General features: G+C 36.8%; 1 protein-coding gene across 2 annotated transcripts; it reads right to left on the bottom strand.

Moving 5' to 3' along the window:
- Window positions 1-4,776: 4,776 nt before the first annotated feature.
- Window positions 4,777-62,067, bottom strand: LOC135198142 (uncharacterized). 2 transcript variants are annotated; one of them, XM_064225621.1, is made up of 2 exons: window positions 61,939-62,067; window positions 4,777-6,160 (listed from the first exon to the last, which is right to left on the bottom strand). In XM_064225621.1, exon 2 carries the CDS (start codon window positions 6,145-6,147, stop codon window positions 5,446-5,448), a length of 702 nt encoding a protein of 233 aa, XP_064081691.1. In that variant the 5' UTR covers window positions 6,148-6,160; window positions 61,939-62,067; the 3' UTR covers window positions 4,777-5,445. The 2 variants fall into 2 exon arrangements, with proteins under 2 accessions (XP_064081691.1, XP_064081692.1); XM_064225622.1 differs by lacking the exon at window positions 61,939-62,067 and adding an exon at window positions 8,251-8,387.
- Between the last annotated feature and the right edge of the window lie 2,933 nt (window positions 62,068-65,000).

Raw genomic sequence — 65,000 nt, 5'->3', positions numbered from 1 at the left:
AGCTCAGTCTGACTCCCATGACAGAAGGCCATTCCAAAAGAAGAAATGGTGTTATGAATATGAGGAACAAGTATCTTGATTAGACGCTTTAGTATAACAGAAGAAAATATATACATAAGAGGAAAGAATTGATTAATGAAATTTAAACTGCTTTCATAAATAATTGCAGTCATGAATAACAATATTATTCAGTGCAAAGTTGTTTTTTAGTATGAAAGTTTAGAGCAGGGTTCTAAGTTTATATAAGTCTACCCGTGATTCCCAGTTTTCTGTCAGTGAAATGTTTTCAGTGAATTTGATGGGTAAACTTATAAGAAGTACCTTATATGTAATAGTATAAGGTACTTATATATATATATATATAGAATAATTATTATATATATATATCATTATATATATAACATATATAATAATATAATAATAATAAATTTAATTAATTCTATAAAAAGTTTACCTAATTATATTTTTTATAATATATACACATATATATATATAATTTTATAAAAAAAAAGTTTTGTTTTTCAAAAAAAAAGTAGCTGATAACAAATTTGGGTAGCCTGGTTAAACTAATTAATATTATTAATATTAATCCATGTTCCAGAGCTAAAATTCCCTCTCTCTCTCTCTCTCTCAGATACAACGCATCCCACTGTGGGAACTTCTTGTCTTTACATACAAGATATGTGACACATGGAATAAACTGCCACCAGAAGTTGTAAACAGCAACAGTGTGGACGAGTTTAAATGAAAGCCAGCCAAAATCATTAGGACACTGTGATTCAACATTAAAACCTGCTCCTAGAGATAAGTGAACACATGATGTCTCCTCGGATGGACTACTAATTATGTCTTTGAGACATCCTAATCCTAATCCTTGTAACCCCTTCATTATGCGTTGATTGTCTGTTGGTGTAGAAATTGTAAAGAAATATGTACGCGACGCCAGGAGAATTGTTTTAACAGTTCAAACGAACCTCTGGCACATATTTATGATATGCGCGCTGTGAGCTACTTTGCTGTAGCTTGGACCGTACCCCCGAGGATGTTCACGTTTCAGAGCAGAGTGGAAAAAGGAAAATGTTTGCATTCCCTGGAAATAGCTCAAGTCCTCCATTTTGGATCGTAAAGATTTGTTTTCCCTACGCTATTTTCATATGGGGACTGGTGTTTACAGGCCGATACATTTGATCTACGACATGGACATGAAATGCTTAGTTTCAGAGGTACTACTAGACCTATTATTTTTTATTTATGGTATAAGATAATCTATAAAAAGAATACTATAACAACATAGATAGTTAGGTTACTGATTATCCCTAGTTTCTTTCCATTTTCTAAAGTTTCTGTACAGCTGATTTTCATGATGTTATGTGGATATATATATACTTGCATCCGGGCGCCATAAGTAAACTGAAATAGTTCTAACTTGATATGATACCTTAGTTTTATCCAAGACACGTAACGTGAACGATATTTCAAAGATTCTTAGCGTTCCCTTTTGGAATTAAACTTCTAAAGCTTCTGAGATTACCAATTTGAACATAATTTGCCAGGTGAGGGGGCAAAGACTTTGGTACAGTGAGTTACAGTGACCGTATTTCTATCATGTCTTGGACCTCTTTTTCCCTTCAGTTACTTCTCTCGTTACTTTTGGACCAAAGAACAAGGCAGATTACTGGATACTCCTCCTAATAAATAAGCAACCTCTCAGACATGAACAGAGACTGGAGACTTTCTTGTTTAGTTGATCTTATGCCATGTATCCAATCTAACATTCGCTCTAGTCTGGTAATTCTATGAAATTTTGCTGACTATGTAAGCCTTTGAATGGATCTGGTGCTTCCTAAAGACTAATCTTACTTTTCTACAGCATTTAAAAATGCTTATGAAATTTGTTTAAATTATGATTACCAATCTGCAGTTTACGAAGGAATAGACTTCACCTTCTGGTCAACCCTCGTCGTCGTTCAAAATAGTGTCATAAGTGGATTGTAAATGTTACCGAAATCTAGGTGCTGGTAGGTAGACTTCCTATGTCTTCCAATGCTATGGTGTTATTGGTCTCAGTCTGTGCAGTGTTCAGAACTGCTGGAAGGGGTGACTTTCACTCTCCTGTTAATGGTATTTGTAATTTGGATCATCATCGCAAGATCTGCTACTTTTCAGTAAGTATTTTGATGGCAAATTTCTGCTATCGTAGTTACACCATGAATTAGATATGTCACCATCTGAATGATTATAATTTCACTGTGTTACATTGTTCAGAACTAGTATTTTTTTTTATTTTTGTAAGGCTCTCATAACTACAGTATATAAGTTTTTAGGATTTTTTTTATGGTACCGTTGGGATATGAAGCTGAATACATTTGTACTCTTAAAAACATCAGATTCAATGTCGTCATTTATTGTAGGTGTGTGTTAACAATTGCTGATACTCATATATCTCCTACAAAGTGGCATTCTTTCGCTTAGTAAGTAGCAACGAGAAATAGGGTAGTTTTATTTGACTATTCTAAGTTGAGAAGGAAGCATTTAAAAGATTTTAAAAGGTTCACTGTCTGTATATGTACAGTCATTCATATAAGTTCATGGATATCCGGGTGTTTGAGAGAGATTGCCATTTCACCCCTTTCTGGATGACAGGTGTCTGGGAGTGCGAAACTGGCCGATGTTCAACTACATAACTCTGCTGTAGAAAGTTTCGGTGTGTGCCCGTCTTATGGCAATATACAGACCCGTTGTCCAGAAATGGGTTGGATGGAATTCAGCTTTATGCCTGGAGACATCCATGAACTTATATGAGTGACTGTACGTAAACAGCAATCTTGAGTACTAAACATTGATTCATTACATTTCCTCTTATCATGCATACATTATATCGAGATTTACACCTGATGTAGTCAAGTGACCAGTAATTGCAGAGATATAATTAAAAGATTTTACACCAAGTTTTACACCTTTGGCGTGTTCTCAAATGTTTGAGGACTCTGAATTAGATAGTTTGACTCCAGTTCTATAACTGACTCCCCTATGACAATCAATTCGCACTTCAGTAGGCGACGTGATGTACTTCGTCCAATTGGTAACGGTTTTCGACATTTTTTTTCTCTAATATAACTTTGTTTTATATTTTGGTTGTAATTTTAGTTGAGAGTCTGTTTTTACATTTATATTTTATTGTATTATTCAAGTTGTAACTGGCCTTGATGCAAACCAGAAATAAATTAGTAAGCGATTTATTTTCTTATAGTGTATGGTCATAGGTATAAAGGTTGAAACCAAATTTGAAATCATTTGTAATGATTCGACTTGTTTCTTTAAATGCATTGCTCTAGTCCTCAAAACTGATCAGCATTTGGTAATTGTCTCCACATTGCATTTTGAGTTTTTAGCTTTTCTTTGTTTCTTTCATTATACATTAATTTTTCCAACAATGAAATTGGAAGTGCATCTGAAGTGAATCAGAACATCATAACACAGCTGTGAGCAAATATAGTATAACACAGCTGTGTGCCGAATTACAGTATAACACAAGCTGTGACGAATACAGTATAAACACAGCGTGAGCGAATACAGTTTAACACAGCTTTGAGCGAATCAGTATAAACACAGCGTGTGCGAATAACAGTATTAACACAGCTGTGACGAATACAGTAATACACAGCTGTGAGCGAATACAGTATAAACACGCTTTGAGCGAATACAGTATAACAGCTGTGTGACAGTATAACACAGCTGTGACGAATACGTATAACAGCTGTGAGCTACAGATAACACAGCTTTGAGCGAATACAGTATACAGCTGTGCGATAACAGTATACAGCTGTGAGCGAATACAGTATAACACAGCTGTGAGCGAATACAGTATAACACAGCTGTGAGCGAATACAGTTCATATTCAAGTACAGGGTGTCCCTAAAGGCCTGTCCACACGACCGGGCCTGATCGGCGGACCTCCCCTCTAACGGGCGCACTTGACGGGCAAACCGTCAAATTGCCCGATGGGTCTTGTAGCAAAATCACCATGGAGGTGCCCGATGGCTTGAGCTTCGACCCTGGCAGACGTACGTTAACCCTATACATTTCTTTCACTGAGCCATTCTTTGCACCATATTCTCTTCTTTTTCATCACACACAAAGCAATTATCATGCCACACAATATATTATTCATAGTGGTAGGCACCATGTTTATCGTACCGCACTGAACACACTACTGGCATCGTCGGGCACGCCACACGCCCACCTCTCCTTCGCCTCACTCGTGTAGACCTTGGAGGAATAAGGTGTAGACAACATTCACAGGTAAGCCCGCAAGAATAATGCCCGTCAACCGCGGAGCACGCCGATCAGGCCCGCTCGTGTGGGCAGGCCTTAACATCCCAGTGACATGCAAGTATTTATTGCTCAGAATGGTACTGGGACTTTATAGACACCCTGTATATTATGTAATGTAGTCATACATGTGCCGAAGTAAAATTGTGCCTCAGAGAATTATTTCCTGTTACATATTACCTTTCGCATTAAGTGCTGTGAAGATATGAGGGAGTGGAACTTTTTGACATCAACCCTAAATTAGGTCTCCGTGCTTGCATTAGGGTGTTTAGCTATATTTAAAAAAAATCGCGATGAAGGGTAAATGAGAATAAATAGACAAGGAAATACACGAACTTTTTAGACTGTTTATTCCCATGCAGATTAATATTGACATCTTTCCATTTGATATCTCTGTTATACTAGTGTATGAGCTGTATTATTTCTAACCTTAGAAAGAGAGAGAGAGAGAGAGAGAGAGAGAGAGAGAGAGAGAGAGAGAGAGAGAGAGAGTGAGAGAGAGAGAGAGAGAGAGAGGAGCTCTTCAGTAGTCAGGGAGTAATTATAAAAGAGAGAGAGAGAGAGAGAGAGAGAGAGAGAGAGAGAGAGAGAGAGAGAGGAGCTCTTCAGTGGTCAGGGAGTAATTATAAGAGAGAGAAAGAGAGAGAGAGGAAAGGGGGGGGGGGGGGTGTTTGTTGTTGAAGGGCAGGGCCAGATCACCGTGTGGTAAGAGGTGACATTTCCTTCCCTTGTTCAAAGTTTAACAGTAAAATGGTGGACATGAGGTCCCCTAACTCCCCTGAATACCAAGGAAACAGTAGAGCCAAATCAGAATCTTATGACAGACACGAGAAGGATCATCGAGTGATGGGATTCAGTTTTCAGAAAGGATGACGAAGACGAGACTGTTTGTAGAAAACTGCTAGTGCTTGGGTTTTGTGTTGACAATTTTGTTGCAACGCCAGGTGATTTGCCATCACCGTTAAGTAAGAATACAAAGTACAATACAAAATTTGATACCTTTTTACGCATAGCTCCAGCATGATGCTCAGTACAAACACACAAGCAAACCTCACGAGTCAATGACAAGCAGTGTCAGGCAAAGAAATGTTAACAATTGTAGAGTTTTTGTCATTAAAACTTGGGCCAGAATTCTTTGCCTAAGATCGTAACTTTACTGGATGTTTTATGTCGATCGCCCATAGTCATTGTGGCATAGAACTTTTCGTTCCTAACCTCACAGGGTCGGCGAACACCCCATGTTTTTGTGCGTGTTCTTCCCGCGAATCCTAAATATGTTCCCTCTCCAGGACCACAGCAAACAAGGTCATAACAGGAGCCTTTCTCCGGCATCATTTTTGGATTTGAAATATCCTGGTACATCGTCTTGAACAAAGAAGGAACTGGTTCCCTCTCCTTCTTACCACATAAGTAGAGACCGACAAAGTTGTCAGAAAAGTCGAAGTTGATGGGACAGTCCCACATGATGTGGAGATATGTGTCATCGTCCAGCTGATAAGTGACAATGCCACTGGATCCGCTTATGGCCCAGCCCCCAGCGGCGTGGAAGAGACACTCGTCCTGATGCTGATGCTGAATGACTGGGGTCGGTGGTTCCTTCATCTTCCCCCAGTGCAGGTAAACCTTTTGCAACTTGATCGTGTGACCAGCCCCGTTTTGAATCATCATGTGATTTCGCCTTCGCATTCCTTCACTATTGAGGCCCAAGAGGAGGAGACTGCCAGAGCCCCCTTCTGCAATGGCAGAAGCGATTGCCTGCTTCTTGGAACCTGATTCAAAGAATCTCAATATTCCAGATGCAACTGGGCCCGCCATGGTTGTCGCAGATCTAGAAAGAGAGAAATTAGTTTTGAAAGTGTACAGCAAAGAGCAGCTAAACTTAATTGCAACACATCTGGGTGAAGAATGAATTGGTTAAGTTATTCAAGGTAGATCAACAACATGGCAGTCTTTTCTTTTTCTACACATTTCTAAATCCACATGCCACTTCATGCTTGTATATAAAGAATATTGTATCATCCTTCATAGAATAACTTCCTCTTCACGGAAGCCCGTTGTGTGTTGAATTCTCGAACCGGTGAAAACATTCTGATAACTTCTGAGTTTTCTAATGACAGAGGGACTTGAAATTCTTCAAGTATGAGAATCAGTCAGTCCCTGTGCTTGTGTATCAGTGATTGATTGAGACCCCAGCCTTTCACCGAATGACAATAGGGTAATGTACTTCAAGACGAAGTAGTGCCACTGATGAAGACAAGCCAGACTCAAATGCCCTCGTTTTAGAAAAACTGCCTGAGGTGATTTACTTTAATTTTTAGAGGATGAACTAGAACATTATGATATTCCTTTAACTGTAGCAAACCTCATTAGTCTCATAAATTCTGTTTTAATGGGGAATTTTTTATACAAACATTTGGCATGGCTATGGGTAATCCCTTATCTTCTGTCATTAGCAATATTTACATGGAATTTTTTTAGACAAAACTCTTACCAAGAATTTCGCCAAGAATTTCGCCCCAAAAGTTACATGGTTTAGGTATGTGGATGATATTTTCTGTATTTGGCCAGTTCACAAAAATCTCCAGGAATTTCATATTAATCTCAATAATTTAGTCCTTTCTATAAAACTTACGGTAGCAGAAGAAAGAAATTGTAATTTGAATTTTCTTGATGTAACTGTCCATAGAAATAATAGAAATTTCACCTTTTCAGTCTTTCGGAAATCAACTAACATTGCCTCATTTGTTCGTTATTCTATATGATGTCGACGACACGTTTATCTTTAAAGATAAATATAGAGCCGACTTATATTTTTACACTATGCTAATCTGGCCCACCCGAATATGAAATTCACAATTAATTGCGAGAAAGATAACAAACTTGCTTTTTTGGATATAGAAGTGTCTTGTAATAATTTAGGATTTTGCACGTCGATTTTCAGAAAGACGTTCACAGGTTTGGGCACAAATTTCTATAGTTTCTGTAATTTCAATTTTAAAATAAACTCTCTTTTCACCCTTTTCCACAGGGCTTTTTCCCTTTCTTCTGGATGGTCTGAATTCCACAATGAGGTCACCTTTTTAAAGAAATATTTTACTGATAACTGTTATCCCAGTAGTTTATTTTATAAATGCCTTCACAAATTTATGAATATGAAGCTTTTACCTAACAATGCTATTCAAACTGTACCTAGGATGCCGTTCTATGCCAGTGTTCCATTTTTAATCCGAAATTCTATGCCAAAATGCAACAGATTATTTGAAATTATTGTCCGGCCATAAAATGTCAATTGATCCCAACAAACCCACTGACAATTGGATCTATTTTTAAACATAAAGACAAGTTAAACCCTCTTATGGCATCTAATATTGTCTATTTTATTAATGTGATTTTCAGCTTGAAAATGGGCTGGTCCCTGAAACGTTGCTTTGAATAAACGCCCATATGAAAGAGATTTCTCCATTTAAATCCTTACCATTATGCATCCCGTCTGAAGCTCCCCTTCCGTTGATATATATATATATATACTATATATATATATATATATATATATATATATATATATATATATATATATGAAATTTTCACATCACCGTGACATTTTACATGCGAACATTTGGCTACAATTGTCGTTGGTTCATATGCAATTCGCGATACTTCGAGAAAATCGTTGAAGGGGAATAATAAGTGATAAATCATTTATGTATCGAACCATTTATCACGTATAATTCCTCTTCGTTGATTTTCCCGAAGAGCGAGAATTGGATAACAAACGACTTTGTTGCTTAATGTTTTTATATGTATGAATGTTTGTGGAGAAAAAATGGCACCACCAACCGACTGAAACATTTTGCAATCCATGACATCAGCGAGAATATTATTTATAGGTAAGAAAAGATTTTGAATGACGCACCTCACCTTGTTTCGTTTCTGACAGTGAGCAGCTGATGTGAACAGGGAAAGGAAGGCCGATAAACCGTCACTTCAATTGCAGAACGGGAAATGTGTCTTCACCTTGAGGGTTTCTGTGTTCTTCCGAAGCAGTCTAGTCCGAGACTAGTTAATCTCAGACTCAAGATGGATTAAGATAAGGTGAGTACCTAGAGGGCCCGTTTTCAACGCTCATGCGCATAACGTCACCTGGAGACTTGGAGATTTCAGCCAGGCGACACATAGGTGGGAAATATCCCGCGTTTTTTCACAGATGTTTATGTTTTCATTTGCGAGGACAGATTCATCATGGAAATATGTGCCATATATGGGTGCTCCAATTCTTATAATACCAATATAACTGTTGGAAGTGAAAAAATTAGATTTTACCTTTTATCAAAAGATGCAGAACTATGTAAGAAGTGGGTGAATATATGCAAAAGAAGTGATGGTATCAATGCCATATGTATGTTTCATGTAGCATTTTGGTCAACTAAGCGAGTTGTATATGCATAGGCTCACTTAGAAAATTAAGAGATTATATGAATATATCAATTATATTTCTCATGCAAGTAAATCTTGAGCCACGATCGGAAGAATCTCTGAAGATCGCATGGAGAGAGAGAATTTTGCATAAATACTATTTCCTGAGCTTTAAATTATATTAAGAAGGTTTGGTTGCTTCGAAATATGTCTCTATTTCATATGGATTAACTACGGAAAATGTATGTATGTTTATAAGTTTATATATATATATATATATATATACTATATATATATATATATATATATATATATATATATTTTATATATATATATATATATATATATATATATATATATAAAGAAGAGTAAAATTCTGAAGAAGGCACTTATAAAGTGGCCTCCAGATATTATATATATATATATATATATATATATATATATATATATATATATATATATATATATATATATATATATATAATATATATATATATATATATATATATATATATATATATATATATATATATATATATACAAGTTACTGCAGCATATGCGTTTATATTTTTACCAAATCGAATGCCAGAGCGATGAAAAGGGATTTGACTTGATGAACCTGTGCATGAAATATGATATGGTAAAGAAAGTCAGAGATGCTTTCTCAAACAGTCCACGTCAAGTCGAAATACTTGATCAAATGATTGATTTTGCTAGTAATGCTAAAGTGAAAGGCAAAATGTATCCATTCCAGAACGGCGTTATTATATCATCTAAATCAGTAAAAGGATTGTATAACATGTTACAGGAACTGTATGGATTAGAGTTCTTGTTGACAATTCGGCTATGTCAAGACACAGTCGAACATCTCTTTTCTTTCATACGACAAATTGGTCATTGTCATGATCATCCGTCACCTTTGGAATTTAAATATAGACTACAGTTATTCATAGTGGGTTGAGACAATAGTTTAACCAGTCAGGGTCTTGATGTTTGTAATAATAATGAAGCTACATCTTGTGTCACTACAGAGTGCTTAAATGTAAGTAGTCCATCTCAGAGCTCAAATGTTGCTCCCAATGATCTAGATTCCGAGTTATGTGTCTCTGCGTGTCTCGTGAAGCACCTTCTGCCTGGTAACAATGAGACTGAGACTGAGGAAGATCAAGTAGAAAATCTAATAACGATAGAACCTGAAGCCCTGATAGGAAATGAGTCCTTAAGTTATCTGCGAGGGTTCGTAGCTGTTAAATTTAGATAGAAGTATACATCATTAAGCTCAGCTGGTGTAGATGAAACAGGTGAGGACTGGATATCATATGTAAAGAGAAAGGTATTATATAGGCCGCCTAATCATTTTAAAGAAAATCTATAAGAAATGGAAGATTTAATCAAAATTTTCCATGGTGATGCTCTAAAACCAGGAGTTGAAGCAGTTTCAAGTCTTACTGATGTATGCAAGGCCGCTTTTTTTTTATCAGAGGTAGGCTTCATTTTAGAATAAAATATTAAACTCCTAGAATTAAAAATTTCGTAGCAAAGTTGTGAAAATGATTAAAATATTGTTCAGTAATATTGAGAATTTATTTGATTAAAATGAGACAGAATGCAGAAATCCCATAGAAAAGGCATAATTAGATGAAAACAAATTGTTCAGCATTCTTGAAAAATCGCTTGATTGAAACGAGTGAGAGAGAGAGTTAATTGCAATAAGATTTTCAATGAAATGTTAGGAATAAAGCTTACGTCATGCGTAAAATTTTATTTCTATTGCTATTATATTCCCTATCATATTTATTTGTATTTGGAAATATAGCCATAAAGACATTAATATTAGTCTACTTTCATAAATGCAATGTTAGGAATCCAAAAAGAGGCATGAACAATAAGGCTGATGGTCCAGATCATAGCTACAGGACAGCGTCACATATACACTCAGGAGTCTCCGGGTGACGTCACAGAGCACAGCTGAGCTCCCGGCAGCTTATTTCCCAAGTCTGGAAGAGTTTAGGGGTGGAGAAAATTAGGACCAGTCGGGGCGCGTGAAGCTGATCCATGACGTCACAAGCCAACGCCTTTTAGCTCCCTCCTCACTCCTCAGTCCTATCCATTACTGCCGCCAGTCACGATGCCGAAGAAATACTTTCTTCTCAATTTCACAGTTTACGGCTTGTATGGTATATACATTTTAGTAAGTTATATCTAAACATAGCACAACACTAATTTAACAACAATATATTCTTCAAATGAGATACACAGTGAAATATATTATGCGTTATTGGCTTCTCCCTCTTGGTAAATAATATTTTCACTTTGCGAATTTCTAAATTATGGAATCTGACCTGTTTGTAGGGGAAGATAGAAAAAGGTAGTAGACTTACACTACGGATTTCTATGGACATATGCTATTTCGTAGTAATGCACATTACTGCACATTGTACGAAAGCAATTTACTGATCATTACTAGGCCATGACCAGGAATCAGACTGATATAGTCCCTATTATTTACAGGGACACAGTATCAGCTTCATTCACTAAATTATTTTAAGAGCTAATGTGGCCTTAAGGAAACCTACGGTATTGTTGTTTTGGTGATTGTTTTGGTGATCTACGTTAGCCTACTGTAACCAAATATAGTTACGTGACAAACTCATCCTGTCAGTAGCTAATCTGAATACGGTTGTTTTTCAAGGTGTACTTGATAAACTGCTAAATAATTGCCTTTTTAAAGTGGATTCCGTTTTCATAAAACCTTCCAGATGTCCTTACCTGATTGGTCCTTGTCATTCATTGTGTACGAATATATAAAAAGTTTTTATTGAAAAATTTTTGCTTTTGATTTTACTTTTCATACATTGTGTACAAACAAATAAAAAGTGATAATATAATTCAGTATTGAATATTTTTAGCAAGCCTTTACGTGATTTTTACTTAAAATCATTGTGTACAAAGAACACACTGATTATTTAATTTATTTAATATTTTTAGCAAACCTTTCGTGCTTGTCATTCATTGTGTGCAATCAAAATGAGTATTTCATTAGTATGTAATACTCTTAGTAATTATAGGAGTATAGAATACTACCTATTTACGGTGTTACAGTAGACCTTTTACTAACCTGAACTAGAGCAGAATTGATGCATAAATTTATTGGAATTGCGATATACTTTAAAATAATTATGGATGACTTTTTTTCCAACTCTTTTAACAGAATATTTTATGCAAATATTAATTAAAGTCAGGGATAACGGTAGTATATGAGTATACTACTTTTTTTTCATACAAGCTCACACTCAATGGCCAAATGTATGCCTTAAATTAAGTGCATAGATTTTTTTTTTACACACATATAGATTTGTGGCATTATGCCAAGCACTGGGGCAACTAAAGCCATTCAGCACTGAAACGGAAATTGACAGTAAAAGGTTTGAAAAGTGTTAGAGTAGGAAAACCTCAAAGCAGTTGCACTATGAAGCAATTGTTAGGAGAGAGTGGACAATAAGATGGAAGAAAGAAAATATGAATGGAGGTAACAGTAAAATGAATGAAAGTCGTTGCAGGTAGGCACCGAAGGGACGCTGCAAAGATCCTTAAGTAATGCCTACATTGCACCGAATGAGGTGTACTGATGGCACTGTCCCCCTACAGGGTGCATAAATTTGTCATCAAAACTGTATCCTCCACATTTCTTTTAAGCATAAAGCAGTTATTATTTTAGTTCTGTACATAATACCGTTTTATAGCCTGAAACAACAGGCAGTAACGCCTGAACAACGTTCCATGCTCCATGCTTTTAAAATCGTCACTTTCAAAGTCCAAAATTCTTGATGGGAGTCGAAGTACCGCGAAGTTCTTGGCCTCCTGGCTGTAGTCTGTAATGCTAATTACAGGGAATATACAATCATTTTTACCATACCATCAATTTTACCATCTTGTATATTGTTTAATTCATCCCATGTGTTATCGCAACTCTTTCTAAATGGCATTAAATACGCATTTTCAAGTATACAATTTAGCAACTCGCAATGAAAATATTATTTGTGCACTAAATTTTGACTTTGTGAGCAGGAATTAAGAGCCAATAACGCTTAATATATTTCACGGTGTATCTCATTTGAAGAATATGTTGTTTTGTTGAAGTAGTGTTGTATTATATTTAGATATAACTGACTAAAATGTATAGGTTTTACAAGCCGTAAATTGTGAAATGGGGAAGTTTTTCTTCGGCATTGTGACTGGCAGTAATGGCTATGAGACCGAGTGTAGGTAAAAGGCGTGGCTTGTGACGTCATGGAACAGCTCCATGTGCTTTGATTGGTCCTAATTTTCCCCATCCCTAAACTCTTCCAGACTTGGGAAATATGCCTCCTGGCACTATGCGCGGTAACTCACCTTATTTTATTCCATTTTGCTCATACTAAAGCATTCGGTATCAGGGAGAGAGGCGAGAGCGCAAAATGTGTTGCAGCGAAGAATCCGTTGTTAGTGTTTAGACGACTATTCAAACAACCTTCGCAGAGATGGACGGTCAGACCAATGAGCGTGTCGTCCTCAGCTCGGGAGGATTCCCTCTGGACGGTGATTGGACCATTGAGGGAAATATTTCTGTGTGAGAACGTTTCTGTGGCACGGAATGAAGAGCTATGGAATTGAAGTGGTAAGTTATATAGTCACACACACACTCACACACACACACACCACACACACACACATATATATATAAATATATATATATATATATATATATATATATATATGTGTGTGTGTGTGTGTGTGTGGGTGTGTGTGTGTGTGTGTGTGTGTGTATATTGTTCCAGATTTTAAGCTAGAACCAAGGAAAAATAAAGTCTTTTACCAAAGTATAATGTAGCTATGTGTAATATACAAGTTACCCCTTCCACTTGGGAAGAACCCATTCTCTCCATTCTCTCTTTTCTCTTGAAAAGCTATCTCTTCTCCCATTGGTGCTTGGAATTACCCCCTGCAGAGCCAACACTTCAAAAGGCCTGGAACCCAGCAGCCCCCTCTCAGAAGAACACCAGACCTAGGTGTGGTCAGATCTCTTCCCCCTGACTAGACGCCGCCTTCTCCCCCCTTTACCTGCTTTCCCATTAGCTCAGGGAAGTCCCAAGTATATTTTTAAAGTCCATAATGCCGGGAGACATCAAGGAGAAGACGACCAGCCCTCATTAATAAGGTACTGTAAGGTAAGTTCCATTTCAGCCATGGAATTGGTTTTACCTTTGTCTGTATTTCATTTCCTTTTTCCAAGGTGACTTGTGCAGTTCTCATTCCCCCCATCTGGGATCAATTCTGTAATTACTCCCCGGTAATACTAGTAACATCCCCCTAGTGAATTTAAGCCACGAAATAGTTTTTGTGTAAATTTCCCAGTCATTTCATTCCCCCATGAGTGGCCCTTTTGATTGAAAGTAGTGAGTAACGTTGACCCTTGTGTGCCCCCTGCCTAATGCCTGTGTCCTCTATTTGCAGACAAACGCTGTGCCTGGCCGTGGTAGATATTGGAAATCCTTGAAGCTTGCAATCTAAATCTGTTGCGCAAATCTCTAAACGCTGTGACTGGATTGCTCCAGCCACATGTTCAGGTGGATCGATAGCAGCCCCCCCTTTGTGTTCCTGGGCCTCTGTAAATTCATGTTAATATAGTGCTTTTAAAAGTAGAGTCCAGCTTTTATGTAAATTCCTCCCTCCTCAGTAATATCGGCCTTATGCCTGAGTAGTTTGGTTTTTTTTTTCTTGTTCTGACCCCTCGTCCTCCAGTCAAGTCCAAATTTTTCAGTGTTAATTGTATTTCCAGGGAGTGATCGAGGTGGAATTTAGAATAATTGGGACCCTGCTAGTCTTGTGTAGCGATTGTTAAGCTAAAATCACCAAAGAAACTAATCTAAAGTTAATATTTTTATAAGCAAGCTAAAGCAAGGTTTCCAAATTCATCACAATAAGGTAAATTTTATTTCATTTTCTAGTATTTGTGTAGAACTAGGTATTCTAGTTAGGGATATATAAACTGCCTTTATAGCAATAGGAAATAGACCACGTGTAGACTGATAGACCACAGCTCGAGAGAGAAATTTTAATGTGATGAGCCATTGCATAAAGAATAGAGGTTAGGGAGTAAGTTTCAAAACGAAAATAAGTACCATATTTCGTGAATTGCTAGTTAATCGCGAATCCCGCGTTGTAAAGATATTTCATATTTTATTTTTTTTTATATGAATCAACGCACGCTATCTCTCTCTCTCTCTCTCTCTCCCTCGTTGGCGCTCGTGGCGCTCAGGTCTAAACAGGATAGGATCTTTAAATTCCACAGCCACGTGGCTCGAAACCTATCCACAGCCCTATCCATTAACAATGGAATAGATGAGTCAATAAGTAAGAAAAGGGAAAACAAAGTGTTAGCGTAAAACATTCTTAACGTTAGGATAAGCAAAAGCAAAGGTAAACGTTTTCTTTCTGTTATTTTCTGTGCTGAGAGAAATGAAATAAGGGCAAATACTTCGCATTTCGAACGAGGGCATATGTTATCCTTAGTGTAGTACCAACATGGCCTTGAAAACAGTTGTGATTCATACATTTCTGTCTAGACGACCCGTGTGCGGCTTAATTCTCCGGGGTCTTAAATTCGCGGACAGGAGGGTCTTAGGTTTGCGAGAGCAAGGGAAAAGAAACAGTTTGTGTGGAGAGATTTTTATCCTGGTTTTTCCTTTCCCCTTTTAATGTATACGAACTAGCATTACAATTCTGAGCAAAGCTAGGTTCAAGGGGAAAGAACCCAGGGATTTGCATTGGTAGTAAAGGGAAAAAATATATTTTATCAACTTCCCGTCTCCATCCTCGAGACGATATACATAAGCCAACAAAACAAAAGGGAGATCAAACCCGAACTGGCGTTTAAGTTTCCGCCTTTACAACATTTATTTGTCATGTTTTACGTTGAGTTTCCGTGAATTTCGTGACTAGATTTTTTTCTTTTTCTCCTTTTTTACCTTATCAACCCGTAATGGCGTTGAAGTTTCCACCTTTACAACATTCATTTGCTACATTTTCATATGAGGATTCCGTGAATTTCGTAACTAGATTTTTTTCCCCTTTTTACCTTACAAGCCCGTACTGGCGTTGAATTTCTGCCTTTACGACATTCATTTGCTGCATTTTCACGTGAGGATTCCGTGAATTTCGTGACTAGATTTTTTTCTCTCCCTTTTTACCTTACCAACTCGTACTGGCATTGAAGGTTCCGCCTTTACGACATTTATTTGTCACGTTTTGCGTTAAAATTCCGTGAATTTCGTAACTAGATATTTTTGTCCTTTTTACCTTACAAGCCCGCACTGGAGTTGAATTTCTGCCTTTACAACATTCATTTGCTGCGTTTTCACGTGAGGATTCCGTGAATTTCGTGACCAGATTCTTTTGTTTTATTTTACAAAATTTATTAACAAATCCATTACCAGCATTGAGTTCTCCGCCGCACTACGCACCTCTGGCAACATTTTCTGTTTTGCAACTGCTTTCCACCCTATTATTCTCAGGCTAGTCTACTAGCATTTTACGGCTGAGGAGATGGCCAGTAACGCAGCACTGGAGGAGGCTAAGGCCTTCACAGAAGCCGGAAGAGCCCTGGGGCTGGAGGGCGCAAAGTTGATCAATTGGGTGAATGATAAGCTGAAGGAAGCAGCCCAAGAGAGAACAACCGAACGGGAGGAGAGGGAAGCACAAGAAAGAAGAGAAGTGGCTGAAAGAGAAGCACAAGAAAGAAGAGAAGCGGCTGAAAGAGATGCGCAAGAAAAAAGAGAAGCGGCTGAAAGAGAATTCCAAGCCGCCGAAAGGGAGAAAGAAAGGGCACATGACCTGGCTATGGCAGTCTAGGGTGCCACTCTGGCACCCCCAAGTCCCACGCCTCCTGCGCCCTCTCACCTCCACAACATGGGCGGCCTCATTAGGGCTTGGGACAATAACGAACCCGACACCTGGGTCGATCATGTCGAGCAGGTGTTCGGGAACTTCAATCCAACCCCTAAGGAAGAGGCCCTCCTGCTTGGCAAGCATCTTGCTGGCAAAGGGCGGACTGCATTCGAGGCATTTCCCCTGAATGAGCGACAAGATCTTGCCATTGTCCGAGAGGCAATCCTTGGGGCTTACGAATTGACCCCAGACCGGTGGAGGCAGAAATGGAGGACTATGCCCAAGGAGGCTAACCAGATGTGGACAGAGTGGGCACCCAAGAAGACACCGGCACTCCGTAGGTGGGCAAAGGCCTCCAACGCAACATCTGTTGAGGAGGTCTTAGAACTTTCAATTAGAGGACTTTCTTGGCTACGCCCCCCTTGATCTTGCCACCTATTTGGTGGACAAGACTCCTACGACTCTTTTGGAGTGCTGCAAATGGCAGACGCCTATGACAACTACCATCCATTGCAGAGTTCCTTAAAAAAGAAAATACATCCTGTTCTCCCCCTCACTCCTGCTGCCACCTCTCAGCCTACCCAGCGCCCCAATAACCTTCCTCGGAAACCTGTGTGTGGGCATTGCAACAAACCAGGTCACACCACGGAGCAGTGCCTCTCCAAAGTGGATCCTCCTTAGCAAGCTGCTGCCACTCCTCCAGATGGACTACCCAATCATTCTAAAAGCAAAAACAACGGCCATTGGAACAGAAACAATAGGCCCAGGCCTGACTTTAGCAAGAGTTTCTGTGACACATGCAGAGTGCATGGGCACACACTGCTGTCTGGGCGGGATGCCCCAAGAAAGCTCCTGTTTCTGCCATCGCTATGGCCGTGACAAATCCATCCACTCTAGGTCCCACGTGCTCAGGGCCCCATATTTGTCGCACCTCCCAGAGGTCGCTATCCTGCCCACCAGGTTCGAGCTTTCGACGACACTGGTGTGCAAGTCTCCATCATCCGAGAGGATAAAATTCCTTACGGAGCTAAGGTTGATAAGCACCAGTTCATCACGATAGAGAGCCTCAACCATGTCAAGATGTTCCTACCTACTGTCCGGTTGAGAGTCACACGACCTCACCATTCCAAGATATGTACCACTTTATACTGTATCAGGGCTCCCGCCCTCACATAGCTCCAGACCCGTTCCACGGGCCTCCAGGGACTACCTCTGCACATCTAGTACCACTTGAAGGTGCCAGGCAGTGCCCGGCTCCATCTCTCATGGATGTTGAGCCTTGTTCAAGTCCTTCCACTAAGTCAGGAATGGCCTTAGTGCCAGTGCCAAGGCCAGGCTCGCATCTTCCTCCTGGAGCTCTAAGTCCTGGTCGCTCTCCCTCTGCTGGCTTGGCCCAAGTACCCATGTCGGCAGTCAAGGAAGAGCCAATTCCAATAGGAATCCTCCAGGACACCCATGACCATAGTGGACACTCCACCAATGGTGCGGCCTCGCAGGCTGCCCCAGAGTCAGTCCTCCCCACAGGTTAACCCATCCCGAATACCATTACCTCATCCAATCCCCCGCCATCAGCAGCTAACCGGTCCCGGAGTAATGACTGCCGAATCTTATTTGGCCGAAGAACTCAGGGAACTGAGCCACGCAGCATTAGGCACGGGGACGAGTGCCAAGGCCCCAGTTGTCACAGCAGCTGGAGCAGATGCCCCCTTTGGAATCTTCAAAGGGCTTGGATCCTCCAAGGCCCCCCCATGGCATTGTCAAACCGACCTTGGAGATGTCAAAGGAAGCAGGAAAAAGGGTGTCGAGGTTTTCCAAAACCTTACGAGAGCCAGTAGCCTCTGCACTAGTGCCTGGCACAGTGCCACCCTCTTATAGAGAATTCTGACCCTCTCCATCCAGAAGAGAATGCCAAACTCTGCTACTTCTACTTCTTTCTGACCCTTTGGTAACTTTCCTTTTTCCTTTTTGTACTGTCTGTATATTATCTTCCTTGGTTTCCTTTCCTCTTACTGCCTTGAGGCATTTATTGTATATTGTATGCTCTGCTTAGGCAGAGTCAAGCTGCCAGCTACTCTGGCCTTGTATAAATTAGTATTTCTTTAGGAACTACTGTTGTAAAAGTGCCACAATTGGCACCGTGCCCTATTCTAGGCACTTAGAATTCCATTTAACTTGGGAAAATTTTAGCCAGCAAACGTTGCTATAGCTTAAAGATAATTTCGAAGCCTGGCTCATTTATACATTGGTTGATTAGCTTTTTGCTTTAGTGTTATTCCCTAGTCTTTATATTTTGTGGGAGTGCCATTGTCTTTGATAAAGTTTACATTTTTTTCGTGTGTGTTATTTTATTTAATCCTTACGAAGAATTTCTCCATTAATTTTCCCCTTGTTAGTGCACTAATGTTAGCGCTGATGTAATTAATACTGTTAGGCGTCGTCTTTTTACGAGACAAAGTTACTTAACAAAGCTGTAGGGCCATTAACACACCTGAACACGTCATATTGCTCCATCAGGGTGAACAGATAGTATGTGTTGCCTTGAACAATTGAGATAGTAGTATTATATAGGATGTAATTTACCTGTAGGTTTAAGTCCATATATAACCAATTATTGCTTTTTATTGTTATTCTCAGTGTGACATTATATTTTAAGAGTATTCTTTATTGGAATATAGCAAGTTAATCTTTTGTCAAGTCACACTTCCTTTTGCTTAATTCTCTGCCTGTCAAGTAAGACTTCATGAATATTATAATCAGCAAAGTTTAAATATTGCTTATATTATAAGTCCACTCAAGGGAGAATGGAATGCTCAGTAATCTATATTGCAATTGGTCCTCGTTTCTAGCTTGTCTTGTCCATTCCAACCCGTCCAGGGTTGAAATGTCCTCTAGAATGGGGAGATGTTCAAGATTTTAAGCTAGAACCAAGGAAAAATAGTCTTTTACCCAAGTTTAATGCATCTATGTCTTATATACAAGTTGCCCCTTCCACTTGGGAAGAACCCATTCTCTCCATTCTCTCTTTTCTCTTGAAAAGCTATCTCTTCTCCCATTGGTGCTTGGAATTACCCCCTGTAGAGCCAGCACTTCAAAAGGCCTGGAACCCAGCAGCCCACTCTCAGAAGAACACCAGACCTAGGAGTGGTCAGATCTCTTCCCCCTGATTAGACAAACTCCTTCTCCCCCCTTTACCTCCTTTACCTGCTTTCCCATGAGCTCAGGGAAGTCCCAAGTATATTTTTAAAGTCCATAGTGCTGGGAGACATCAAGGAGAAGACGACCAGCCCTCATTAATAAGGTACTGTAAGGGAAGTTCCATTTCAGCCAGGGAATTGGTCTTACCTTTGTCTATATTTCATTTCCTTTTTCCAAGGAGACTTGTGCAGTTCTCATTCCTCACATCTGGGCTCAATTCTGTAATTACTCCCCTGTGATACTGGTAACATCCCCTTAGGGAATTTAAGCCATGAAATAGTTTTCTTTGTGTAAATTTCCCAGTTATTTCATTACCCCCATGAGTGGCCCTTTTGATTGAAAGAAAGAAAGTAGTGAGTAACGTTTGACCTCGTGTGCCCCCTGCCTTATGCCTGTGTCCTCTATTTGCAGACAAACGCTGTGTCTGGCTGTGGTAGAAATTGGATATCCTTGAAGCTTGCAATGTAAATCTGTTGCTCAAATCTCTAAACGCCATGACTGGATTGCTCCAGCCATGTGTTTGGGTGGATTGAAAGCAGCCCCCCCCCCCTTTGTGTTCCTGGACCTCTGTAAATTCATGTAAATATAGTGCTTATAAAACTAGAGTCCAGCTTTTATGCAAATTCCTCCCTCCTGAGTAATATCGACCTTATGCCTGAGTAGTTTAGTTTTTTTTTCTTGTCTGACCCCTCACCTCCTCAGTCAAAGCCAAAGTTTTCAGTGTTAATTGTATTTCCTGGAGTGATCGAGGGTGAATTTAGGATAATATATATATATATATATATATATATATATATATATATATATATATATAGATATATATATATATATATATATATATATATATATATATATAGATATATTGTATATATGTGTGTGTGTGTATTATATATATATATATATATATATATATATATATATATATATATATATATAGATATATATATATATATATATATATATATATATATATATATATATATATATCTATATATAATATATATATAGATATATATATATATATATATATATATATATAGATATATATATATAGATATATATATATAGATATATAATAATATATATATATATATATATATATATATATATCTATATATATATCTATATATATATATATATATATATATATATATATATATATATATATATATATATATATAGATAAGATAGATAGATAGATATATATCTATATATATCTATATATATATATATATATATATTATATATATATATATATCTATCTATATATATATATATATATATATATATATATATATATCTATATATATATATATATATATATATATAGATATATATATATATATATATATATATATATATATATATATATATATATATGTAAGTGATTACATAATAAAAATATGGAATGTTATTCCATATATATAAAAAACTAAAACTAAAGAGGTCAACCAGATCGCTTGCAGGAATGTGATCAGACCAGAGACGATAAGATGACGTATACAATAAAGTAGGCTAAGATGACATGCCGTCACCTGTGGTCATTCATTTGTTTTGAAACATTAGTCCAAGCTTCCTGCTTGAGACAACTACCGCGACCTATAATTCAAACTGCCTACGTGATTTCTAATGTGTCTCATTTGTATGTATGTTCATATGTTCGAGCTACTGTCTGCTTCCTTTATGACTTGTAACCGAGATGGTAGTGAGGAGAGAACAGAATTAGCCATCGTCATTGGCAGAAGCGATCAAGCCATCGTCATTGGCAGACCTGTACAATCCTTTATTCATCATGTAATCTCAGAGAATAGAACTATTTTTTATACTTCGTGTTTTCTACTAGAACCTCACATCAGAAAGATATCATCATGAGTTTAACACATCGTCGTCATAACCACATCGTAAGTTATCAGCAAACCCCAAGACACTCCAATGAGTATGGAAGTGCATAACCAACCGACTTAGCATAAGATTATCGCAAGTCTAACATTACCTCATAGGGCGCCTTATTATACAAGGCAACAGCCCTAATATTGGTGGCAGACTACTACAAGAACTCTACAACGTCTTCCGAAGAAAAACCAGAATAATGAATAATGTATCATATCAGAAGTCAACGACGACGAAAGCAGCAGATTCTTCAAGCAACTTAGTATCATCGTTTAGTGAGCGACTTCAGAAAACAACAAGAACTCTTCAACGTCTTCCAAAGAATAACGAATAATGTATCAATCATATCAGAAGTCAACGACGACGAAAGCAACAGATTCTTCAAGCAACTTAGTATCATCGTTTAGTGAGCGACTTCAGAAAACAACAAGAACTCTTCAACGTCTTCCGAAGAATAACGAATAATGTATCATATCAGAAGTCAACGACAACGAAAGCAACAGATTCTTCAAGCAACTTATTATTTTCGTTAGTGAGCGTCTTCAGCAGTACATAACTTCAAGAAACAAACCGAACGCGTCTTCAGCATCGGATCTTCAAAGGACACGAATCATCCAAACAACGCGCACAGGGGAAACTCAAGCCAAAAAACCAGGTCATCCGCTAAACAGATTAGGGCCAAGGGCACATCGTTATCGGAACACCGTGACTTCCCACAAAATCAAGCTAAGTACAATTTTTTTATTCATTTGGAGTAACTGAGTGTTTCCTTTACAGGTCGAATTTTCGTTATTCCTGTGGCTGAAGTTACGAGACATTCTTAATCTTACTTTTTTACAGAAATTACCTACATCATTGCAAGTTTTTATCTTTGAGTTTCTATTTCCAGAAGTTCTACTGAAATATCATAATCATATAATGTGTTAATTTTATCATTTTGGGTGATTATTAATCCTTTACGTAACAAATCATATTAAACAGTGAATATGCGTTTACGCAGTGGACGTCTGTATTTATACAGATGCATGGATAGGGTCATTAGGCACCGTAGTGATTAGAAAACACACAAAAACAAGTGGAACACCCGTACAAATATGGATAAATTAGAGGTAACACTATTTTGGGTCAAACAATAAAAGCTCCTTTGCAAAGTCCCGATTGCAGTTTCAGCCTTTAATTATGCATAAAAAATCGAATCTCAATGACTCAACTTAACTTTAAAAATACGGCTGGATTGCAAGGAATAACATGTCTATAAACAATTTCATTAGGTTAACATAACATTCATATAAACAAATCAACAAAATGTGTAAATGCGCTGACCTGGATCCCTCACTATTTCAAATTTTAGCAAAGAATGAAGTAAACAACAGCAAGTACAAACAGTTAATATTGAACGCAGTAGAGATAACTTGTTTTAATAGTAATCACTCAATTCTGTCTAGTTCAAGTCATTCATTCGTTCGTTGCTTTATACGTAACTAGCAGCAACATAATGCTAAAAACACACAATACGTTGCCGATGGTAATAAAGAGAAGAATCAAACAAATCGTGCTTAAGCAAACTTGGTTACTGTGTCATCTAGTCAGACGGTCAGGGTCAGTCAAATCTGCCGAAGTGTTCAAAGCATACCACATTCCACATAAGCGACTTCAGCGGAGAGGGAGAGCGATGTTGGAAAAATTAAAAAAGAATTTTCCTATGCATCACACGACCGTATCAAGTAATCAGAACAGGTTCTCGTAATTTTAATACATAAGTTATTATAAGTAGTGGTGGATTAAGCCCGCCTGTACGCGCCGTAAAAATTAGAATATCTTGTTATTATTCCTTTAGTCCACGTAATATCCTGTATTTACGGACTCACCGTCTGTTGTTCGAACCTCCCTATTGAGAAGTCCGGAGTATATTTCAGTAATGGGCAACAAAGAGTTAATCGTCGTAGCGTAATGCAGATTCAGTAGTGGCGGATAAGCGAGCGCTTATAGATACCTCTATAGTTATAAAAAACATTGATCTGTATCTAGCGTAAATGTAAGATATCCATCTATGTGTATACAAAACATTACCTTACATCCTGCCAAATAAGGCGTGTTTATCAAAAGAAAATTCTATAAACCTTCAAACATATTAAAATCCGTTTTGAACAAAAAGAGACAGTTAATCAAATAATAACTTATATAGAGGAACCAATAGTTTGTCTCATAAATCGTGATATTGTTCAACGACCCAACAGAATTCTCCCACAACCGCAGTCACAGTTTGCACGCAAAATCTCGAGACGCATGCACCCTCGAATGTCTTAGTGCGTGTAAAAAGACTTTACTGGGATCTGAAATTTTAATCCTTCCCGACACTCTGAAATATAATGATTTCCGCGAACAAAGCCCTATACACGGTTGACTCACAGCAACAAGTTAATCTAGTAATCCACAAAACCTATATATATAAATATCGCATTTTTTATTGTTGCTAATTTTTAATCACGCCCAACCAGTCGTATAGGAATTCCTTTTATACGCTATCTAAAGTAATATCCGTAAAGTCATTCAAGCAGAGGTGATTCCGCAGAAATTTTTTTTATCTTTTATCTGAATACCAGGATGTTTCTCCACTAGCGAGTGATCTCTGGGGAAAAACGGATGTCATTGAAAACAAAATACGGTCTAAGGACAAACATAAAGCTATATACGTATTGTGGTCTTCCGCTTTGGCGAAAGACTGTTTGTCTTTTCTTACGACTGTTGTTCGTAAGCATTGCTGGTTCTAATTCTCTTCTCGCCTACGTTGTATCTTAGTAAATTTGATTCTTCTTACAGTAAGGGAGATGATTCAAACGGAGAAGTTGATAACTTAAAAACAACTTTATTTCTCAACTCTATCACAAGAGAGATGGTTCGGTCAGGAGACCGCTCCGTTTGATAACTCGAATAGAACTAACTCTTCAAAGCATCGTGTCGATTGCGAAACACTAGCTATCTCAGCGATTCATATAAAAAGAATAAGTAGTCCGCCGGCTCAGAAGTTACAAGTTTCCGGCGCAGGTTAACAGGTCAACCGCTTCCCATGGAAGGTGTTGTGAGCAGTTAACAGATTCATGAATTGATGATGTTTCCAAACAAACGTAAACCAGGCTACTGCAAGCATTGCACAGCGTGATCTAGATTTGAGATTGTCACGTAGGACGCTCCTAATTTACCAATGACTCCTCAGGTCATGGGTTCTATTTACAGATATGTAATTATCTGTTTCAAAGAATGTATTTTTTACATTAGGCTCGGACAGCTACCATTCAAGCCTTGAATAACAAAAGTTACTTTAACATGGTTTCTTAGAAGTGTGCTCGTAACATATATTTAGATATAATCATAACAAGTGATTAAGTGCATAAAAAGGTTTTGTTACGTACCCTTTTTGGACATATTCATAAATAAAGAAAAATGCATGGAAAATATAGATCCATGTTTGATAATAATGATTATTAGGTACCAAAAAAAATTAAAAGGTTAACATGTATACATGAAGATTATGGTAATAGGTAACCTGATTAAGAATAGCGGTTACTCAGTAATATACAAAACATGATCATGGATAATTGTTAAAGAGTACTTGTCACTCTTTGTAATATATAATTGTGCACAGATATAGATTCCTGGTACGTACACGCACCAATAGTTTAATATATAGGGCTTCAATATTTTATTAGGTGCCCGAAAAATACTTTTATGTATATTAATATATATATATTGGGCTACAATATTTTATTAGGTGCCCGAAAGATACTTTTAACTGTTCAAAATGCAAAGGCTTGGAGTCTTTCTTTGTCCTACATATTGCCAACGTACAGACCGCTTTTCACACACAACACAATTCCAGACAGTTTTCCTTGAACCAGGTGAAATGGCCAGTTTCAGATGACCCTGAACGTATACGCTTTTAACGCAACAGGAGTGTTGTCTGGACGCAGCAAAACGTTCCCTTGAAGATCCTTCTGTGTTCGCCTCATCCTAAGCCAAGCAAAGATGTTAACGGCGATAATAAACATTGCCGTAACACAAAACACGGCTAGCAGCACGTAGTAACGAAGATTTTCTCCTCCTGCATAAGTCGGTAACGCGTGGTTCATCTCAGCCAGTTGCGTCAAACGATGAGCCACCCGCGCGTTGTATGGTCAGAGGTAGTGATGGGATAATTGTAGTCGCCCAGGTGTAGTTCGCGAAGAAGGTCCTCTCACGTATTATCGTGTTGACCCCTCTGACTGTGTAGTTTGTAGATGTCCCAGTCCGGGCATGACACTTGAAAACCATCCTTGTCGTATCGGATCCAGGAGCCGTTGTTCATTCTGTAATTGAACTTATTACTGTAAAAGGGATAAAGTTTCTTCAGACAACCTTCGCGTGTATGGGAGAGAGAACCGTTTAGCACTATGCCTAACTCACATGAATCCATTGATATAGGATGGAATTCAAAAGAGTCAGCTGTACAAACTTTATTATTCATGGCTTCTGAACAGTGAGTGAATTTATCTAAGTCTTTAATGACTGTATATGATTTCTTATCAGGGGAAATCAATACCTGTCCCGTCAAATTGGATATTACTGGACTTGAGTTATTCGTCATGAAAGTTGGGAACGGTGCTATTTTGTATGATTGCCAGGCATCGGAAAAATCAAAGGGGATAGTGATCATAATCCTATAATTTTCAATGCTTACTGATATTAAGCTATAATAAAACTCTATTTTATGGGCGTCTAATAAAGGAATATAACCTAGTTTCTCCCGTCCGTTCTCCAAAGTTAAAGTCAGATCCTTAACCCTTAAACGCCGAATGGACGTATTAAACGTCGAGTCAAAATCTCCCCCAATTGCCGAATCGACGTACTATACGTCGACTCAAAAAAGTTTTTTTTTAAATTCACGGAAAAATACTTATAGGCCTACCAGCCGAAAACTTTTGAATCACGCGCCTTGGGGGATGCTGGGAGTTCACGGATCAAGGCGTTGTTTTGTTTACAATCGTTACGCAGGCGCGCAAGCGCGAATTTCTTTCTTATCGCACTAAAAAGTATCAGTGACACATCTCAAAAATTATTTCGTCACTTTGACATAATTTTTGCACCGTTTTAAATTATCCGTTACATGAAGTATTATATATGAAAATGTGCGCAATTTCATTTAGAATACAACAAAAAAAATACTCATGATTGTAGCTTTTATCAGTTTTGAAATATTTCCATACAAATAACGATAAGTGCCAAAATTTCAACCTTTGGTCAACTTTGACTCTACCGAAATGGTCGAAAAACGCAATTGTAAGCTAAAACGCTTATATTGTAGTAATATTCAACTATTTACCTTAATTTTGCAACAAATTGGAAGTCTCTAGCACAATATTTCGATTTATGGTGAATTTATGAAAAAACTTTTTCCTTACATCCGCGCGGTAACTCTTCCGAAAAAAATCATACATGCGATTGTGGTAATGTTTGCACCATTTTAAAATTAGCCGTTACATAAAGTTTTATATATGGAAATGTGCGCAATTTCATGCACAATACAACTTAAAATAACCCATGGTTGTAGCTTTTATCAGTTTTGAAATATTTTCATATAAAAAATGATAAGTGACAAATTTTCAACCTTCGGTCAATTTTGACTCTACCGAAATGGTCGAAAAACGCAATTGTAAGCTAAAACTCTTATATTATAGTAATATTCAATCATTTACCTTCATTTTGTAACAAATTGGAAGTCTCTAGCACAATATTTCGATTTATGGTGAATTTATGAAAAAAATAACATTTTCCTTATGTCCGCGCGGTAACTCTTCTGAAAAAATCATACGTGCGATTGTGGTAATGTTTGCACCATTTTAAATTAGCCGTTACATAAAGTTTTATATATGAAAATGGGCGCAATTTCATGTAGAATACAACGAAAAATAATTGAAGGTTGTAGCTTTTCTTATTTTCGAAATATTTGCATATAAATCACGATAAATAGAAAAAAAACCATGTTCGGTCAACTTTGACTCTACCGAAATGGTCGAAAAACGCAATTGTAAGCTAAAACTCTTATAATTTAGTAATATTCAATCATTTACCTTCATTTTGCATAAAATTGGAAGTCTCTAGCACAATATTTCGATTTATGGTGAATTTATGAAAAAAACTTTCCTTCCCTCCGCGCGCGTATTCTCCGCCATAAATCTCCGAATTGCATACATCGCATTCTCGGAAAATTTGCTCCGTTTCATATTAGGCATTTCATAGAGTTTTATATATAAAAATATGCGCAATTTTATGTAGAATAAAAGGAAAAATATTTGAAGGTTGTAGCTTTTCTAATTTCCGAAATAATTGTATATATATATGTAAGCTAAAACTCTTACAGTATCGTAATATTCAATCATTTGTATTCATTTTGAAACAAATTGAAAGTCTCTAGAACAATATTTAGATTTACGGTGAATTTAAAAAAAAAACATTTTTTTACGTGCACGCGTTACGAATTTGTACATCATTTTGTGATAATATTTTTCCGGTGTTGCTTTTATTGTTTTACAATGTATTATATATCAAAATGATTGCAATTTAGTGTACAATACAACGAAAAAAAAGAAACTCGTTAGCTTTTACCGTGTTTTGCACATCGTGATTTTAATACAATTATGTATGAATTTTTTTTTTGCTACCATATATCGCATTATTTACATATGATAATGATATTTTTCATTTCTGATGATTGCATACTAAACTTCAGGCAATGACAAAAAAAGGAGCCAAAAATGAGCTCTTAATCTTCAAAACTAAGCGCGCTGTGATTTTTTGAAAAGATTATTTTTTCCGCTTCCGCGCTCACTCAAAACCGGCTCCGGCATTCGGGGAAGTTTTTGATTTTTACCGCTTCGGCGTTTAAGGGTTAATAGGCATAAGGTGTGGAGATAACAGACCCTTTGTTGCTAACGTAATAGCTTCAACATAGTCCTTTGATTTCTCAATAAAATGTGATATTTTGGTACGGATATGATCTATTTTCGAACTATAATAAGCTAACGTAGCCAGCAAGTGTTGAACTTCCATAATCTGATCGATATTACTAGAATGTTCGTTCACCAAACTCATTATTTGATTGATTGAGGATAACTGGCTACGCAGTTCGGACAAAGCTAATTCGGTTTTGTGTTGCAAAAACTCAATTCTTTTATTTTGATTATTTATCTTAAGGCGATTTGAAATTCCTAAGCCTAAACTTGCAACAGATCCCAAGATGTTTAGTCCAGCAAAAATAAGCGGGTTGCAACGTTCGAGAGTATTGTGCCGCACAGACCACATCAGCAGGTCCCGAGCAAGTTCCTTTGCCTCAGCGGTTTTATTCTGCAAGTCGTAAGATAACATTTCCGCGACGTTTAGGGTCTGAGCTAGCGAAATCTCTGAGTTAGCATGAAAATAACGTTGGTGCATTTCCCTTAACGAAACAGCAAACCTCAACAGGTCATTCTTTAGGTTAAGGACGTCATCCTCAGGCAAGAATATCGCCTGCATGTCTACTTCTATGACTATATTACTTGCTGTAATGAAAACATCTTCTGTTCTTTCTATAATAGTGCCATAATTAAACTCTAATTCTTTCGTTTTAGCGCTCTTCCCACACGACAAAGATGTCTGAACGAACAATATCACTCCTAACAATAACAGATTCATTTTGGAAACCTGTAATGAGTAAAATATATGTAATAACTCATGTTAAAGAATATGTTTACATACAAATATGATATATAATAAATATATATATATATATATATATATATATATATAAATTATTATACAAGTTTCATAAATACAAAAAATTTTTCCCTCACTCCATCTACCCTTCTTTAGTTTCTGATATGTGCCAATGGAACGATTCTCATATCAGTGGGTTGGGATACGTTTTGAACCCTAAATCTATTGGCCATTAATGTTTCTAAAATGTTAAACGGGCCTTCAAACTTAGGTGTCAGTTTGTAGTTTAAACCTTTACGTACGTATACTTGTATGTATACCTTATCGCCCACGGCATATGTTCTAGTTGGCTTTGCTATTTTATCATGATTTCTTTTCATTATAATTTGTGCTTCTTCTAGATTCTTACGAATTATATTATATTGACTTATGCTTGCATCCATAACATCCTTTAGAGGATTTGATAAATTGGTTGTAGGCGTTAATACATGGAAAGGTGTTCTAGCTGGGATACCATACAGTGCCTCGTGCGGTGACATTTTAATAGATACATGATATGAGTGATTAAGAGTGCTTAGTACCGCAGGTATGGCAATGTCCCAGTTGGGGTCCATCCCCCCTAAGGTGACCCTTAAAATGTTTAAAACCTTACGATTTGCCCTTTCCACTAGCCCATTAGACTCTGGGTGGTAGATCATGGTATTGATTTTCTTTATGCAAAGGAATTCACACAAGGAGTTAAGGAAGTGATTATTGAATTCTCCGCCAGAGTCGGATATGATTATGTGTGGAATTCCCTGTTTACAAATGTAGCACTCGTAAAACTTCCTAGCGCACTCAACTGCTGTTTTTGTTTTAAGCGCTATCAGTTCTGTATATCGAGTCAAGGCATCTATGATTACTAGGAGGTGCTTATTTCCTCTGTCTGACTCGTAAAACCCTGTTAATAAATCTAAGTGTACTCTTTCAAAGGGTTGATTTGGCACGGGATAAGACCCTAGGCTGACAGGTGTCTTCGTGTGCCCTTTGTATTCTTGACAAGTGCGACAATTAGCTATGTGCTTTTTTTATATCTGTAAGCATCGTATGCCAATAAAATAAGGATTTGGCTTTCTGTGACATGATGGAAAAACCCGGGTGTCCATGCAGTGGATTTGCATGCAACCATTTTAAGACCGTGGGTATGAGTGAAATCGGTACCACCACCTGGTCGTTATTCAACTGTGGTGTGTTGCGGGTTTTCCTCGTCACGGATCTACACAGGATATTATCTTTGATTATATAATTCTGCTGCTTATACTTTATATATTCCTTTTCCTTCGGATTTCCGTTTAACGCATTTATGATTTTTTCTATTAGCTGATCTTTTCTTTGTTCCGTCTGTAATAGTTCAGCACTCCAGCCCAGATCTTCCTGTTCAGATATAGTTTTAACAATGGGCATGGAGGTTGATATATCTATTAGTTCAGCTAATGACTCCGTACAAGATGACGAGGGGTTGCGTGATAATGCATCAGCAATGATATTTGCTTTCCCAGGTAAATACCCGATCCTCGCGCCAAAGTCCTGGATGATCATATGCCACCGAGTTCGCTTAGGGCTGTGACTAAAGCCTTTAAAGAAGTCGGTTAGGGGCTTATGATCAGTGAGAACCTTGACGGGATAACCGTATATTATGAACTTAAAATGCACTAGTGAATTAACAATAGCGAGCCCTTCCTTGTCTATTACTGCATATTTACTTTCGGAAGGTCTCAGTTTACGTGAATAAAAAGCTATAGGGAAAAACTGTTTATCATATTGTTGAAGCAATACACCACCTACTCCTAGGTCTGAGGCGTCTGTTGCAATAAAGAATTCCTTACCGAAGTCAGGAAATTTCAAGATAGGAGAACTACACAGTTCATCTTTCAAGGTATCGAACGCCTGTTGATGTTTTTCAGACCATATGAAATCTACGCCCTTCTTTATAAGATCGGTTAGGGGAGCGGCTATGATTGAATAGTTGCGTATAAAGCGGCGATAATAGCCACTACATCCTAGAAATTGCTGTATTCCCTTGACGTTAGTAGGTATCGGAAAGTTACGGATAGCCGATACCTTATCATGGACTACTTTAAGACCTTGATTAGACTCCGTGAAACCTAAATAGACTAGTTCTGTTTTTAAAAATTCACACTTTCTTATCTTTACCCTTAGGTTATGCTGCCTTAGTCTTTGTAGCACTAACTCTAATTTACGTAGATGTTCTTCTAAGGTATTAGAAAAGATTACAAGGTTGTCCATATAGGCTTGTAGGATATCTCCTAACAAGTCTCCAAACACAATGTTTATCATTCTAGTAAAAGTTATGGGAGCACAACGTAAACCAAAAGGCATACGCAAAAATTCATAATGTCCCCTGGCTGTGCTGAAGGCAGTGTATGGGATACTCTCTTCTTCCAACGGAATCTGATGGAAGCCTTTGAGTAAGTCCAAACTGGTGAAATATTTGTTCTGACCTAGTAAAGATAGAATATCGTCAGTACATGGCACTGGGAATCGGTCAGGGATTGTTTCCTCATTTAAGCGACGAAAATCTACGCTTATTTGCCAAGTTCGATCTTTTTTCGGTACTACTATTAACGGAAAATTATAAGGGCTGTTTGATTTCCTAATGACTCCTTCTTTTAGCATTTTACCTACTTCCTCAGTTATCTCATTCTGGAATTTCATAGGAAGTCTGTACGAAGGTACATAGATAACTTTCTGTTTGTCTTTTAGCCTTATTTGATGCTCGATGACATCCGTTTTTCCTAAGGTTCCATCCGTAGTGGAAAAAACATCATGATATTCAGTTAAAAGATTCAAAAATTTCTGCTGAATTTCTTCTTCTTGAATGTCTTTATTGATTTTATTTTTTATAGATTGCAAAAGGGATTCATCTGCAACTGATTGAGCGTGATTGATCTCAGTTACGGTAAGAATGCGATGTTTATAAACTTCCACATCCAAGATATGTTGATTTTTGTGGATTACTAAAGTGGTATTCAAATGATTACAGACTTCGATGTTACATTGTTGTTGTGAGCCGACTGTATAAATGGCTTGTGTGACGGATAATCCGTGTGTTTTCAGAGTGTCGGAAAGGATTAACATTTCAGATCCCGACAAGGTTTTCTTTACACGCACTAATATGTTCGAAGTTACGTTCGGCTCGAGAGTTTGCGTGCAAGCTGATATTACGGGTGAGTGAGAATTCTGTTGGGTCGCATGGATTATTTCTCGGTTCATGAGACAAGTGATTGGTTCTTCAATATATGTTACTACTCTATTTTCTGTCTCCTTATTATCTAAAACTGATTTTAGGGTATTAGAAGACTTATAGAATTTTCCTTTGATATACACGCCGTGTTTTGCAGGGGCTAAGGTAATGTTTTGATTGCCCATAGACGGGTATCCTATAATTACAGCGGGATACATAACAATGTTTTGTACAACGATAAAGGTATCAGAAAACGTGCGCTTACCGACCTTGTACTGAACATGAGTTACTCCTACCACATTTAATTCATTATTTCCTATACCCAAGAGTCTTACTCCGGACTTCTCTATAGGGAAGTTCGAAAAGAGTAAATGATGGGTCCGCAAATCCATGATATTACGTGGACTACCAGAATCAAAGAATAAGGTAAATGACTTATGGTCCAAATTTACTGCATGTAAGGTTGGGTGTAACTCATCTTGACTTATAATTGCATGAATTTGTTGCAAATCTACGGGAACCTGCACAGATTTTTTGGATTCGGCCATGTGTTTCATAGGAAAATCGATTGCCTCACAATGATCTGATAAATGATTAAATTGATTATTTGATACAAAGGATGTTGATGTTAATGACCCAACATCGTCCTCTCCCCCTCTGGAGCTTACTACGTGGTATTTGCTTTGTTTTGCACACTCGGAAAATTCGCTTGACCTTGCACATTCTGGCTAGACGGCCCAGGAACCGAGTTACTTGAAGCAAGATTTGTTTGTTTCTGCTGTTGAGCAGCATTACTGTTCGCTTGTTTCTTTTTATAGTACTGAGGACCCTTCTTTTTGTTTTCATTGGCAACTGTTTGCGTGTTTTTAGGATTCTGCTGTTGATTCCGCGAGAAGCAACGATTATATGAATGAGTGGAGCTATTGTGTATTGAACAAAAATGCGTCCGACAGTCTGAAATCATGTGACCTGGTCGTTTACAGTTATAACAAACCATCCCTGCAGCTTGATTATTATTGACCACGTTTACTTGTTGTGGTTTATTCTCATTTTTTGCAAAAACTTGAGTAAGCGAGGGATCAAGGTCAGTACATTTAGACATGTGTTTTTTGATCTGTTTATACACATCTAGTTCCGTACTGTTGGGCTGCAGCTTTTTGTCAAAACACCGCACTAAAGCTTCAGGCAACATGACTGTAATGTTCGTGAGGTAAATGAGACGTATAAAATCTTTCACGGCGATTTTGGAACTTGTAACCCACCCGGAGTTACTTAAATTTACTTGATATTCATTTAGCCGGTCGGCAATTAGCGCCGCCCGCTCTACGACATTAAGCTGAGTCATAGAGGCTTGGTTAAGGATATTTCTTAAAGCTAGTACTACGTCTAAAGCCTCTTCACCGCCATACACGTCCCATGTAGCTGCCTCTTGGAAAGAAACACCTCTTAGATATGCACTTGTGTCTCCTTTAGCAAAGTCTATGAAGCTTTTGGCTTCCTGTAATTGTACAGATGGGTCTGTGATGCTTTTTGCATTTAAATGAGCGTCTACAGATGAGATCCATGCCTCAACGTTTTGAGGCAGGAACCCATTGACCCGACCTTGAAAAGGGACAATTGCTGACCTCGCGCTGACGAGCGTCACAACATTCGGGTTGCCAGCCACAGTAGTTGCCATGCTAACTTTTACTTTTTTCTTATCACTCCTATTCCTTGCGGTTCTATCAAAATATCTATTAAGAGTACACTCGACCACTACGTAAACGCATATGCAATATACAGTATAAATGTGTTTCAAATAATAGGAAAATCCCCCCAAAAAAGATGCAAATAATCGGAAAATCCCCCCAAAAAAGATACTATTAATACAGATAATTTGATAAAGATATTATACGGAGAATTCCTGGAAGAAAAAATGATTAGCAACAACGAGAAAAAGAATCTGCGGGCGAGAACTCGTAGTTGAAGATTGATTCCTGTAATGAATGAAGATTAAGACTAAATAACTCACCCCAGGAATACTGGACGATCGACTCTTGATGTACAACACTTCACTGAGAAAAAGCCTGAATAGATAAAAGTTCTACTTAGCTCTGGTTTATATGGGGAAAGATTGTTGACATTCGATGACGTCACAGCCTCTCTCTCTTTCTCGCGTAGCTTCCTCTTGGCCTAATCTTCACGTCCTTGCTTGTGATCGTGTGTTGTTTCCTATGTTTGTTTCTTCTTTCTGTTGATGTTCGATGCTGCTTCGCGTCCGGTTTTGATTCTTGGATATATGTGATGACAGTCACTCAAACGTCGATGTTGATGCTTGAATTCTTCTCGATGAAGGACATATCTTCGTCTTCATAGGATGTTTACAGTTGCGTTGATTGAAGATCCCGTTTCCTCAGTTTATTATTGACTTATAGCTGGGCTTCGATGATTGAAATTCTTCGGTAGGCTAATATGGTTCTTGTTTAAGTTGGTCTCCGCTTGCCACCATTATTGTGGTCTTCCGCTTTGGCGAAAGACTGTTTGTCTTTTCTTACGACTGTAGTTCGTAAGCATTGCTGGTTCTAATTCTCTTCTTGCCTACGTTGTATCTTAGTAAAGTTGATTCTTCTTAGAATAAGGGAGATGATTCAAACGGAGAAGTTGATAACTTAAAAACAACTTTATTTCTCAACTCCATCACAAGAGAGATGGTTCGGTCAGGAGACCGCTCCGTTTGATAACTTGAATAGAACTAACTCTTCAAAGCATCGTGTCGATAGCGAAACAATAGCTATCTCAGCGATTCATATAAAAAGAATAAGTAGTCCGCCGGCTCAGAAGTTACAAGTTTCCAGCGCAGGTCATGAATTGATGATGTTTCCAAACAAACGTAAACCAGGCTACTGCAAGCATTGCACAGCGTGATCTAGATTTGAGATTGTCATGTAGGACGCTCCTAATTCACCAATGACCCCTCAGGTCATGGGTTCTATTTACAGATATGTAATTATCTGTTTCAAAGAATGTATTTATTACATACGTACCTTCGTATAGACTCCCAATGAAATGCCAAAATAGAGATAAATGACGAAGTTGAAAAATGTTAGTAATAGGAGTCATTAGGAAATCAAATAGCCCATATAATTTTTCCCTCAAATGTCAGAATAAATTTTTTTCACCAACTTGGACTTACTTAAAGGCTTTCACCAGATACCATTACCTAAGTGATTGTACCTCATACACCGTTTTCAGCACACTCAGGGGACATTATCAATTTTTATGTATGCCTCCGGCTTACGTTACACCCCAATTACAATATAGTGTTTGGAGACTTTTAGGGGATACCCTACATGCCTATTGGTTGGTCTTGTAATCTTTTCTAATACCTTAGAAGTACATTCACATAAACTAGATCTAGTGCTACAGAGACAAAGACAAATAATCTCAGAGTAAAATATCTAAATGTGAGTTTTTAAAAACCGAACATGTTTATCTAGGTTTTATGTGTCTAGTCAAGGTCTTAAAGTAGTCCATGGTAAGGTGTCGGCTATTCATAACTTCCCATACCTATTAACATAAAAAGGGGATACAGCACTTTTGTGCTGTAGTGGGTATTACAATCGTATGTAAATATGTAACTCTTCAATCATGACAGCTCCTTTAACAGATCTTACGAAGAAGGGTGTAGATTTATTATGGTCTGAAAAGCATCAAAAGGCGTTCGATATCTTAAAAGCGGAATAATGCAGCTCACCTAACTTAAAAATCCCTGATTTAGATAAGGAATTTTTTTTTATTGCAACAGACGCCTCAGACCAAGGGGTAAGAGGGGTACTACTTCAGCAATATGATAAACAGTTCTTTCCTATAGCTTTTTATTCACGTAAACTAAAGCCCTCTGAAAGTAAATATGCAGTAATAGGCAAGGAAGAGCTAGGTATCGTTAACTCACTAGTACATTTCAAGTTCATAATCTACGGCTATCCTGTTAAAATCCTTACTGACCATAAGTCACTTACCGAGTTTTTCAAAGGCTTTAATCACAGTCCCAAAGGAACTCGGCGGCATATGATCATTCAGGTCTTTGGAGCCAAGTTAAGATATCTACCTGGGAAAGCAAATATCATAGCTGACGCATTATCCCGCAATCCCGCACCATACTGCAAAGAACCATTAATTGGACTAAAAGATATAGAAGCATCCGTGCCTATTGTTAAAACCGTATCTAAACAAGAAAATTCATTAACCCAAGAGATCGCGAGCATTGAATATCTGGGTTGGAGCGCTGAACTGTTACAAACTGAACAAAACAAGGTCAGCAGCTAAGCAAAACAATAAACACTTCGAACGGAAACAGGGTCAGCAGCTAAGCAAAACAATAAACACTTCGAACGGAAACCCTAAAGCAAAAGTATATTTAAAGTATGTGTATCAGAATTATGTAATCAAATGTAATATTATATGTAGGTCCATGACGAGGAAACCCGAAGAACACAGCAGGTAACTAACGACCAGGTTGTAGTAATAATCTCTTTATACCAATCGTCCTAAATTGGTCATCCAGGGTTCTCTATTATGTCACAGAAAGCCAAATCACTGTTTTACTGGCCTACAATGTTTACAGATATTAAAAGCACATAACTAATTGTAACATGTGTCATGAAAACAAGGGATACACTAAGACACCTATCAGTTAGGGGCCTATCCTGTGCCAATTCAATCCTTGAAAGAATATACGTAGAATTATTAACAGAATTACGAGTCTGACAGAGGAAATAAACACTTCTTAGTGTTAATAGTTCCCTTGAGACGTTATATAGAATTAATAGCACTAAAAACAAACACCGCAATTGAGTGCGCTAGGAATATTTATGAGTGCTAAATCAGTAAACATGGAATTCAACACATAATAATCTCTGACTCGGGTGGTGTAAATCAATAATAATCTCCTTAACTCGTTGTGTGAATTCCTTTCCATTAAGAAAACCAATACTATATTTTATCACCCAGAGTCAATCGGTTTGGTAGAACGGATAAATAGGAAAGTGTCAATGTCTTACGAGCTACAACTCGTGATATTGGATCCGAACTGGATTATAGCGGTTCTCGTGGTTTTAAATACCTTTATCATTCATATCTTGTATCTATAGAATTGATACCGCAAGTAGCCTTATACGGTATGCCGCTAGAACACTTTTCCACATATTCAAGCCAACCATTAATTTATCAAATATATATATATAAAAATAAATAAATAAATAAATAAATAATAAATATGGATACAAGTGGAGCCGATATAATACACTCCGTAAGAAGTCGGAAGGGTTACAAAATATAATAAAAAAGGAATCACGATAAAATCAATAAGCAAAACGTAACCATAGGTTAATAAAATATCCAAATACATATGGGTAAAGATTTGAACTCTAACTCAACGCTTCAGTAACGACAAATAAGCTAAAAGTTCAAACACATATCAAAACCTACTGACATATTGTCTGTCCCGGTGATTTATTTTATATTCGTAGTCGATAAAAAAAAATAGATAAATAAATAAAATAAAATAAAATAAAAGAGATTTTAAAGTCAGGAAGTCTAGAAGTGAAAATGTATATCTATGGAATAATCCTATATGTATCTTACAGGGCAAATAATATATATAGAATTTGTATGGAAACCTTTTTTCATTAGTTTGAATAAGGAATATCTAATTTAACATAATTACATTTATTTACAATCATGCAGATTTCCAACATGAAACTAATATATTGTTCAATTTTGGTACTGTTTTTTTTCAGACATTCTTCTCGTGTGGGAGGAGTATTAAAACAAAAAATACCCAATTTATACTAAAGTCGTATTTATTACAGCAAGTAACGTAACTCTTAGCTGGCTGAGAGCAATCTCCTGCCAGGTGACTACGTCATCAGTTCTGAAGGTGCATGGCGCGTTTGCCGGATCAGCATTGTTCCTTTTAACCTCAATAAACCGCTTGCAAAGCAGGTTGGCTGGAAGGAGGAATGCTTAGCCCGAACTTCTCATGGGCAAGGCAGACGTTAGGTACAAGTGTCTATCCGTATGTGCAATGCAACTTTAGTTAAGGAATTGCAATAGTTTTAAAATTAATGAACAAAATAAGCAAACTGAATTTCTATAACATCAAAATGAACTAATTCTTTCTGAACCTCATAGACAATTAGAGTCAATAATTCAATTTATGACATTGGTAAATGGACATTTAGAAGTATCAAGTCATGGATATGAAATATTTACTTGCAACATTAGTCTATTACAATTCAAGTAAATAATATTCATGGGAAAATGTCACATTTTCTTGTAAAACCCAAAGTTTATATAAAAATTAGTTACATAGTGGGTTCTTTCGTTGCATCTCCTGCCTATTAATAAAGTTTAAAAAATTAACCTCAGAGGATGCACGCAAGAAATTTGAATATGAAACTTTTGTTAGGGCACATAGGATCGGATTTTATCACAACTTTATTTCAGTAAGCATAGAGAAATACAGAATCATGATTAATATTCTCTTTGACTCTTATGTTGCCTGGCAATCTTACAAACAGCGCCGTTTCACACTTCTTTGTCTAGTAACTTACTACGAGTAATATCAAATTTTCTTTGGGATTCGTATTGATATCTGTTCATTTTTTATAATTATGGATATTTTTACAGTCATCATAGACCTGGATAGGTTCACTCATTGTTAATGCCATGGATAAAAAAGTTTGTACAGCTGACTCTTTTGAATTCCATAAAATATCAGCGAATTCATGTGGGTTAAGTCTGGTTCTTAATGGCTTTCTCCCTCCCGTATTTGATGTTGTCTGAATTTACTTTGCCCTTGTGACAAGTATAATTTCACTTGCAGGCTGATTAATGGAACCTGGTTACAGTATCCTGCAGTACGAGAGTTTCACATCGCAACTTCAAAAAAATTGTTCGTCGCTGCGGACGACTGCAGTCAAGTAACAATCGCCTACAATGTGAAGGGAATAAGCACCATCATAAGTGAACAAGCTTATCTCGTGGACTTCTTCGACCGACACCCGTATCCCGTCGTTAATCTCGTTTTAATGCGGAATGCTCCGGTGGCTGTCGGAAATCGACTACAAAAGGGACATACTTCCGACAATTATGACCAAGAGGATATTCAACTCCACGTTGCTGGCGAAGGACTCGTGCTGGGGATGATTTTATTCATCGCGAACATATTCGTGTGGCTTAGGATGCAGAGAACAAGTATGAGCGCAAAATAGAACGTTGGACCCTGCCAGGCAATTTTCCCCGTGTTTTAATCATTTGGAATTGGCCATTTCATTTGGCTATAGGTGGTTGTCTGGAACTGTGTAACGGACGAAAAGTTGTTCGAACGCTAGTTAAATGTGTAGTAGTATAACCTCGGTCATGTATCCTATATATAAAGTATCATGTATCCTATATATAAAGTATCATGTATCCTATATATAAATGATCATAAATAACAGAGTCGAAATATATCTTTGCGTGTACGCACTAGGAATCTATTATATAAATTATCATAAATAACAGAATCGAAATATATCTTTGCGTGTACGTACTAGGAATCTATTTAAAGTGCACCTAGATTAATCACTTATATTAGTCATTTATGTGAATCAGTTGTATTAAGTGCACATATATTAATGATAATTATATGAATCCATATACATATGTATAAATAAATCAGGTAGCCTATAATCAATCTGTTACCTTTTATCTTACCAATAACTGCAGTTATATATGAGTTAGTATATGGATTAATGAACCAGTTATATATGAGTTAGTATATGGATTAATGAACCAGTTGTATAAAAGTTAGCATAAAAATCAATGAATCCTTTAGCATAAAAAATTAATCATTTTATCACTTCCATAAAATATGAATTTTATTAGTTTTTTTTTTTAAAATATGATTTTTATCATGTTAATCTTTATTCTATGCAATTATCAGAGTACAATAGTATTTTCTGTAGCATATGTATCTTAATGAGATGAAGTGAAAAACTGTATCAGTATATATCACGTGATCACTATTATTTACGAATATCATCATATGCATATTATGTCTTATATCTTATTACTTGAATCTGTATTTGTGTACGCCATGAATTTTTTTTTACTTATAAGTATTTTTCATATATCTATATATATTCACATAGTGTCTGTATCACACTCCTATAAGTCAAATGCAAGTCAAGCTTGAGTAATATTCAGTGGTTGGTTTTGTAGCTGACCGAGCTTTTATGCAAGTGATTACATAATAAAAATATGGAATGTTATTCCATATATATAAAAAACTAAAACTATGAGGTCAACCAGATTGCTTGCAGGAATGTGATCAGACCAGAGACGATAAGATGACATATACAATAAAGTAGGCTAAGATGACATGCCGTCACCTGTGGTCATTCATTTGTTTTGAAACATTAGTCCAAGCTTCCTGCTTGAGACAACTACCGCGACCTATAATTCAAACGGCCTACGTGATTTCTAATGTGTCTCATTTGTATGTATGTTCATATGTTCGAGCTACTGTCTGCTTCCTTTATGACTTGTAACCGAGATGGTAGTGAGAAGAGAACAGAATTAGCCATCATCATTGGCAGAAGCGATAAAGCCATCGTCATTGGCAGACCTGTACAATCCTATATTCATCATGTAATCTCAGAGAATAGAACTATTTTGTATACTTCGTGTTTTCTACTAGAACCTCACATCAGAAAGATATCATCATGAGTTTAACACATCGTCGTCATAACCACTTCGTAAGTTATCAGCAAACCCCAAGACACTCCAATGAGTATGGAAGTGCATAACCAACCGACTTAGCGTAAGATTATCGCAAGTCTAACATTACCTCATAGGGGGCCTTATTATACAAGGCAACAGCCCTAATATATATACATTTATATATATATATATATATATATATATATATATATATATATATATATATATATATATATATACATATATTGTTCAGCATTTTAAGCCAGAACCAAGGAAAGTTAAGATTTCTTTATAACAAGACTCATTCATCCTTGCCTTTATGCAAGTTACCCCTTTGAACTGAAGGCCTCCATTCTCTAGAAAAACCCTCTTTGATCCCGTTGGCTGTTCTGAATTTATCCCTCACAGGGAAAATCGAATTAGGGGCGGAGCCTACCCAGGCAAAATTTTAAAAGAGCAGGACAGCAGCAGCTCTCCCTCAGAAACTCAGAACTCTCTCAGACCTCGCTCTGAACCACTCGGAAGCAGGACTTCCTCAGACTTTCTCAAGCCCAGCAGACTCCACTTCTCCCCTTCTGCTCCCTCTGCCTCATCTGGTGGATCCCAAGTATTTTTTATACCTTCATAGTGCACAGGGATATCAGCAGATAAGAAGACTACCAAGCCCAGGATTTCCAGGTACTGTGAGATGTAAATTTAGTTCAGCCAGGGAATTGTTTTCCCTTTTGTCTGTATTTTATTTCCATTCTTCCAAGGCGACTTTCCTCCTTCCTTTGTTCAGCTTCTCACTCCCCCCATTCTTGGTTCAATGCTGTGATTACTTCCCTTGTAGTGCTAGTAAATATCCCCTAGTTAATTCAAGCAACATAATAGTTCTTTCTGTGTAAACTCCCAGTCATTTCATTCCCCTTGAGTGGTTTGTAAATCTTTTGACTGAAAGAAAGTAGTGTAACGCTCCCCTCGGGGCAGTCGCCTTAGTACTGATGCTAGAATGCAATCTCTTTGCAGACATACTCTGTGCCTGATTGTGGGAGAAATTGGGAACGCTTTGGAATAAGTCTTGCATTAAAATAACCCATTTACGCAAAATTCTGATCTCTGTGTCAGGTTGCCCAGCCATGTGTTTCCTGTAGATCAACAGTCAACCACCTTATTAGTTCCTGGACCTATGTAAATTAATGTAAATATAGTTAATTTAAAACTTAAGTCCAGCTTATATGTAAATTCCTCCTTTCTCAGTAATATCGGCCTTCTGCCATAGTTTTTTTTTTCCTTTTTTGTTGTGATCTCTCGTCCCTCCATTCAAGGCCTTATTTTTTCCTTTTTTTTTTTGTTAGATCACATTTCCCAGGAGGGAACGAGCAGTTCAGAACAAAATGGCGACCTTATGCTAGTCTTGTGTGAAAAGGAATTTTCATTTCCAGTTGTGTAGCGATCATTAAAACTGGTATCACGAAAGAAACGAATCTGAATTCCTTTTAATATTTTTATGAGCAAGCAAAAACAAGGTTTCCCAATTCTCCACAACAGGAAAAGGTAAATTTTATTTTCTAGTTATTTGTGTTGAACTAGGTAATTCTAGTTAGGGGTATAAAATCTGACTGCCTTTATAGCGATAGGGAGATAGACCACTTATGCCGATAGACTATAGAGAGAGAAATTTTAGCCTTAGCTTCATTTTATGTGCCATTGCATAAAGCATAGAGGTATTTAGAGAGTAAAATACAAAACGAAAATGAGTGCCATATTTCGTGAATTGCAAGCTTAAATGAATGAATCTCCCGTTGTAAAGATATTTTGTTGTTTTCGTTTTTCATGTGAATCAACGCACTGTTCATTGTCCGAGCGCACTCTCTCTCTCTCTCTCTCGCGGTCACGTGCAGGTCTAAACTGGATAGAATTAAATCCCTGGCCACGTGTCTACTCAAGCCCTATCCATTGCTATTTATGAACAAAAGAACGGAAGTCAATGATAAGAAAAAAAGAAAAAGAAAATGTTAAGTGTAAGAATATTCTTAACGTCAGAATAAGGAAAATCAACGGTAAGCGTTTTTAATTTCTCTGCAGAGAGGAATAATAAGGGGAAATACTTATTGCTTTACACAAAGGGGAGATGGTACCCTTAAGGTGCGTTTACATGATCAAACTATGTTCGACGGACAAAATCGTTACCCTATCACAGGAGGAGCAGGATGATGTCATAAGCGGTGAAACGATGGAAGCGGATCTGGCAACAAGCAGTGATACCAGATGAGGGTGTTTACCACCGCTTCGAATCTGCTCACAGGGCATAGACCGGTGGACAATGTTCGAAGGTGATGTCCGTTGGTAACTCAGGCATTTAATTCAGTGTGTGGCCTTGGATGACTGGAGCAGTACATCACTATCATGGTACACAGGAAAAAAAACAAGGCCAAAAAAATGGCATTATGCAGTATGATCACTGCTGTACTCTGTGAGGAGGAGGAGGAGATGCCAAGAAGGGAATGGTGCAAGGACTGGTTGCACAAATGAAATGAAAGGGGAAGCCATGCAACCATTTTCCAAGAATTGAAAACTGGCTATGAATCGGACTTCACGAACTATGCGTGCATGGACCCAAATACTTTCTACGATTTACTGGAAAAAGTTAAACCTGTTATAACCAAGCAGGACACCTGTATGAGGGAGAGCATTTCACTTGCAGCACGTCTGGAAGCAACGTTGATGTATCTTTCCACCGGGTGCTCCTATAGTGCCCTTCAATACAGTACAAGAATTTCAAAACCAAGTCTGTCTGCAATCATTCCTGATACGTGCAAAGCCATCTATGATGTGCTTAAGGATCCATACTTAAAGGTAAGTAATGCTTGATTGTGACGGTGCATATAATATTATGAAGGTAATGAAAATGTCTTGCATAATGTGAAGTACATCCCTACAGTTGAGCACAGACGCGAAATTAATTACATACAATATACATTTTGTTATGTGTATGTGTAAGTGATTACATAATAAAAATATGGAATGTTATTCCATATATATAAAAAACTAAAACTATGAAGTCAACCAGATTGCTTGCAGGAATGTGATCAGACCAGATATGATAAAGTATGCTAAGATGACGTATACAATAAAGTAGGCTAAGATGACGTGCCGTTACCTGTGGTCCTTCATTTGTTTTGAAAACATTAGTCAAAGCTTCCTGCTTGAGACAACTACCGCGACCTATAATTCAAACGGCCTACTTGATTTGTAACTGTGTCATCTGTATGTATGTATGTTCATATGTTCGAGCTACTGTCTGCTTCCTTTATGATTTGTAACAGAGATGGTAGTGAGAGTTGAATTAGCCATCATCATTGGCAGAAGCGATCAAGCCATCGTCATTAGAAGACCGTACAATCCTATCTGATATTCATCATCTCAGAGAATAGAACTATTTTTTATACTTCGTGTTTTCTACTAGAACCTCACATCAGAAAGAAGATATCATCTTGAGTTTAACACATCGTCGTCATAACGAAAGAAGATACTTACTTCGTAAGTTATCATCAAACCCCAAGACACTCCAATGAGTATGGAAGTGCATAACCAACCGACTTAGCATAGGATTATCACAAGTCTATCATTACCTCATAGGGCGCCTTATTATACAAGGCAACAGCCCTTGCATTGGTGGCAGCGTCTAAGAAGAACTCTTCAACGTCTTCCGAAGAATAACGAATAATGTATCATATCAGAAGTCAACGACAACGAAAGCAACAGATTCTTCAAGCAACTTAGTATCATCGTTTAGTGAGCGACTTCAGAAAACAACAAGAACTCTTCAACGTCTCCCGAAGAATAACGAATAATGTATCATATCAGAAGTTAACGACAACGAAAGCAACAGATTCTTCAAGCAACTTAGTATCATCGTTTAGTGAGCGATTTCAGCAGTGCATAACTTCAAGAAACAAACTGAACGCGCTCGGGGGAAACTCAAGCCAAACCAGGTCATCCGCTAAACAAAGAAGGAGGGCCAAGGCCCTGTGTCGTTATCGGAACACCGTGACTTCCCACAAAATCAAGCTAAGTACAACCTTTTTTATTCATTTGGAGTAACTGAGTTTTCCTTTGCAGGTCGAATATTCGTTATTCCTGTGGCTGAAGTTACGAGACATTCTTAATCTTACTTTTTTACAGAAATTATCTACATCATTGGGATTTCGCTACTTCGAGTTTTTATCTTTGAGTTTCTGTTTCCAGAAGTTCTACTGAAATATCATAATCATATACTGTGTTAATTTTATCATTTTGGGTGATTATTAATTCTTTACGTAACAAATCATATTAAACAGTGAATATGCGTTTACGCAGTGGACGTCTGTATTTATACAGATGCATGGATAGGGTAGTTAGGCACCGTAGTGATAAGAAAACACACAAAAACAAGTGGAACACCCGTACAAATCTGGATAAATTAGAGGTAACACTATTTTGGATCAAACAATAAAAGCTCCTTTGCAAAGTCCCGATCGCAGTTTCAGCCAGTTATGCGTAAAAAATCGAATCTCAATTAATCAACTTTAAAAAATACGGCTGGATTGCAAGGAATAACATGTCTGTAAAAACTTTCATTAGGTTAACATACTTAACAGTCATATAAACAAATTAACAAAACGTATTTCAAATTTTAGTAAAGAATGAAGTAAACCACAGCAAGTACACGATAACGCAGTAGAGATAACTTGTTTTAATAGTAATCGCTCAATTCTGTATAGTTCAAGTCATTCATACGTTCGTTGCTTTATAAACTAACAGCAACATAATGCTAAAACACACAATACGTTGCCGATGGTAATAAAGAGAAGAATCCTAATTATTATAAAAAGAAATAGGTAAACAGTAGCCCTAAAAATCAGAAATCAAACAAATCGTGCTTAAGCAAACTTGGTTACTGTGTCATCTAGTCGGACGGTCAGGGTCAGTTAAATCTGCCGAGTGTTCAAAACATAGCACATTCCACACAATATGCGACTCTAGCAGAGCGGGGAGAAGCGATGTTGGATCATTCATGCCAATACCTTTTTGAGTTAAAAAGGAATTTTCCTATGAATCACACGACCGTATCAAGTAATCAGAGCAGGTTCTCGTAATTTTATTACAATAAGTTATTATTAGTTTTTATTCCTTTAGTCCACGTAATATCCTGATTTACGGACTCACCGTCTGTTGTTCGAACTTCCCTATTGAGAAGTCCGGATAAGCGAGCACTTACAAATACCTCTATAGTTATAAAAAACATTGATCTGTATCTAGCATAATTGTAAGATATCCATCTTGGGGTATACAAAACATTTATCTTACCTCCTGCAAAACAAGGCGTGTTTATCAAAGGAAAATTCTATAAACCTTCAAACATATTAAAATTCATTTTGAACAAAAAGAGACAGTTAATCAAATAATAACTTATATAGAGGAACCAATCATTTGTCTCATAAATCGTGATATTGTTCAACAACCCAACAGAATTCTCCCACAACCGCAGTCGCAGTTTGCACGCAAAATCTCGAGACGCATGCACCCTCGAATGTCTTAGTGCGTGTAAAAAGACTTTGCTGGGATCTGAAATTTTAATCCTTCCCGACACTCTGAAATATAATGATTTCCACGAACAAAGCCCTATACACGGTTGACTCACAGCAACAAGTTAATCTAGTAATCCACAAAACCTATACATATATATATCGCATTTTTTCTTGTTGCTAATTTTTAATCACGCCCAACCAGTCGTAGATGAATCTCTCTTATACTCTATCTAAAGTAATATCCATAAAGTCATTCAAACAGAGGTGATTCAGCAGAATTTTTTTTTTTTTATCTTTTATCTAAAAAACGGATGTCATTGAAAACAAAATACGGTCTAAGGATAAACATAAAGTTATATACGCACCTTCGTATAGACTCCCAATGAAATTTTAAAAATAGATAAATGACGAAGTTGAAAAATGTTAGTAATAGGAGTCATTAGGAAATCAAATACCCATATAATTTTTCCCTTAAACTTCATGCCAAAAAAGATCGGACTTGGAGTATCGGCGTAGATCTCTGTCGCTTAAACAAGGAAACGATTCCCGATCGTTTTCCAGTGCCATGGACCGACGATATCTTATCTTTGCTAGGTCAGAATAATTTTTTTTTTTCACCAGCTTGGACTTACTTAAAGGCTTTCACCAGATACCATTACCTAAGTGAGTGTACCTCATACGCCACCTTCAGCACACTCAGGGGACATTATCAGTTTTTACGTATGCCTCCGGCTTACGTTGCGCCCCAATTACAATATAGTGTTTGGAGACTTTTAGGGGATACCCTACATGCCTATTGGCTGGTCTTGTAATCTTTTCTAATACCTTAGAAGTACATTCACACAAACTAGAGCTAGTGCTACAGAGACTAAGACAATTAATCTCAGAGTAAAATATCTAAATGTGAGTTTTTTAAAAACCGAACATGTTTATCTAGGTTTTATGTGTCTAGTCAAGGTCTTAAAGTAGTCCATGGTAAGGTGTCGGCTATTCATAACTTCCGGTACCTATTAACGTAAAAGGGGGATACAGCACTTTTGCGCTGTAGTGGGTATTACAATCGTATGTAAATATGTAACTCTTCAATCATGACAGCTCCTTTAACAGATCTTACGAAGAAGGGTGTAGATTTATTATGGTCTGAAAAGCATCAACAGGCGTTCGATATCTGAAAAGCGGAATAATGCAGCTCACCTAACTTAAAAATCCCTGATTTAAATAAGGAATTTTTTTTTATTGCAACAGACGCCTCAGACCAAGGGGTAAGAGGGGTACTACTTCAGCAATATGATAAACAGTTCTTCCCTATAGCTTTTTATTCACGTAAACTAAAGCCCTCTGATAGTAAATATACAGTAATAGGCAAGGAAGGGCTAGGTATCGTTAACTCACTAGTACATTTTAAGTTCATAATCTACGGCTATCCTGTTAAAAACCTTTCTGACCATAAGTCCCTTACCGAGTTTTTCAAAGGCTTTAATCACAGTCCCAAAAGAACTCGGCAGCATATGATCATTCAGGTCTTTGGAGCAAGGTACGATATCTACCTGGGAAAGCAAATATCATAGCTGACGCATTATCCCGCAAACCCGCACCATACTGCAAAGAACCAATAATTGGACTAAAAGATATAGAAACATCCGTGCTTATTGTTAAAACTGTATCTAAACAAGAAAATTCATTAACCCAAGAGATCGCGAGCATTGAATATCTGGGTTGGAGCGCCGAACTGTTACAAACTGAACAAAACAAGGGTCAACAGCAATAACCAAAACAATAAACACTTTGAACGGAAACCCTAAAGCAAAAGTATATTTAAAGTATGTGTATCAGAATTATGTAATCAAATGTAATATTATATGTAGGTCCGTGACAAGGAAAACCCGAAGAACACAGCAGGTGACTAACGACCAGGTAGTAGTAATAATCTCTTTTATACCAATCGTCCTAAACTGGTTGCATTCCGTCATCCAGGGTTCTCTATTATGTCACAGAAAGCCGAATCACTATTTTACTGGCCTACAATGCTTACAGATATAAAAAGCACATAACTAATTGTAACATGTGTCATGAAAACAAGGGACACACACTGACACCTGTCAGTTTAAAGGCCTATCACGTGCTAAATCAATCCTTGAAAGAATATACATAGAATTATTAACAGAATTACGAGTCTGACAGAGGAAATAAACACTTTTTAGTGTTAATAGTTCCCTTGACACGTTATATAGAATTAATAGCACTAAAAAACAAACACCGCAATTGAGTGCGCTAGGAATATTTATGAGTGCTAAATCAGTAAACATGGAATTCAACACATGATAATCTCTGACTCGGGTGGTGTAAATCAATAATAATCTCCTTAACTCGTTGTGTGAATTCCTTTCCATTAAGAAAACCAATACTATATTTTATCACCCAGAGTCAATCGGTTTGGTAGAACGGATAAATAAGAAAGTGTCAATGTCTTACGAGTTACATTCGTGATATTAGATCCGAACTGGATTATAGCGGTTCTCGCGGTTTTCAATACCTTTATCATTCATATCTTGTATCTATAAAATTGATACCGCAAGTAGCCTTATACGATACGCCGCTAGAACACTTTTCCACATATTCAAGCCAACCATTAATTTATCAAATATAAAAAATAAATAAATAAATAAATAAAATAAAATAAATATGGATACAAGTGGAGCCGATATAATACACTCCGTAAGAAGTCGGAAGGGTTACAAATTATAAAAAAAAAAGGAATCACAATAAAATCAATAAGCAAAACGTAACCATAGGTTAATAAAATATCCAAATACATATGCGTAAAGATTTGAACACTTTAGTTTAGTAGTCCATTCAGTATTCTAGGTATATTAATGACAAATAAGCTAAAAGTTCAAACACATAACAAAACCTACTGACATATTGTCTGTCCCGGTGATTTATATTCGTAGTCAATGAAAAAAATAAAATAAAATAAATAAATAAATAAATAAGTGAAAGAGATTTTAAAGTCAGGAAGTCTAGAAGTGAAAATGTATATCTATGGAATAATCCTATATGGATTTTACAGGGCAAATAGTATATATAAAATTTGTATGGAAACCCTTTTCATTAGTTTGAATAAGGAATATCTAATTTAACATAATTACATTTATTTTACAATCATGCAGATTTCCAACATGAAACTAATATATTGTTCAATTTTTGTACTGTTTTTTTTTCAGACATTCTTCTCGTGTGGGTGGAGTATTAAAACAAAAAATATCATTTGAAGGTACTAAAGTCGTATTTATTACAGCAAGTAACGTAACTCATAAGCTGGCTGAGAGCAATCTCCTGCCAGGTGACGACGTCATCAGTCTAGAAGGTGCCTGGCGCGTTTGCCGACTCATCATTGTTCTTTTTAACCTCTATAAACCGCTTGCAAAGCAGGTTGGCTGGAGAGAGGAATGCTTAGCACGAACTTATGGGCAAGGCAAAACGTTAGGTACAAGTGTCTATCCTTGTGTGCAATGCAACTTTAGTTAAGGAATTGCAATCGTTTTAAAATTAATGAACAAAATAAGCAAATAGAATTTCTATAATATCAAAATTAATTAAGTTTTTCTGAACCTCATAGACAATTAGAGTCAATAAATCAGTCTATGACATTGGTAAACGGACATTTAGAAATATCAGGTCATGGATACGAAAAATTTACTTGCAACATTGGCCTATTACAATTCAAGTAAATCACATTCATGGGAAAATGTCACATTTTCTTGAAAAACCCAGTTTATATAGAAATTAGTTACATAGTGGGTTCTTTCATAGCATTTCCTGCCAAAAAATTAACCTCAGAGGATGCGCGCGAGAAAATTGAACATGAAACTTTTGTTAGGGGCACATAGGATCGGATTTTATCACAGCTTATCAGTAAGCGTAGAGAAATACAGAATCATTATTAATATTCTCTTTGACTCTTATGTAGCCTAGCAATCTTACAAATAGCTCCGTTTTCCATTTCTTTGTCTAGTAACTTACTACCAGTAATATCGAATTTTCTTTGGGATTCGTATTGATATCTGTTCATTTTTTATAATTATGGATATTTTTACAGTCATCAGAGACCTGGGTATATAGGTTCACTCATTGTTATAATGTCATGGATAAAAAAGTTTGTACAGCTGACTCTTTTGAATTCCATAAAATATCAGCGAATTCATGTGGGTTAAGTCCTTAATGGCTTTCTCCCTCCCGTATTTGATGAATCAATGAATCAGCATAAAGATTAATCATTTTTATCACTTCATATATGAATTTTTATCAGTTAAAATATGATTTTTATCATGTTAATCTTTATTCTATGCAATTATCAGAGTACAATAGTATTTTCTGTAGCATATGTATCTTAAAGAGATGAAGTAATAAACTGTATCAGTATATATCACGTGATCACTATTATTTACGAATATCATCATATGCATATTATGTTTTATATCTTATTACTTTAATCTGTATTTGTGTACACCATGAATTTTTTTTACTTATAAGTATTTTCTATATGTCCATATATATTCACATAGTGTCTGTATCACACTCCTATAAGTCAAATGCAAGTCAAGCTTGAGTAATATTCAGTGGTTGGTTTTGTAGCCGACCGAGCTTTTATGTAAGTGATTACATAATAAAAATATGGCATGTTATTCCATATATATAAAAAACTAAAACTATGAGGTCAACCAGATTGCTTGCAGGAATGTGATCAGACCAGATACGATAAAGTATCCTAAGATGACGTTTACAATAAAGTAGGCTAAGATGACGTGCCATCACCTGTGGTCCTTCATTTGTTTTGAAAACATTAGTCCAAGCTTCCTGCTTGAGACAACTACCGCGACCTATAATTCAAACGGCCTACGTGATTTGTAACTGTCATATCTGTATGTATGTTCATATGTTCGAGCTACTGTCTACTTCCTTTATGATTTGTAACAGAGATGGTAGTGAGAGTTGAATTAGCCATCATCATTGGCAGAAGCGATCAAGCCATCGTCATTAGAAGACCTGTCCAATCCTATCTGATATTCATCATGTAATCTCAGAAAATAGAACTATTTTTTATACTTCGTGTTTTCTACTAGAACCTCACATCAGAAAGAAGATATCATCATGAGTTTAACACATCGTCGTCATAACGAAAGAAGATACTTCGTAAATTATCATCAAACCCCAAGACACTCCAATGAGTATGGAAGTGCATAACCAACCGACTTAGCGTAGGATTATCGCAAGTCTATCATTACCTCATAGGGCGCCTTATTATACAAGGCAACAGCCCTTTCATATGTAAAAAAAGCTACGTGCTTGGTGTTTGGCTACTCGTACATTACCCACCTTGAAGCACAACCCGTTGGGTAAAACTACATCTTTACACATATGTAAAGTTCCTCATGAATATGGTTTCTAAACCTGGGACAAACACATACTATGACTGTTACTTTCACAGCTTTATTGTAAACATGTTAATGCCAATTTCAATAAAGACATAATTATGGTCATACATAATTAGACAACAACCTTGGTTGAAAACGTGAGCTTCCCTAATTTTCCCAGATAAAGTACCTCAGAAATTAGTTTCTGTGCATGGATCCCATTTTCTTCATTCATCTTCCGCAAATCATTGGCAACAACATCACCAAAAGCACTTTGTTCATCACTATCCTCCTTCTCCGATCGAGATAGTTCCTTCAGTTGATGAAGCGCTTCTTGAAGCACCGCATGCCTCTCGTTAGTGGGTAGAGACCTTTTTCTCCCTCGGGTACTTTGAGTCTGAATGCGTGAAGACTCATGCGTTGCAGGTCGTACCTTATCCTGTGATGTACTTGGGACAGGTGTGACAGGCGTTGGTGTTGTATGGGTTACAACAATAGATAAATAGATAAATGCCATTAGTGTATGCCAACGTGTATTATTTTTCTTAATTTCCTGTCACACACACACGAGAGAGAGAGAGAGAGAGAGAGAGAGAGAGAGAGAGAGAGAGAGAGAGAGGGGGGGGGGGATAATAGTTTATATATATCGAGAATGCTTAAAAAACCTTAACATTCTTCTCATATTAACAGACACCCCAAACAGCGGAGGAGTGGATGCGTGTAGCAGAGGGGTTTTCCAAGAAGTGGAACTTTCCTAATTGCATCGGAGCAGTTGACGGGAAGCACATCCTGATAAGGCCACCACCTGATAGCGGCTCCTTCTACTACAACTACAAAGGAAGCCACAGCATCGTGTTAATGGCTGATTCCAGTGCAGACTCAAACTTCATATATGTCGACGTGGGCACTAATGGACGAGTGTCGGATGGTGGAGTTTGGGATACCTGTTCTCTCAACCAGCATATTGAAGCAGGATCTGCGGGTATGCCAGATGATGAGATACTCCCTAACAGCTCAAAAGTATTACCATATGTGATCGTTGCTGATGATGCATTTCCTCTGAAGCGTCATATCATGAAACCTTTCTCTCATCGAAATCAAAACCTTGAGCAACGTGTGTTTTCCTACCGACTGTCAAGAGCTTGACGCACCGTAGAAAACGCATTCGGAATACTTGCTAACAGATTTGAAGTGTTTCATAAACCCATTAACGTTGAACCAACAAAAGTAGTACAAATAGTACTTGCTTGCACTGCACTACATAATTACCTTCGCACAGCACCTGTCACCCCAAATGTGTGTTCGGATGCAAATAACGAAAACACTGAAGACATCCCTGGAATGCTGCCGCTCGAGTATGAGCAACAAACCTCCACCATCAATGGCACAATTGTACGCGATCTGTATATGAAATATTTCAATGAGGAAGGTGCTGTGATCTGGCAAAACATACATACATGAGGCTAAGTTACAATAACTCCTGAGTAAAATTATAATAGTTATGTATAATACAAATCACCAATGTTGCATATTGAACATACTTTACATTGCTTTGTTGACAAATGTATTATAAAGGTGGATTATGGCAATAAAGAAAATATGGGCATGGTTTGGTTTATATATATATATTTTTTTCTCATTGTAAGACAGGTAAACAGACGGATATACGACAATTACGTACCCACCTCATGATCAGACACTTCTTCAGGCACATGAGACACTTGGCTATCCATACTTGACACGGATTCTCTCATGCTGTCGCCATCGTTGAGGAAGCAAAGGTCATCAAAACACCATAATATGGGGGTGTAAATGTCGTCAGCACCAGCCCCCGACTTCTTTGATTTCTATTTTTTTCTTCACTTCAGAAGCAGTAACAGATAATCCACTTCTCTTCATTCCCGCCGTTATTTCATTGATGGCCGCTACACGTTTGTTCCTATCCTTGTACACATCAGCCTTGACATTCCATAAGCATGGATTTTGTCGGTATAGTTCTATTAGTAGCAGGGTCTCTTTTCTGTCCCAGTGGCAACTTTTCTCCTTGACTGAGGTACTGCTGGCCATGTTAACAGGACAATCGAGACCTAGTGAACTGGCGGACTTTGAAAATCCTGTAACCAAGTGACTTTGTTCATAGTGTGACTGGCAGCATCGTATACTTCCACACCAGACAGTGTGTGACGTTTCGATGCTGGGAACACGGACAGTGTCCGGTACATCACTTGGTGCTCGCTTCTGACATCATCAGCGAGCCTTTTCACTTTCCACTGCTAGTTGGTAACAATTATATCCGCCGAACATTGTTCGATCATGTGAACACACCTTTACCCTAACTTTCTCTACCGCGGCCTTAAAATTCTTGCGTGGTTCACCCCTTCTGTCTAGCAGACCCATGTGCAGGCCTAATCCTCCAGGGATTTAGATTGTCAGAATTGGAAGGTCTTAGGTTCACGAGAGATAGCTAGAGTGAAAAGGGGTATTTAGGGAGTTTTGCAGAGGCAGTATATTATACAGCGGTGAGAGATTTTTATTCTGGTTCTTCCTCTTCCCTTTAATGTATACGAGCTAGCGTTTAAAATACGAATTCTGAGCATAGCTAGGTTGGAAGGTTAAGATAGACCAGGGATTTGCATTGGTAAAAAAGGAAAAATAATTTTTATCCCCATTTCGTCTTCGTCCTCGAGAAGATAATAAAAAAAAGGTAGAGCCCATATATACATTTTATTTTATCAACTGCATGGACCACTCCCCTATGACAATCAATTCGCACTTCAGTAGGCGGTGTGATGTACTTCGTCCAACTGTTAACGGTTTTCAACATTTTTTTTTTCTCAAATATAACTTTGTTTTATATTTCGGTTGTAATTTTAGTAGTGTCTGTTTTTACATTTATATTTTATTGTATTATTCCAGTTGTAATTGGCCTTGATGCAAACCAGAAATAAATTAGTAAGCGATTTATTTTCTTAATAGTGTATGGTCGTAGGTTTAAAGGTTTAAAACCATATCTGAAATCATTTGTAATGATTCGACTTATTTCTTTAAATGCATTGCTCTAGTCCTCAAAACTGTTCAGCATTGGATAATTGTCTCCACATTGCATTTTGAGTTGTTTAGCTTTTCTTTGTTTCTTTCATTATACATTCATTTTTCCAACAATCAAATTGGATGCTATATAAAGTGCATCTAAAGTGAATCAGAACATAACTGTCGATGATTCTTTATATTCTCAACTATTTGCAGGATATGATCTCTGTTTACATTTATGTTAATAGTTACACTGAGGGAACACAAACACATGGATAGAATAAATGTACAAGATATATATTTCAAAATTAAGTCATAGCCAAATAAATCTAGGAAGTTTGAAGTAAATGAATTATATACATAACTGATCAACATTTGTTCTATGAGATAACATAAATATGACGACGATTTGTTGAAGATCTGAAGCGATGGTTAGCACAAGCTTCGAAAGTACATCAATAAAATCGGTGGACAAGTCAATGTTGTTAATTACCCCGAGTTATGCGGCTAGGCCAAAAGTAACCCCAGATACGAAATCATTATATATATATATATATATATATATATATATATATATATATATATGTATATATATATATATATATATATATATATATATATATATATATATATATATATGAAAGGGTAGGAGCCTGGAAAAATACATAAAATCAGACTGTATTGTTGTCAACATTTTAACCCATCAATAATAGGTGAACAATTCACTAAAATATCCCTAAACAAAATCACTTCACAATCACTTCACAACAGTTATTTTTAACCATTCTATAACCTAAGTTTAACTAACATTAACACTGTTTACTTATATTTATGTAAGATATAAATACCTTCTTATATTTATGTAAAATATAAATACCTTCCTATGTGTGGTAGGTGACAGATGGCAATCACAGATAAATGAGGGTGAAAATTGATGTCACTTACGGAAACCCAACAAGGATAGTTAAGAAAAATAAATGAACTCCAACTCACCATCACCAAATAATTATTTAACCAAGCAGTAGATGGCGCTGAGATTACCTGACAAAACCACTCAATAGATGGCGCTACTATTACCTGACAATAACAGCTGTGAGCGAATACAGTTTATTCAAGTGCATGGTGTCCCAAACGTTCCAGTGTCATTGCAAGTATTTATTGCTCAGAATGGTAGTGGGACTTTATAGACACCCTGTATATTGTGTAATGTTTTCATACATATGCCGAAGTAAAATTGTGCCTCAGATAATTATTTCCTGTTATATATTACCTTACGCATTAAGTGCTCTGTGAAGATATGAGGGAGTGGAACGGTTTGACATCAACCCTAAATTAGGTCTCCGTCCTTGCATTACGTTGTTTAACTATATTTAAAAAAAATCACGATGAAGGGTAAATGAGAATAAATAGACAAGGAAATACACGAACTTTTTACTGTTTATTCCCATGCAGATAAATATATACATCTTTCCATTTGATATCTCTGTTATACTAATGTATGAGCTTTATTATTTCTAACCTTAGAGAGAGAGAGAGAGAGAGAGAGAGGAGTTCTTCAGTAGTCAGGGAGTAATTATGAGAGAGACAGAGAGAGAGAGAGAGAGAGAGAGAGAGAGGAGCTCTTCGGTAGTCAGGGAGTAATTATAAGAGAGAGAGAGAAAAGGGGGGGGGGGCGTTGTTGTGGAAGGGCAGGGCCAGGTCACCGTGTGGTAAAAGGTGACATTTCCTTCCCTTGTTCAAAGTTTAACAGTAAAATGGTGGACATGAGGTCCCCTAACTCCCCTGAATACCAAGGAAACAGTAGAGCCAAATCAGAATCTTACGACAGACATGAGAAGGATTTCAGTTTTCAGAAAGGATGACGAGGACGAGACTGTTTGTAGGAATCTGCTAGTGCTTGGGTATTGTGTTGACACTTTTGTTGCAACGCCAGGTGATTTGCCATCACCGTTAAGTAAGAATACAAAGTACAATACAAAATTTGATACCTTTTTACGCATAGCTCCAGCATGATGCTCAGCACAAACACACAAGCAAACCTCACGAGTCAATGACAAACAATGTCAGGCAAAGAAATGTTAACAATTGTAGATTTTTTTTTCATTAAAACTTGGGCCAGAATTGTTTGCCTAAGATCGTAACTTTACTGGATGTTTCATGTCGATCTCCCATAATCATTGTGACATAGAACCTTTCGTTCCTAACCTCACAGGGTCGGCGAACGCCCCATGTTTTTCTGCGTGTTTCCCCCGCTCCTCCTAAATATGTTCCGTCTCCAGGACCACAGCAAACGAGGTCATAACAGGAGCCTTTCTCCGGCATCATTTTTGGATTTGGAATATCCTGGTACATCGTCTTGAACAAAGAAGCAACTGGTTCCCTCTCCTCCTTACCACATAAGTAGAGACCGACAAAGTTGTCAGAAAAGTCGAAGCTGATGGGACAGTCCCACATGATGTGGAGATATGTGTCATCGTCCAGCTGATAAGTGACAATGCCACTGGATCCGCTTATGGCCCAGGCCCCAGCAGCATGGAAGAGACACTCGTCCTGATGCTGATGCTGAATGACTGAGGTCGGTGGTTCCTTCATCTTCCCCCAGTGCAGGTAAACCTTTTGCAACTTGATCATGTGACCAGCCCCGTTTTCAATCATCATGTGATTTCGCCTTCCCATTCCTTCACTATCAAGGCCCAAAAGGAGTAGACTGCCAGTGCCCCCAACTGCAATGGCAGAAGCAATTGCCTGCTTCTTGGAACCTGATTCAAAGAATGTCAACATTCCAGATGCAACTGGGCCTGCCATGGTTCTTGCAGATCTGGAAAGAGAGAAATTAGTTTTGAAAATGTACAGCAAAGAGCAGCTAAACTTAATCGCAACACATCTGGGTGAATGAATGAATTGGTCAAGTCATTCAAGGCAGATCAACAACATGGCAGTCTTTTCTTTTTTTACACATTTCTGAATGGTTACCACATGCCACTTCATGCTTGTATATAAAGAATATTGTCTCATCCTTCATAGAATAACTTCCTCTTCAAGGAAGCCTGTTGTGTGTTGAATTCTCGAACTGGTGAAAAGATTCCGATGACTTCTGAGTTTTCTAATGACAGAGGGACTTGAAATTCTTCAAGTATGAGAATCAGTCAGTCCCTGTGCTTGTGTATCAGTGATTGATTGAGACCCCAGACTTTCACCAAATGCCCTCGTTTTAGAAAAACTGCCTGAGGTGATTTAATTGAATTTTTAGAGGATGAACTAGAACATTATGATATTCCTTTAACTGTAGCAAACCTCATTAGTCTCATAAATTTTGTTTTAATGGGGAATTTTTTGTACACACATTTGGCATGGCTATGGGTAATCCCTTAACTCCTGTCCTTAGCAATATTTACATGGAATTTTTTAGACAAAACTCTTACCAAGAATTTTGCCCCAAAAAGTTACAAGGTTTAGGTATGTGGATGATATTTTCTGTATTTGGCCAGTTCACGTAAATCTCCAGGAATTCCTTATTAATCTCAATAATTTAGTCCCTTCTATAAAACTTACCGTAGAGGAAGAAAGAAATTGTAATTTGAATTTTCTTGGCGTAACTGTCCATAAAAATGATAGAAATTTCACCTTTTCAGTCTTTCGAAAAATCAACTAACATTGCCACTTTTGTCCATTGCTACTCCAATCACCATCAAAATGTTAAATTATCGGTTTTTTCTGGGATGTTCCTAAGGGCTTTATGTGTCTGTATAGCCCGCAGTTTATTGACGCTGAGATTAAAACTATTTATGATATCGCCTTGAACCTTGAATACTCAAGGACTTTTGTAGATGTGGCATGGAAAAGAGCTAGAAAAACATTTTATTTAACTAATGACAAACTTGAATCTATTAATAATAACATTCTAAAATTACAATTTGATGAAAGGTTTCTAGAAATTCATAAAGTTTTAAAGCTTTTTAACATAAATGTTCTTTTCAGTAATATTAATATTAAGAGTATAGTACTGAAAATTTCTCCTATATTACAGACAAACCAGAAATTCTCTTTCACAACGAATCAAACAGCACTAATATTCTGTAAGAAACGGACAAATATCGAATGCTTTATTATTCGTACATATGAGAGATTTATATCATCCTTTTAACCGAAGTCAAGCAAGAGCCTTAATCCCATGTAATGACACAGTTAAAAGGAATATCATTGAATCTTGTTCCATTAAGTCAAATAATGGAAGTATTCTAAATTTAAGTCTTGGTTGATTTAAACTCGATGCGTTCATAATGAAATACGTTGTAGATAAATATAAGTATCAAAATTAATATATTCAGTTTTATACATGTTTTAGGACTTTGTATGGCTACGCTACAGTTTCCCTAATGGTTGAATCTATGTTTAAGTTTGTGGCCGTGTGATATCCGATAATCATGTATCATCCCTTTGAATTTTACCTTTCTGGATATTTTACGGATAATTGCATCCCACAGACTTTGTTTTATATATAAAAAGCTCCGTTTGTTTCTTAACAAACAATTCGCTAATGTCGCCAAACCATGTACAGTACCAAATTAGCTTTTTATGCCAAATTCCCGTTTTTACATGATGACTCCTTTCGGAAAAAGTTTGCACAAATTATTCACAAACATTATGGTACCATTAATCTAAAATTAATTCCAGTAAACCGCTAACAATCGGTTCCTTTTTCAGATATAAAGATCGATTGGGCCCTCTCTTGACCTCCAACGTGGTCTATAAGTATACTTGCCCTAAGTGTAACTCTGGGATATATGTCGGATCCACGAGGAGGTTACTGCGGGTCAGAATCGACTCTCATCAGGGATTAAGTTTCCGTACTGGCTGTAGGCTCTCCAATCCCGAACATTCTAATATAAGAAAACCATTCAAAAAATTGTAAAATATATATAGAAAGAAGCCATTTCCGAGTCATAGGCCAAGCGAACAATGCATATGAACTGCCTATCCTAGAGTCATTATTTATTAAACAACTGGTTCCCCAGTTAAATACCCAGATCTCCTCCACACAACTGTACCTGAGCTAACTTTTATTTATGTTTTGTCATTCTGTCTCTTGCCTTCTCGGCATAAGGTTGGTTAGCGGTCTTTGGTCTTTTTATTTTTTTGTTTTCGTTTCTGTATGTTTTTTTTAATTGTGTTGTAATTTATAAATGTTGAATTTTAAAGTAATTTTTAAGTAATTTTAAAGTAATTTTATTTATTGTTTAACAGATTCCCTGAAGATGTAATAATGATATTACGAAACGTAGGAAATAAAGAATTGAAATGAATTGCAACGTTTCTAATAGTCCACCTTCACGCTGATGTGTCCTACTGGCCGTCGCCTTCCCCTGTCTCCTGACATATATATATATATATATATATATATATATATATATATTATATATATATATATATATATATATATATATATATATATATATATATATTGTGACAAAGTGCCAAGTATCTGGTTATTACACTTACCAATCATTAATTGTTACCTCACAACAGCTAGACACCTGATCCTTCATCACAGGTATTAAACTACTGAATAATCTAAAGGCAACAGTGATTCCTTAAACAACTTACCAGTATTGCAGAAAATCAGACTAAGTTCATCTAAACAGGTGTGAGGTAATCTTGTAAGTAATTAAATCAAATAAAGGGCATCACTCCATCAATAACTTTAAAAGTCAAAGTATTTCCCTGATTTCAGAAGTCTTAAGTGCTTCCCTGGTTCAAACTCACTTCAAGTAAATTGAAGGAAAACAGCACAATTACCACTCTATGCTTCTACCTAAGCAAATCATATAGATATGATCACCTACTTATACTGGTGAAAAAGAAAACACTTATAAAAATTTTAAATACAAAAATTTATTATTAGACTCAAAATTTATAATTGAAAGTCACAATATCAGGGAAATGTACTGTTACTTGAAAACAAACCAAAGTTTAATTAATTCTTGAATTAATTAAGTAAAATTAAATCAAAATTAATTTATCACAAAATTCAAGAAAAATAATTTAATCAAAATTGAAGTGTCAGGCACTAATTAAAATTTGGAAATTAATTCACAAGTGCTAAACAACACTAAAACTTGAAAAGAATTTTAAGTAAATGCAAATTAATTCACAAGAGTTAAATTCAATTAAATGTTCAATGAGTAGGTAATGAAAACAACTAAGTTAATTAAATTGTGAATGCAAATAAAAATAGAGAAAAATGTGGAAAATACCAAAATTGCAAAAAACACACAGAACATAAAAATAAAAACACACTTCAATAAGAAAATGGATAAATGCACTAAAAAATCACTTCAAATGAAACAAACACAAAGCACAAAAATTTGCAATGTGTAAAAATTTAAACCTGTTTCATGAAACACTGTAACTATTAGTTCTCTAAACCATTGTAACTATTAGTTGCAACAATTAAATTTTAAATACACTTTACCTTGGTACCAATTTTCTTTCTGCTGCAGCTTGTTCAAAAAATGTCACCAATTCAATTCACAATATTTCACAAAAGAAAAAGGCGCTGTCACACACTTGTACAATGTTTGTTCAGATTCCACCCAAAAAAAAACACTAAATAATACTAAAGAACTCTAAGAAATCTGAAGTCTAAAGTTACGAGTGACCATTCAGTAAGTATTAAATCTTTACGTCATGTTAAACGATATGAATTCAAAAGTGATGAGAGAGAGAGAGAGAGAGAGAGATTGATTTAAACACAATGAGGTTCCAAGTCTAAATGAAACTTCCTTTCTTACAGAAGCTGTACAGTGGATGTCACATAAAATGTCTTGGGCTTGCGAAAGAGGGTGCAATCCTTCTAAAAGCTTCTAATATGATGTAACTTTACAGAAAAATCGTGAAATCTACACATGGTTTTGGCAAAGACATACACATATGAAACCAGTCATGAATGCACTATGCTGAACAGAGACTTACTCGATCGAAACAAAAATCCATTATCAGATGCGATGACAGATCATGAGAACACAACGGAGATCTCGAGATCTCTTATCTCGAGGCATTGACATATTACTAAAACAAGTTTACTTTGGAACAGACAAAGTTAATCTCTCTCTCTCTTTTCATACTACGTTATATATTCTTCTAAATTATGTAATGCGAAATCTGAACATACATTTTTAGACATCCTATAACTCTAAGCTAGCTAAGGAATTTGAAAAATGTTACAAAATTCTATATAACATTTCATACAGTCAAAGAGAAGATATATTCGTTATAAAAGTAAAAACATTATATATATATATATATATATATATATATATATATATATATATATAATATATGTGTATATATATATATATATATATATATATATATATATATATATATATACATATACTACATACACACACACATCTGAAGACAAGAGCAGCAGTTCGGATGATACATGATAGGAAGCTCATTGAAGGTCGTTCTATTGTCATGCATAGTATATTTAAGAGCCAACGTTTCACATCGCTTGATGCATTTTTAAAAACAATAAATACTTATATATATATATATATATATATATATATATATATATATATATATATATAACCTCATAACTAAAACAGAAAAAAAGCAAAAGCAAACACTAAGGGCAAAAGACAAGTAACAGCAAAGGAGCACAGAATAACGCCTACACCCAGCTTGTTAGCGAAGGCTAAATTAGCGTAAAGAATAACATAAATGAATAGGACACAATGGGTTAATAGCGACGATGACACAGCTGTTTATTGCTTAATTGTTTTGTTTCAAACCTTGTGTCCTTTTCATTTGTGTTATTCTCTACGCTGGTTTAGCCTTCGCTACCAAACTGGGAATAGGTGTTATTCAGTGCTTCTTTGCTGTTACTTGTCTTTCCCCATTTGTGTTTACTTTTGCTTTCTGTTCTGTTTTAGATATAAATAAGGTGAGAAATAACTTTTGTATATACCTTTCATATTGTATATACAAGTATGTATTGTCTTTAACTGCTTTTTCACTCTAGAAAATGCATCAAGCAATGCGAAACGTCGGCTTTTTGAAGATACTATGTATGACAATAGAACGACCTTCCATGAACTCCCGATCGTATATATATATATATATATATATATATATATATATATATATATTTATATATATATGTATATGTATGTATGTATGTATGTATGTATGTATGTATGTATACATGTATATATATATGTATGTATGTATAATAGTACAAAGAATTGAAAGAACGCCACTCAGCGCATATCCTTGGACAAACACACAAGTGTCACCACAATAAGTACAGATAAATCCCGCAGCTTCAGATGCACACGTTTGCAGCAGTGAAATACTCGTATCAAATCACTGCTAATGGCTGCTCTTCAATTCCTGGCTGATCTAAGAAGGGGTTCGCACCCGTCGAAGGTTTGATGGAACGCCCTTGAAACCTCCGGGTATGTCCACGGTCTATGAAATTTTCACATCACCGTGACATTTTGCACGCAAACATTAGGCTACAAAAGCGCCTCAGCGGCGTGGTTGGTATGGTACTAGCGTCCCACCTCGGTGGTCGCTGGTTCGATTCTCGGGCATTCCATTGAGGAGTGAGAGATGTGTATTTCTGGTGATAGAAGTTCACTCTCGACGTGGTTCGGAAGTCACGTAAAGCCGTTGGTCCCGTTGCTGAATAACCACTGGTTTCATGCAACGTAAAACCACCATACACACAAACAAACATTAGGCTACAACTGTCTTTGGTTCATATCCAATTCGCGATACTTCGGGAAAATCGTCGAAGGGGAATAATAAGTGATAAATGATTGATGTATCGAACCATTTATCACGTATACTTCCTCTTCGTTGATTTTCCCGAAGAGCGAGAATTGGAAAACGAACGACTTTGTTGCTTAATGTTTTTATATGTATGAATGTGTGTGGAGAAAAAATGGCACCACCAACCGACTGAAACATTTTGCAACCATGACATCAGCGAGAAAATTATTTATAGGTAGGAAAAGACTTTGAATGACGCACCTCACCTTGTTTCGTTTCGGACAGCGAGCAGCTGATGTGTGCAGGGGAAGGAAAGGCCGATAACGCGTCACTTCAGTTGCAGAGCTGGAAATGTGTCCTCACCTTGAGGCTTTCTGTGTTCTTCCGAAGCAGTCTAGTCCGAGACTATGAGTCGGTCTCAGACGAAAGCATTCGTGATTAGGGAGAGAGGCGATAGAGTGCAAAATATGTTACTGCGAAGAATCCGTTGCTAGTGTTCAGACGTCTATTCAAACATTCTTCGCAGAGATGGACGGTCAGAACAATGAGCGTGTCGTCCTTGGCTTGAAAGGATTTCCTCTAGATGGTGATTTGACCATTGAGGTAAATATTTCTGTGCGAGAACGTTTCTGTGGCACGGAATGAAGCTCTATGTAATTGAAGTGGTAAATTATATAGACACACACACACACACACACACACACATATATATTATATATATATAATATATATATATATATATATATATAT

Source organism: Macrobrachium nipponense, chromosome 21 (genome assembly GCF_015104395.2).
Source record: "Macrobrachium nipponense isolate FS-2020 chromosome 21, ASM1510439v2, whole genome shotgun sequence".
In the NCBI taxonomy this organism is placed as follows: Eukaryota; Metazoa; Arthropoda; class Malacostraca; order Decapoda; family Palaemonidae; genus Macrobrachium; species Macrobrachium nipponense.
This window is presented reverse-complemented; position numbering and strand designations above follow the sequence as displayed.

What these genes read in the sequence shown, in the direction of transcription:
- LOC135198142 (XM_064225621.1), bottom strand. Translation starts at nt 6,147, where the DNA reads ATGGCGGGCCCAGTTGCATCTGGAATATTGAGATTCTTTGAATCAGGT.